Consider the following 72,089-nt stretch of genomic DNA (forward strand, 5'->3'; position numbering starts at 1 on the left):
TGACATCAAACATTCAAGAACTAATGGAACTCACCACACCATAAACTACATTTATTACACTTAAAGTCAGTGTATTTCATTATATGTAAATAATATCTTATTTGAAAAAAATGCTTTGCTTATATTTAAGGAAAACATAGGAAGAATTAGGGTACTAACATACCTCTTTAAGATTTTTTGCATTTACTGTTTCTTAAACCTTGAATGTGTTTCTCCCACTTCCTTCAGGCTTGTACTCAGGTGTTACCTTCGTATTAATAAAGCCTTCATTGTCTACCTAATCCAAAATGGCAATTCTCCCAACAAGCCCTATCCTCTGTGTCTTCTTTATTTCTTTTTTATGTACTGTTTTCATTTAACATACTATACATTTTGTTACTTATCTTGTATATTGTCCGTCATTCCTCATGAATGTAACCTCTGTAAGAGCAAGGAATTTATTTTCCGTCCTGTTTAGTCTACCAGTGTATCTTTAGAGCCTAGAAGTGTGTCCTGTGTGTAATACTGAATGCACAAGGGTTAGATTTATGAATTAATTTGTATATTTATTCTACCACTCTATTTTAATAATTCATTTATTAAACCTCAATTATCTCCCTTTTAAGCCTTGTTCTAGGTTCAGAAGAATGGGGGCTTGATGCAAATATAAGAATAACTTAAACCAGGGGGTGGCAATCTATAGCTCACTGGCCAAATCCAGCCTGTAACCTGATTTTGTAAACAAAGTTTTATTGGCACATAGCTACACTCAGTCATGTATATGTCATCCATGACTGCTTCTACAACACAATAATAGAGTTAGGTAGCTGTGACAGAGACCAATGGCTTTCAAGGCTGAAAATATTTGCTATTTGCTGTTCGGCCTAATGATTCCTGCCCTGGAGAAGATAATTTATCTCAACTTTTAAAGCCTTTCTGTTGGCAGATAAAACTTTGGAAAGCCCTGGTTCCTAAGATAGTACTTTTAATAAATAAATATTTTGGGCTTACTATGAAAGCAAGTTTGAATACATCAGACCAGCAGTCACACACTTTCTTATTGACTGTACTCTAAATAATGACTTCTTATTCATACTTCTTATCTAAAACTGCCTGGAACTTGACTAAAAGTAAATGCTAACAGTATACCTGGTATATTAATGATTCATAAAGTAATTATTTACCAAAGTCATTTATAAGTCATGATTCTATTTCTATTACATATAGCTAAAACATTCTGGGAAATAATTTCTTGGAGTCAAAAGAAGTTTAGGAACAGTGGTAGAATACATTTAAAAATGTACTTTTTTTTCCCAATTACTGACCACATTTGTTGTTTACATTTTTTTCTGTTCAAAGAAATTTTTGATAACACATTTACCAGGAGTAAGTGCATGTTTGGATCGAACTTGATCTTGGCTCTGGCTGGAGCCTGCCACTGTTTAAAACAAAGTTTGAAAAAAAATATTTTTCAAAAGTCCAATAGAAGTATTACCGCTGTTAATTTTAAACTTGTGATGTGAAAATACCCTGACTTTCACATGTAAACATTCAAACTAGACAGACTATTTCTGTACAGAAATTTGAGGAATAAATTGGGTTTGCAGAGCAATAGAGAAATCATTATTTCAAGTGTTTACCTCTATCATGTAGCAGTCCCATTTTGCTATTATGACTCTCTCCCTCTCTCTTTCATTTGTGTTTGTGCCTGTGTGTGTGTGTGTTTCCTTTCGCAAAAGTTAAGAATAAATCAATAATTGAGCAACATGCCTGGATGAATGAACATGGATTTACATTCAGCCAGTTGTCCTGATCAAACAAGAAAAAGTACCCGGCATTTGTGGCTGTGGTGAATCAGCCAGCTAACCGGAGCTCTGACTAAACAGTGACCTGAAACCTGCTCTCAGCATATACACAATCTTTTCACTCTAATAAAAACTTTGTAAAATAAACATTCTTTTCCTTTTCAAAGAAAAGTTACATTTTAAAAAAAGTGGAAGAAGAAACACATTTACATCCAAGGTGGCATATATCATCCAGGCTTTCTTTTTGTAAGCTAGTGTAAAGAATAAGTCAGCAACCAAAGTTACAAAATTTTCATATTTTTCTGCTAATAGCAAGGCTTGTTTCAAACTTTTCAAGGACTTGATTTTTGGAGGGGTTTTCAGTGAGAGCCAAAGAAAGGGTTTAAAAATGTCCATTGTTGTGAGCTATAATTGTTTAGATGGGGTGGGGAATTGTTATTTTGGTTTTTAAAAAAAAACACTGAAATCATAATAGAAATAACAATATTACTAATAAAACTTTTAATGAAGTACAGTAAAAGGTGGAGTAAGTTAGCATTCTAATCCTTCTTATAAATTCTTTGGTGTGTATTCTTGTTTCTCCCTCAAAAATAAATACTTTTGCTACACGCAGTCTCACATTTATAAGATTTTACAATTTTAATTATGAGGCTGTGATTACCAGTGAAAAAAATAATTTGTCAACTCAATGAAAAACTGAGCTTATTACAAAATTTATCTTCCAAAAAGCTAACTAAATTTTCACCATCAGAAATTCATTCTTTGCCATCTGATTTACCTTATAAACTTAATTATGTTTTCCCTTAAAGTTCCTTCTCCAGAATCTTTTGCTTCAGTTCATTGAAATCACCTACCCATTTAAACTCTAAAACACATGCACATCTAAAGTGTCTTAGCTTTCTTCACTCAGCCAACGTCTACTCATCCTTAAAGACCCAGTTCAGTTGTAACCTCTTCTAGGACAATTTCCCTAAGTCACCTGCATTCCCCAATCAGAGGAGCTTTCTGAATCCTCTGGGCTGCCAATCATACATTTCAGTGTTTTCACATGCTCTTTGTCTAGAACTGTGAAGGATGTGAACTTTTATTTGCTCTCCAGCTAAGATAGCACATCACAGTTTCATGCAGAAGACAAGAGAATCCTGGATTGGATACAATGGACTTCATTTACAGCACAGCAAGCAGCATGAGCTTTATATTTTAGTTGGTTCTCCTTAATCTGCAAGTTGAAACAGAGGGGGACAAGGTGGATATAGACCATGCAGTGGAATCCTGAGCTTAGAAAACCTGAATCTGTTAATAGACTGAGAGTAAACCTGCCAATCTTTGCCCCAGAGGGAAGCGTTATCTTTATAATAGTGGACAATAAACAAACTGTTCTTGCTCTGCACTCTATCTTCAAGGATTTCACTCTCCAACTATTTATGAAAAGATAAAATAGCATGAAAGCGCTGTTAATACTGCTTGCAAATTTTACAGAAACAAGAGGTCCAGAGAGGGATTTTCCTCAACACATGGCAGCTTCCTCTTTGTTTCCAAGTTTGGTTGGAGGGGTATGTATTAGACTGTGTCCTATTCCCAGTAGAACCCCAATGCTCACAAAATGGACATCATCTGTCTATTTCAGAAAAGAAAATATCTGAAGAGGAGTAAGATGAAAATCCAAAATGAGGCAAGGTGAGCCCAAGTTCTGGGATAGTTCCATATGTACTTGTTTTTTCTTTAACAAAAGTGATTATAAGTTAGTTAACACATATTTTTAGACTTTTGTAAGGTTTATAATGTAAATGAAATCACGAATCCCTAAAAAGTTTATTTTGGATTAAAAAAAAAAAGTACAGGCTTCAAAGATACCAAAAATTCAGCTAAAAACTATCAGTAGAAGCTATATCTTAATGGGTGTCTACTGTGAGCCTCACTCTTTACATCATCATTAATCCTCATACCAATCATGAGAGGAAATTTCCACAATCCAAATTTTGGAATGAGTGGCTAAGTGGCTTACCCAAAGTGACAGAACTAATAAGTAGATGGCTTTTTTTTTAACCCAGTCGATTAGGTTCCAAATTCTGTAAGCTAAATTTTCTCATGAGAATCCTCTTCTGAGATTAATTTTCTTCAGACTGCAGAACTAAGGGAAGTGGAGCTAATTCTGGTTGGCCCAGACTGAGTTCAGGGAGTGATTACAACATGGATAGTGCTAAGTGGGAGCCACCAAGTAGAGATAGAAAAGACCCAAGTCTCACTTCACCTATCTTTCAGTTTTGACTGACTTCCATCCTAATTGTAAATAACACAGAGCACAGTGTTTCTCCCATCCAAGTACTAACCAGGCCCGACCCTGCTTAGCTTCCGAGATCAGACGAGATCGGGCTCATTCAGGGTGGTATGGCCATAGACCACAGTGTTTCTCTTTTCACTTCATAAGGAGGTTGGAGCAACCTTTCTTTGGCAGAAGAGACAGGGCTGCTCAAATATGAAAACCAATTTTATAAGTATTATAAATATACTAGAGGCCCAATGCATGAAATTTGTGCAAGGGGCTCAGCCCTCACAGCCCCAGCTGAATTGGCCGGCCCTCGCAGCCCCGGCTGGCCCTCACAGCCCTGGCTTCATCCGGAAAGTTGTCCGGACAATTGTTCTGCTGTTTGGTCTAATTAGCATATTAACTCTTTATTATATAGGATTAGCATTTCTATCTCTCAGATTAGATTAGATTGTCCATAAAGCCTCAGATACTTTCTTTCCATCACACATCCATTCATCTCTCCATTTAGTCAACAAATATTTGTGTTGAGCTCATGAAGTACCAAACTTTGAAGAATAAAGGGATGAATTAGTGTAATGGAAGGAATGTAAACTTTGAAATCAGACAGAGCTTACTTGAATTCTTACCTCTGCCATTTATAATATAAATTATCTAAGCCTCTTTGAGCCTCTTTTTCATTGTATGGAAAGAGTTGGATGTGAGGGCGATCTGGCTGCGACATCTGTCACCCCATTGATCGCCAGGGTTGATTCGGCTGATCTGGCTGGCTAGGCGGGTGTCCCCCTCCTCCCTCACCGATCCATGTGCGTCCCTCCCGAAGCTGCGCGCTCGGTCGAAGAGGACTACCTTCCCCCCCGAGGAGAGGACCGGTCTTCGGTCAAGGGTATACGAGTAGCTGCGCTCCCCTGCTAGAACCTCCAAACAAGCTCTCAAGGTCCATTGTATGGAAAGAGAAAGTAATAATCCTTCTCTCTAAGACTGGGTAAGGATAAAACCAAACAAGAAGTCTGTTGCCTAACAGAGTGCCTGGTGTTCCCTTCCTTTCTCATTCAGACATTACAAGGCTATGATGTAATATGTGCTACTTCTGGAAGACTCGTGGATATTACAGATAAAGAAAAATTGGTCTCAGATAACTCAAATCTTTCATTTTAGATGAAGTTGATTCCATGCTGGTTATGGATTTTGGAACAGAAATGAAAGCTAATCTCCTGCGTAGGAATGCCATCAAAAGAATATCAAACAATGATCCTCAGTGCCATTTTTTTCCCCAGAGGGAATTCAAAATTTGACTGGGCATTTTAAAGGTTGGATTATTTGTTTGTTACTGTTGGACAAATGGGTGGAGTACATAGAGATGTTCAGCAGACTATTAAGTTGGCTAGAATCCACAATTAGGAAAACCTGTAGAAATTCTGCAAAAAAAAAAAAAGAAAAACCCACAACCCTATGATCTTTGTTGACACTAAGAGAAAGCATAACTTATTGCAACTTTTCTTCGTCTAAAAAAAATGGCAACTACAAGTATTCATGGTGATCTGGAATAGAGGGGGGGGGGGGAAGGGAGAGACAGAAAGAGAGAGAGTGAGAGAGCTCTAGGGGATTTTCACTGCAGATGGCGTCACCCTCTTATAGCAATTTCAGTAGCTGCTAAACAGCTGGATATTGAAAATGTTCAATATATTATCAATTTTTATATTCCTTCTACTATTGATGCATGTGTTTCTTGAATTTGGTGTACTGGTCATTGTGGGAACATGGGAAAAACAATTTCTTTTCTTGATACTGAATCAGATCACCATTTAGCACAGCCTCTAATGAATCTACTGTCAGACCTCAACAGGATGCTCCTGTATGGTTGGAAGAAATTGCTTCTAGCAATTGGCTTCAGTAATAGTACAAGACGAAATGTGTTTGCATCAGTTGATACTCAAAGGAATTATCAGGGAAGGAGCATTTAGAACGTAACAGAGTTTTCTTCACAAACTCCCAATCTGATAGATGCTGTCATGGGATTAAAGCTAAAACATTTAAATTTGTGACACAATTTTGCTGCAGAAAAGAAAATAGTTTTGATATTTTTGAGTTTTTAACACAAGTGTGAAACCCGACATTCTTGTGTTTCTTGTTCTTCTGTTCCCACTTCTACCCTTGAAAATATAAATCCTTACTGATCTGTTATATGAGATGCTAAAAATTACAGTGTTGCGGTTACTAGTATAAATTGTGTTAACTGGAAAGATTAAAGCATTCTAAATATCTTGAAAAAATCCTTTAAGCAGCTTTTGGTTTACTTGGGGAGAGAATAAAGGATAAAGAATATTCAGAATAGCCTTCGCTGGTGTTTCTCAGTGGTTAGAGCATTGGGCCATGCACTGGAGGACCATGGGTTCAAGGGCATGTACCTGGTTTGCAGGCAACCAGTCAATGTGTCTCCCTCACATCAATGTCTCTCTCTCTCTCTCTCTCTCTCTCTCTCTCCACCTCCCTCTCTCCCTCCTTCCTCTCTTTCTCCCACCCTCTGCAAAAAAAAAAAACTCAATGGAAAAAATTCCTTGAGTGAGGATTAACAAACAAACAAAAAAAACAAACAAAAACTAATAACCAGTATAGATGACAAAATATTCTCAAGAGCATATAATGGAAAGAAAATTGGAGCAATCTACACTAATAAAAAAGAAAGATGAAAACTGACCATACCTTTGTGATGCCCACCAGTCAATCAGGAGTGAATCTGCAAATCAACCCAACAAAGATGGCAGATTAATTTGCATATGCAGGCACCGAGTGGCCGGGGACAGGGTGGGATGCTTGTGTTGTCGCCCTGGCAACGACACAGGCATTCCACACGGCCTCAGCTGCTCTGGGCCTCTGGGCAGCGTGGGAAGGCGGAAAGATGGCTCTGTGCAAGAACGAAGGCAGAAAGGTGGCTCCGGGCCAGAGTGAAGGCGGTGCCAGCAGCCAGGAGAAGGAAGGCCCATCCTTACACAAATCTTCATGTATTCGGCCTCTAGTGAGAGTATAAAGAGCTTAGTTCCAGTCTATGAGACTGAGAATTTCATTGATATTAACTTGCCCCTTCTAAATCACTTGTAATGACCTATGGACATGTCCTTCTACTATCTGGTTTAATTTCCCCCTCTTGTCCTCTTCATTGATGCAGCATGATTAAAGGAAGAGAGAGGAAACAATCAGATGAGAACAAAAAAAGGCACAACTCAAGAGAATCAGCCTATTTTGCCCTTTCTAGAGAGGAAGGTATTTTCTTCAGTCTTTACCCAAATTTCTGCCCTGTGATTTTGTCCAGTCTATCTGTGGTATTTGCCAAATCTATCTTAAAGAGCACCTTTTTTTTTTGAGTAATCAGAATTTTATTTTAGTCTTTTATTTTGAAATAATTATAGCTTCCCTAGTTCTTCCCAATTGGTCTATCTTTCATAATCACAATTATAAAGACCAGAAATTTAGCATTGGCCAAATGTATATATAGTGGCAGATTTTTGCTTTCCTTACTGCTTTTTCTTTGAATGCTTCTTGTAAGACTCTGATTTTTATTTAAAAATTTTAGTTGAGCCCTAACTGGTTTGGCTCAGTGGATGGAGTGTTGGCCTGCGGACTGAAGGGTCCCAGGTTTGATTCTGGTCTAGGGCATGTACCTTGGTTGCGGACACATCCCCAGTAGGGGGTGTGCAGGAGGCAGCTGATCAATGTTTCTCTCTCATCGATGTTTCTAACTCTCTATCCTCTCCCTTCCTTTCTGTAAAAAAATCAAGAAAAAATATATTTTTAAAAATTTTAGTTGAATTTATTGGGGCGACATTGGTTAATACAATGATATAGGTTTAAGGTATGCAAATACTAACAATGTTTTGCGTGTCTGTGTCTACCTTCCCAAGTCAAGTCTCCTTCCATCACTATTTATTCCCACTTTACCTTCTTCTACTGCCTCCCACCCCTCTGCCTTCTGGCAATCACTATACTGTTGTCTGTGTCCATTAGCCTTTCTTCCTTTCTTTCTTTCTTTCTTTCTTTCTTTCTTTCTTTCTTTCTTTCTTTCTTTCTTTCTTCCTTCCTTCCTTCCTTCCTTCCTTCCTTCCTTCCTTCCTTCCTTCCTTTCTTTCTTTCTTTCTTTCTTTTTTGCTTAATTTTTTCACCCTGCTCACCCAGCCTCCAATCCCTTCCCCTCTGACAGCTGTCAGTCTGTTATTTGTATCCATGAGTGCTTCCACTTTGTTAGTTTATTTTGTTCATTAAATTCCACATATAAAAAAGACTCAGAATTCTTGTTGTGATTAATCTCGACATTGGACTAACAGTGTACAGAAGTCCTAGTAAAGCCAAGTGTATTCTGTGCCAGTTTTTCTGTGGGCACAGACTTTCTAAGATAAACATGTCCCCAACATCAGCAATTCTTTCTATGTAAACTTTGGCAAGACAGTTGAAACACACACAGTGTAAGCAAACAGAAAAACATGTGATTTGCTTAGGAAAACCTCAAAATAAGATATTTGGTAAGCTTCAATGTATTTTCATGGTTATTATGGCCAATAACAATGGAATATAATAAAATTACTTTTGTTTATTGTGGTTACTTTAGTTGTTTTTGTAAAATTCTTTGCAATTAACAAATTGCCTTTATATTCATTTTTTCATTTTCACAATTACATTATGTTGAAAAGTATATTGTTTTTCTATTCAACAAATGTAAAACTGTGGCCTAGAGACAGTAAGGAAAGTAGTGGAATGAGGGAGAAGACATTCAGTGCTATAATTAGATCTGTCCTACTCAAAATAGGGGCATTTATTAATTCTATTTTTATCTGAATATGAGCAATCTTGTTAAAAATTGACTTAGAGTTCAAGTAAACTAACTCCTCCCTCCCACTCTCATTGTTTTCTTTGGATTGAATGGCTCATCAGTTGTTTTTCACAGACTCAGGGAATCATTGACTGCCAGCTATTTGGTCACTGTTTTCTTGTAGTGACTTAGTCACTGACTGGTTTCCCTAGAATGAGGGCTTTCCCTGTCACCTGGCCCTCTAGACCAACTCTGTCACCGAATGTCACCAGGATTGACTCAGTTATCACTGTTCTTCCTGGAGTGAGTCAACAGTCTATGGTGTTCCCTGGAGTAACTGTTATTAACGGTTTTGCCTGGACTGGGGGGAACACTTCCTGTTATCTCATCATCAACTTATAAAAAAAGAAAAGAAAGACCATGTAATAGACTGAATGTTTGTATGTCTTCAAAAGATTCATATATTGAAGTCCTAATCTCCAATGTGGTGGTATTTGGAGATGGGACTTTAGGAGTAATAAAGATCAGATGAGGTCATAAAGTTAGGTCCCTCTTGATGAGATTCATGACCTTTGAAGAAGAGACACTAACTAACTATCTCTCCCCTATATCCCACCAGGTAAAGACAGAGCAAGAATAGAGCCCTTACCAAAGAGCTCTTACTATAACCCAACCATGCTGGCAACGTGATCTCGGACTTACAGCCTCCAGAATAGGGAAGAAATAAAGGTCTGCTGTTTAAACCACCAATTCTATGGTATTTTGTTATGGTAGTTCAAAATAACCTCTGAAGCTTTGGAACATTAGTCTCCAAATTTGTATACTCTGGAGCACCATGAAAAGCTCATGGACTTGCCTGCTTATTGATGACTATGGTAGTCACAACTCTAAATATTTTTTTATTTTATTTTGGGATATCAGAATTGCTGGCTGATACCATGACACCACTTGAAATTACTCCAAAATTGCTGTTTTTAGAGGACAGCAGTTCAACTAATGCTCTCTGAAGAAAATAAGAAAAATTAAACTACAGATTTAAGTTTCAGTTCTTAAAGCAGAAGGTAGTCTTTATATGAAAATTGTATTTACATAAATATTTTATTTCTTAATTATATCAAATTAGTAATTTGTTTCTTTATCATTGGGTTTACATTGTACAGCCTAAAGAAAATATAATTACACTTTTTCCTGGTCCTGTAGTATTTCTTATTAAGATTTTAATTATAATATAAGATGGATTCACCTATTTTTCAACATTCAACTATTTTTTTTTTATGTTCCATTACATCCAACAAGAAAATACATTTGGGATTTTAGAAAAATAAAAACTGAAGACAATGTCTCTGTCACTAATTTGTTGGTCTTAAACCTTGGTCTTTTTGCATTACAGTATACATAATAATAGTATTTATCCCATAGAGTCATTATGAGTAATAAATTAATTGTAAAATGAGGCATGTAGAACAATCTCTGGAATATGAAAAAATGCTGGTGATGTAGCAGCTATTTTGAGGTCCTGAGGTAACAAGGGAGTGGTCAATAGCAACAATTAAACCTAAAACTGGAAAGTTAGAAAGAGCCTGGGTCCCTTGTGGCCTTGTGGATCTCCCTACTAGTCTTGACTTCCTATTATTTGATGAAAATAAATATTTGTTTGGTTAAGTCATTTATTTTTGATACTTGCATCTAAAATTAAATCCTGGTACATATAGTTTAATCCATACATAATGTACATTAGGGCAAAATAAAATAGGAAAACATAGATATCTATATAAAATAGACTGAAAAGATAATCAGCAAACTATGAAATGTGGTTACCACCTGGGAAAGAAGTTAGGCGTGAAAAGGAAAATGAAGGTAGAGATAAGAGGGCAAATACTTTCATTTTGTTCAGTATACTTTATATTTGAATATTTTATAGTGAAGATATTTATGTACTTTAAAACAAAAAAAATAGCATTTTTCAATGTCTTTATTTTCATGTGTGTGATGGAACACTTTGTTTTTCAAGTTTTGGTAGGATAAATAGGTGAACAAGTTTGGAAAATTAGGCTATAACCTCCACATGATTTTAAAGGTAACTACTCAAGCCAAAAAATACTATCTTAATCTTCCTTACCCTCAACCCATCACCATTGAACCCCACCACACAAGCACACTCCTTCCCTGAGCCAGCTGCTGTGATCTGCACTGCTTTGATCCCTGTAATGACGTTTAGGGCCATCTGCAGAGGCTTGCAGGGTCTGGGGAAAGTCATACTCTGTACTCCCCTCCAACATTTTTATTGAGACTAAATATTTGTAAATCATTATCAAGAATAGTATTCAAAGGGAAACCCAAGCTAAATAGCACAGTGTAAATAAGAGGTTTGTACAGATATGAATCCTGAGTTGCAGAGCCAAGCAGGCAGCCTCAGATCTGAATTGGAATGCCATGGATCATTTTCAGGGTCATTGACATCTCTTTCCATGAATAGCTATGAAGTTTCTGCAACTATTTTCTACAGTCAGTGTCAGCTTAAAAAGAAAATTGCTCTGTTTCTACATCATTCTTGTGTATTTAACAATTCAACAAACATATGTTGAATACCTATGATTCTCAGGCACTGAACTAGGCTTTGGGTGAAGAGCATGGAACAAGGAGAGGAGGACAGAGTCTAATGACTGTCAAGGCACATTTTTCCACTAATCTCTCTTAAATGGGAAGCTGGCAAATTAACTGTTCAATCGGTACCCATGAGCGGAAAAGAGCAAGCAGATATCAAGAATCAGAGGACTGCTAAGAGTCAAAAGCAGAATGATGAGTCAAAGTAAACCCAAAGCATTTGTTTTTCTAGTCATCTATTTCTGTTAGCACTAATCACTGCTTAGCACAGGTATCCTGCTGACTGTTGTGGGTAAATACACAGGTATGAAAACCTAGGTCCTGCCCTCAAGGAGCTTACAGACTAATGAAGAGCATAAATATCTATACTAATCATAGAGGAATATACAAATTGTTCAGGACTCCGTCACAGTAACAGTAACAACCAGCAGGCTGCCTAAGACAACAAGGCTGGTAGGGAGGTTAGTGAGGTACAACCAAACGACTGAAGAGCAGGCTGTGTGGGGTGACCAGGCCGGCAGGGGGGCAGTTGGGAGCTACCAGGCCAGTGGGGCGGGGGGGGCAGTTGGGAGTGACCAAGCCGGCAGGTGGGGCAGTTGGGGGTGACCAGGCCAGCAGGGAGGGCAGTTGGGGGCAACCACACTGGCGGGGGAGGGGGGATGCTGTTGGGGGCGACCAGGTCAGCAGGGGGGTTAGTTTGGGGCATCCAGGCAGGCAGGGGGTAGTTAGGGGCGACCAGGCCAGAAGAGGGGGCAGTTGGGGGCAAACAGGCCGGCAGGCAGAGGTGGTTAGGGGTGATCAGACTGGTAGGGGGGCAATTAGGGGGCGATCAGGCAGGCAGGCAGGTGAGCAGTTAAGAGCCAGCAGTCCTGGATTGTGAGAGGTATGTCCGACTGCCGGTTTAGGCCCAATTGGGATGGGGCCTAAACCGGCAGTCAGACATCCCCCAAGGGGTCCTGGATTAGAGAGGGTACAGGCTGGGCTGAGGGGACCCTCTCCCGTGCACGGGCCTCTAGTAATCATATAATTCTGATACAAATAATTATGCATTAAACATCATAGTAGAAGTTCAAGTCAAGGACCAAGAACACCTTGGGAGGGAGAGATAACTTAGTTGGGCAATCTGAGAAGTCCTCATGGCAGAAGTTGTTATTTGAAGATTGACTTTAAGAAGACCAAACAATGATGGAAGAAGCAGAGAAAGGGCATTTTGGGCCATGCCACTGGCAGAAACAAGGACATAAATTTAATCAAAAAGAAGGTGGAAGCATTCAGTTCCCTAGGACTAATAAATAGTCCACTGACCCAGAAACACATATTCAGATGACTTCCAACAGGGGGCAAGAGGGCTGAATAGATTATCTATGGACCTAAACCCTCCCATGGTATTGTCTTTATCTGATCTGTCACTTAGGTTTCTACACAAGATTTTATTTGGGTACATAAGGCTCCATTCACTAAAAATGTTTTAAAGTCTGAAAACCACTGAACTAGCACATTGATTGATAAATGGAAGGAATGATAGAAGTGTGCTCAGAGGAACTTTGGGGCCAGATTTTGGAAGTCATTAAATGCTCAAAATGCCTTTTATACAGAGAGCAATAGTGAGGTCTCTAGAAAAAAATCTTTTTAAATATATTTTCATTGATTTTTTACAGAGGGGAAGGGGGAGAGGGATAGAGAGTTAGAAACATCGATGAGAGAGAGAAACATCAATCAGCTGCCTCTTGCACACCTCCCACTGGGGATGTGCCCGCAATCAAGTTACATGCCCTTGACTGGAATTGAACCCGGGACCTTTTAGTCCTCAGGCAAATGCTCTATCCACTGAGCCAAACCAGTCAGGGCTAGAAAAATTTTTAAACAAGAAAATTAGCTACCAGAAAACAACTGAATTATGAAGTGACTGTTGGGTGCAGGATCTGGAGGGAGAAGAAACTGAGGCGCAGAATCTAATCAGAAGGCGATGGAAGAAGTTAAGGGAAAATAGTCAGGGCCCATTGAGGATAGAGAGAGAAAAGAAGGGAGGAAGGAATTGTCATAGGATATTTGTATAAGTAAGAGGCAGGCTAATAATTTGGATCTCATTTAATATTTGTTAATATCTATATTTGCAAGTGATCACAGCAAAGGAAACAACCAATAAAATGAAAAAGCATCATGTGAAATAGGAGAAAATATTTACAAATTATATATATGATAAAAGGTTAATATTCAAAATATATAAGGAATACTTACAACTAATAGCAAAAGGACAAATAACCTGATTAAAGCATAGGCAACATAAACAGACATTTCCCCAAAGACATACAAATGGCCAACAGGTACATGAAAAGGTTCTGAATATCACTAATCAGCAGGTAAATACAAATCAAAGTCACAGTAACATATCACTTCATACCTGTAGGATGGCTATTATCAAAAGACAAATGATAAGTATAGGAAAGTAGAATCACCAATCAGAAGGATATATGCACCCTTATGTTCATAGCAGCACAATTCACCATAGCTAAGATTTGGAAACAGCCTAAGTGCCCATCAGCAGATGAGTGGATTAAAAATGGTGGTACATCTACACAATGGAATACTATGCTGCTATAAGAAAGAAGGAATTCTTACCATTTGCAACAGCATGAATGGAACTGGAGAGCATTATGCGAAGTGAAATAACCCAGGCAATGAAAGAAAAATACCACATGATCTCACTCATTTATGAATAATAAAAAACATTATAATCTGATGACCAAAAAGGTAGATACAGAGGCAGAGAAGCATCGAACAGACTGTCAAACTACAGTGGGAAGGCTTGTGAGGTTTGGGGGGCGGGTGGGTAAGAGATCAACGGAAGGACTTGTATACATGCATATAAGCATAAGCAATGAACACAGGACACTGGGGGCAGGTGGTGAGGGGGTAGAAGAGGCCAGGGGAAGGTCAATGGGAAAAAAAGGAGGCATATTTACTACTACTTTAAATGATAAAATCAATTTTTTAAAAAGAGAGACACATAAACAGATATGGATTTTTTTAAAAATATGTTTTTATTGCCGAAACCGGTTTGGCTCAGTGGATAGAGCGTCGGCCTGCGGACTGAAAGGTCCCAGGTTCGATTCCGGTCAAGGGCATGTACCTGGGTTGCGGGCACATCCCCAGTAGGAGATGTGCGGGAGGCAGCTGATCGATGTTTCTCTCTCATCGATGTTCCTAACTCTCTATCTCTCTCCCTTCCTCTCTGTAAAAAATCAATAAAAAAATATATATATATAAAAAAATTCAAACTCAAAAAAATAAATAAATAAATAAATAAAATATGTTTTTATTGATTTTTTAGAGAGAGAGGAAGGGAGAGGGATAGAGATATAGAAACATCAATGAGAGAGAAACATCACTAATTGCCTGCCTTCTGCAAAACTTTTGGGGATTAAGCCCACAACCCGGGCATGTGCCCTGACTGGGAATTGAACTGTGAACGCCTGATTCATAGGTTGATGCTCAACCACTGAGCCACGCTGGCCGGGCCAGATGTGGATTCTAAAAACATAAGTTTGGCACGTGGGCAGGTTTGTGTCACGCAGTGACTCTGGGAAACCAGTTTTAGAAGATTATTTTAATAGTTTAGATGAGAATGCCAAGGAGCTGAATCAAAGCAATAAGCATGGAAAACAAAGGAGAATTGAGGAGTTTGATTTTATGAGTCACTTTATTGGAGTTCAATCAAACATATTAATTTGTAAAGCTGATAACAATCAAAATTTTAATCTCTGGTTGTTCTCTGCTTGTGTATATACCAAACAAGGTCCCATTTAGCAGTTGCATTCTCCAATGTACAGATAAATAAGAACAATGGTAATACAACCTCTTGAGTTAAATTTTAGTTCATCTTCTAGCAAATTTGATCATTATTCCTGTAAAATATTTTTGTTTCTTCATTTTTTTGGTTTAATTTACTCTTGTGAAGCATGCTTGCTCCTCTAGAACTCTGAAATTTAAGTCACTGTGGGAAGACTGTGTCTAAGAAAAGGGCTGAAACTATTAGAGATTTTTAACATTTGGTTGGCTTCACCACCATTCAGGGGATTTTCAGGGTGATGAAACTTATGTGCATGATATTGTAGAGGTGGGGAGATCACTCTATGCATTTGTCAAAACTCATAGAATGTATACCATAATGAGTAAGCTTTGCTGTGTGCAATTTTAAAAATATCAACCAGAATTTTGGGAGAACCCAGAATATTATGAAATCCCAGACAGTGACAATTTAACCGAATTACTAATATATAACATAAGTTCACTGAAGGGCCCATGCTGGGCAAATCACTCCATATATCTGATGAAGCGTGAGATTGTTGTGCTTGTGGATCTCTGTGGGACCATGGAATATGGTCCCTGTACCCTGTACCTATGCTGCCCTTTCTTGTTTCTTCTCTAGAAAGATATTCTTGAAGCTGAGTAGCTTTCTATGATGATATACACTGAATGTCCAGATTATTATGACCACCTGACGTTTGTAGGCAAATTATCTATAATTTCATGCTGAAGTTGCATGAGGGCCAGACCTTTATAAATAGGGAAGCAGGTTGTTTACCACGATAGTAGAAGTGATTTTTTTCTGAAGAAATGGGTAAACAACGTGATTTAACAGCCTTCAAACGTGGAATATATTTGAATGTGAGTGGCCAGATTATTATGACCACCCCATCAGTACTTCATTGGGCCACCTTTTGCCTTCAATACTTTGGCGATTCTTCTTGGCATTGACTCCATGAGATGTTGAAAGGTGATGTGAGGAATCTGACACCATGCCTGATGAATAGCACTATCCAGTTCTGTGAGATTTGATGGTTGTGGAACCAGCTGCCTGATGGCTCTTTTGACTTTGTCCCACAAATGCTCCATTGGGGCCACCTAAGCAAAGTAAAGTCTCCCTCATGTTCTTGAAACCACTCCTGCACAATCTGAGCACTGTGGCATGGCGCATTGTCTTGTTGGAAGAAGCCATCTCCATTGGGATACACCATCAACATGGTAAGATGAACTTGATCAGTAACGATACTTAAGTATGTTGTGCTAGTAAGACATTGTTCCACACAAATTAAAGGGCCCAAATCATGCCAGGAAAACATGCCCCAAACCATAACACTGCCCCCACCAGCTTGAACTCATGCATGTGGGGTGCATGCTTTCATGTTGTTTCCACCAAATTCTCACTCTGCCATCTGCATGATGCAACTGGAAATGTGATTCATCAGACCACATGACTTTTTTTCAATGCTCAACTGTCCAATCTTGTGGTCCTGTGCGAATTGGAGACATTTTATCTTGGTAACTGCAGACAGCAAAGGTGTTCAAACAGGCCTTTGGCTTCCATATCCCATTCCATGCAGTGTATGGCTGATTTGCCTACAAACGTCAGGTGGTCATAATAATCTGGCCACTCATGTTCAAATATACCCTACGTTCAAAGGCTGTTAAATCACGTTGTTTACCCATATCTTCAGAAAAAAAATCACTTCTACTGTCATGGTAAATAACCTGCTTCCCTACTTATCATGGTCTGGCCTTTTAGCAACTTCAACGCAAAATTATAGGTAATTTGTCTACAAATGTCACGTGGTCATAATAATCTGGACACTCAGTGTATTTGTTGACTGCCATCCTTTGTGTACAACATCTAAAAGAAAAACAACTAAGGAGTTTAAAAAGTGTAGAGTAGTGTAGGGGCACAGAAATTTATTTCCTTCTGCCCTTCTCAGTTCTTCTGGCTCGACTAATAATCAAATTAACATGAGACAGTTGAACAGGAGAAAATAATGAGATTTATTATGTATTTATACATGGGTGTCCCACAAGAATATGGGGCCCTGGGACAGATTTGGCAGTTAAGGCTTACATGTCATTTTGAGCTAAGGAGAAAGGGGTGGGAAGTTGTGGTTTGTGACTTCACATGGCAGAAAGGCAATTCATGTGGAGATGGAACAGCAAATGTTTGGTAAATAAATGTCTGCTGGGCTAAGTTTTTTGTGTTTTTTTAACTACGGGATACAGAGAAGACTGTTATCAAACAAGCCTTGCCAGTTCCTCCCTGTCTATCACACCTAGTTCCTATTTAAATATAGGAATTTGTGCACGGGTGGGGTCTGACCACCCCTCACCAATCAGGCTGATTGGGTCAGGCCAGCGGGTGGTGGTGGGGACAATTTGGTTGAACTCCTGGTTGAGGGGACAATTTGCATATTAGCCTTTTATTATATAGGACTAGTGGCCCGGTACATGAAATTCATGTGTGTGGCGGGGAGGGTCCCTCAGCCTAGCCTGCACCCTCTCTAATCTGGGACTGCTGGCTCCTAACTGCTTGCCTTCCTGCCTGCCTAATCGCCCCCTAACCACTTCCCTGCCAGCCTGATTGACGCCTAACTACTCCCCTGCTGGCATGATCATCCCCAACTGCTTTCCCTTGCGGCCCAATCACCCACAACTGCCCTCCCCTACCGCAACCCGTCTCCTCCTCTGGGACCTGCCTCCTCTGTGCGAGGTGGCAGAGACTGCAGGACCCCCAGGCCTCACCATCTGCCTCTGCTGTGCCCTTGGCCAACTTGTGGCAGTTACCGTTGTGGTGGCCATCTTGTGGCAATATCACACGCGAGGGCCACCTAGGCTTTTATTATTATAAATAGCTTCCTTCCTGGAGCAGATCCCCTATCTTAATTCTTTTAAGCAGTTAGGAGGGAGGTCAAAGAGTCTTTCTGAGTATTTTATTTCTTGGCAATAACCAGCTTAAAAGAATACCTCAAAAGACATATTTTGGGTTAGCTCTCAGTAGCCACTCATAGATGTCCATTATCCCGAACTTCATGTCCTTCTCTTCAGGTCTGTTCCTCTTTGACATTCCATATGCCTTTTGGGAAACAATGTGTATAATGACAGGAAACTATTTTGTTTTAAGATGCATCAGACTTCTCACTGCAATGTATTTTTACAGGTCTCAGTTATTCAGTTTGAAATAACGACTGAGGGGTTTTAAAATTCTTTGCACCAAAAGTTGTCATAAAACTAGTCTGATTATTCTTCCTATTTTCAGCAGGTAGCAGTAGAAACACACACACACAAACACACACACACACACACACACACACACTTTCAGAATATAAATGTCAATCCTTATAAACAGTATAATCTCAACCAATAAGGCAGAGAAAAATTTTCTTTTTTAAAATTTTATTTTTATTGATTTCAGAGAGGAAGGAAGAGGGAGACAGAAAGATAGAAACATCAATGATGAGAGATAATACTTGATTGGCTTGCCTCCTGCACACCCCCTACTAGGATTAAGTCCATAACCTGGGCATTGACCCTGATCAGGAATCAAACTGTGACCTCCTGGTTCATGGGTCAATGCTCAACCATCCAGCCACACCAGCCTGGCTAAAGATAAATATTTTCTTTACCAGCCACAGTTTTTGCAAGGCCAGCAATCCTACAATGAAATGTTTAGTATTCTTATCGTGCAGATCAGAGCTAATTCCTTTCTTTGAGTCTCAATTTACACTTTCAGTCTAACCCCACCAAACTTCTAGAAGTGAATATAAACTCATTTTGCCCCGCTGGTGTGATTCAGCTTTGAGCATCAGTGGATGGAAGCATGAAGGGAGTATCATGCTCCTGATCAGTGGGAACAGAACATAACCAACTGGGGGTATCTCTATGTGGAACACCAGTAAATGTGTTACCCTTGGTGCAGAGGAAAGCCAGTGCCCAGTCCAAAGAGAAGAACCTAATGTTTCAGTCACTTCTCTGAAACTAAAACCTTATTACAAGAGAAACCTTAGGGTTTACCCCAGAAACATTATAACTTTCCAGAAGAATAGATAGAATCAAGTAGTAATTGGTTTTAAAACAGAAAGCTTAATAGTTGGTTTCTGGTTTTTATTTATCTTCTTTCCCATATGCCTTCACCATCCACCATTTTATAAGAATTAACTATAATAATCTGTTTTCTAGAACTTAATAGTCATCTGCTACTTCCTTCCCTCATCCGGCCTTTCTTGGGATTTCCCAAGCACTCTTTCTTATTTACTGAGGATGGTTAACACAAACATAGAGTTTGGTGAGAACATTCCTAAGCCATTTCCCATTCACACCTAAAGAGCAGCAAAACCTAACGGAATCTCCCCATTTTAAAAATACCAACTTGTACTTATGATGTATGTACAATAAACAGGAGATATGACAGCAAAGGTCAACCTTGTAAACATAATCAAAAGGCTGTGTTTCAACATCTTAATTCAATAGTGGTGAGTTCCTTGGAGCTCAGGTTTTACACTAGACAACTCTCCCTGCTTTTCCAAAGAAGACATCTGAACTCCTTTATTTATCTCTTTTATTTATTTATTTTGTCGTTTACTTTCCTCTACCACTTTCCTTTTTAACTTAGATCCCTGGACTTCATTATCTATATCAGCAGTCTGAATACCACTCTGTTCCCAGATATTTGGGGTGGTGGAAAGTAGAGTGAAAAGATGACTTTTTATATGGGAAAGTAATAGGGAAAATGGTAGTACATGGCATTATTCCCCTGTTGTTAAATGGGTATGTGGGGAACCAGACTGCTCTCTGAGTGAGGAGGTATGTATTCTTCTCCTGAGTCTGCTACTGACCAACTGTGTGGCCTCTAGAAAAGGGTACACTATCTCTAGGCATCAGAGAATCATGCACATTTGTAGCTAGAATAGCCACCAAGCTCTCTTTGTAATTGAGGCCCAGAAGTCCACGCACTAGACCAGTGATGGCGAACTTAGGACACGCGTGTCAGAGGTGACACGCGAACTCATTCTTTTGGTTGATTTTTCTTTGTTAAATGGCATTTAAATGCATAAAATAAATATCAAAAATATAAATCTTTGTTTTACTATGGTTGCAAATATCAAAAAATTTCTATATGTGACACAGCACCAGAGTTAAGTTAGGGTTTTGAGCTGACACGTCGAGCTCAAAAGGTTCGCCATCACTGCACTAGACAAAGGAAGAACGAATTTGTTCAGAAATACTTAGAGGTAAGAGAATATGACTTTTTTTTTTTTTTGACTTTTTAAAAACCAAATTAGTGTTCTTCTAGAAACAGTCTATTGCCTGAAATCAGAGTGGGTATGAAAGCCAATCCTTCCAGGTATAGAATGGGGGATACATGCACTGCTCTGAAAGGAGTTTTTTGGGTAAATTAGGAATTTGGGGGGGGGGAGGGGTGAAATAAGCAGATTTAGGACATTTTAAAAATTAAGGGAATGAAAAAAACACAGGGCTAGAGTTGCAAAAGGGTACATTTCCATAAGACAAGGGAGCTGGGAGTAGCAAAAGGCACACATTTACAGAATAAAGGGAAGGAGGAAAAAAGCCCAGAGGGAATAGGGAAACAATAAAGAAGGAAGGGAGGATAGCCTCAAGTGTCCCCTATGAGGTTTGACATTTGAGCTCAAGAGTTGCTATAGTGACCAAATCAGAAGGGAATAGTGACCAATCAGAGGGGACATCAAGGCACAAAGGTCTGCAGCCTTTATAAACCGTGGAAAAAGGAACTATTTCACCCTCCCCATGTGGGAGTCTGTGTTGTGAGATTCTTTCCCATTCCCTACGTGGGAGCCTGTATTTGTTCTTCAATAAATTTTCACCTTTATTATACCATCTTCCATCTGTGGTTTCACTCTTCAACTCAGACGGACAAAGAGACCAAAAAACCATCTTGCCCAGGGGAACACAGCACATTCCAGTCCAAAATTCCTGTTTCAGCTGCACATGGTGATAGACACAAGAAAGGAACTTAATTTTCTGTTATGTTGAACTTTAGCTAAAAAATTAACATTTGAGTAAAATCTTCTGAAGGTGGTGAGAAATTCTAGATTTTTAGTGTTCATGAGAAAACTGAATCGCCAATGCAAATATCATAGATTTAGTAATTAGAATAAATGGGAAATGAATCATTAAAGAAAATAGATCAAGAACAATTCCACTGGTGCAGCCACTGTGGAAGAGAGTATGGAGTTTCCTCAAAAAGTTAAAAATGGAACTCCCATTTGACCCAGTAATCCCACTTCTAGGATATATCCCAAGAAATCAGAAACACCAATCAGAAAGGATATATGCACCCCTATGTTCATAGCAGCACAATTTACAATAGCTAAGATTTGGAAACAACGTAAGTGCCCATCAGCAGATGAGTGGATTAAAAAATGGTGGTACATCTACACAATGGAATACTATGCTGCTATAAAAAAGAAGGAACTTTTACCATTTGCAACAGCATGGATGGACCTGGAGAGCATTATGCTAAGTGAAATAAGCCAGTGGGAGAAAGATAAATATCACATGATCTCACTTATTTGTGGAATATAATTAACAAAATAAACTGAGGTACAAAAATAGATCCAGAGACAGAGAAACACTGGACAGACCTTCAAACCTCAGAGGGAAGACAGAGGAGGGGGTGCAGGGGGAGGGGAATAAGAGATAAACCAAAGAACTTGCATTGCATGCATATTAGCATAACCAATGGAAACAGACACTGGGCAGTGGGAACTTGTCCTGGGGGGTGGGAATGGCCAGAGAAGGATCCATGGGGCAAAGAAAAGGCATATGTAAAAAAGAACAAGTCTAAGGTGATACTAAATTTTGTTAGGCAGAAGCATAAAACTGTCAATCAAACCAGAAATAATGATCACAGAAGTAATTTAGAAACTGGATCAAAGTTTCTAAACAGATCCAAAGAGAAAGGTAAAATCTACATTCACTGAACATTTATCAGGTGTTAAGTACTATGCTCTGCACTTTCTTAAGTTTCCTCATTTAAAATTCAAAGCAACCTAGAGGTACATATTGTTAATCTCATTTTACAAATAAGAAACCTATAGTTCAGAGAGGTAAAGTGATTTGACTGACACTGCGGCTAATTTATGGTAAAGCCATTGCTCAAATTCAGATTAATCTGTCTGACTCAAAAGACTGTGTGTTTCACTGTATCTCTCTCTTCCATTCACCTGTGTCATGGTTTAAAGCCAGAGGAAAGTGTAGAAACAAAATACTGGTGCCTTCCATACCTCCTGCAGCCTATAGAGACTTTTCACAATTTATCACACAATTGATGCTTGACATATTTTTTTTTGCAGTTTCAACTTATGATATTTCCTTTTTTTCTTTTTTTATTAAATCTTTATTGTTCAGATTATTACATTGGTTCCTCTTCTTTCCCACCATAACTCCCCTCCACCCAGTTTCCACCCCTCCCTCCGCCCTCACTCCCCACCCACTGTCCTCATCCATAGGTGCGAGATTATTGTCCAGTCTCTTCCCGCATCCCCCACACCCCTTTCCCCCTCAAGAATAGTCAGTCCATTCCCTTTCTATGTCCCTGATTCTATTATAATCACCAGTTCATACTGTTCATCAGATTATTTATTCACTTGATTTTTAGATTCACTTGTTGATAGATGCATATTTGTTGTTCATAATTTATATCTTTACCTTTTTCTTCTTCTTCCTCTTCTTAAAGGATACCTTTCAGCATTTCATATAATACTGCTTTGGTGGTGATGAACTCCTTTAGCTTTTCCTTATCTGTGAAGCTCTTTATCTGACCTTCACTTCTGAATGAAAGCTTTGCTGGATAAAGTAATCTTGGTTGTAGGTTCTTGGTATTCATCACTTTGAATATTTCTTGCCACTCCCTTCTGGCCTGCAAAGTTTCTGTTGAGAAATCAGCTGACAGTCCTATGGGTACTCCCTTGTAGGTAACTGACTTTCTTTCTCTTGCTGCTTTTAGGATACTCTCTTTGTCTTTTGCTCTTGGCATTTTAATTATGATGTGTCTTAGTGTGGTCCTCTTTGGACTCCTTTTGTTTGGTGTTCTCTGCGCTTCTTGGACTTGGGAGTCTATTTCTTTCATCAGGTAGGGGAAGTTTTCTGTCATTATTTCTTCAAATAGGTTTTCAATATCTTGCTCTCTCTCTTCTTCTGGCACCCCTATAATTCGGATGTTGGTACGCTTGAAGCTGTCCCAGAGGCTCCTTACACTATCTTCGTATTTTTGGATTCTTTTTTCACTTTGCTTTTCCAGTTGGATGTTTTTTGCTTCTTCGTATTTCAAATCTTTGACTTGATTCTTGGGATCCTCTGGTCTGCTGTTGGGAATCTGTATAATATTCTTTTTTTTTTTTTTTTTAAATATATTTTATTGATTTTTTACAGAGAGGAAGGGAGAGAGATAGAGAGTTAGAAACATCGATGAGAGAGAAACATCGATCAGCCGCCTCCTGCACATCTCCTACTGGGGATGTGCCCGCAACCCAGGTACATGCCCTTGACCGGAATCGAACCTGGGATCTTTCAGTCCGCAGGCCGACGCTCTATCCACTGAGCCAAACCGGTTTTGGCTGTATAATATTCTTTATTTCATTCAGTGTATGCTTAATTTCTAGTTGGTTCTTTATCACAGCATCGAGGGTCTCACTAGATTTCTTGAGGATCTCACTATATTTATTGGCGGCTTCTAGACAGTTCTTTAAAGACCTTAAAAGTGTGGTTTTGAACTATATATCCAGCAGTTTGCGTTCCTCCACTTCTGTCGTTTGTGTCCTGTTCCTTTGTCTCGGCATTTTTTATGCTTCCCTGTGTTGAAAAAGTGGTTTTCTGTGCTGAGTGTCCTCTAGGGCCCAATGGTTCAGCCTCCCCAATTACCTGAGGAGGACACTTTTGGTGCACCCCCTTGTGGTCTTTGTGCACAGTCTTGTTGTAGTTAAGCTTTGATTGTTGTAGTTATCACTGGGAGGAATTGACCTCCAGGCCAATTGACTGTGAGAATCAGCTGTGTCTGCAGTGGGAGAACTTCTGTGCTGGAGACACCCCTCTGGGGCTAGACTTGCTTCGGTGGGGCTTTGGTACTCACTGAGTCTGCCCCCTGAGTGTGTCCTTTATGTTTCCAGGGAGCTGCAAACTGGATAGTCCCACTCTGACCTCTGGGCTTCCTGGCTGCTGGATCTCTAGGGAGGTGCTAATCTAGCCTTTTCCTGCGGCTATCCAGCAAAAGCCTCCCTGCATGGCTTGGGCGGGGCGGGTCCCACAGGATCAACAGGGCAGGGCTAGCAGTTATGGCTACTCTCAGTCTTGCCCTCAGAGGCTCTGCTTCTCAGTGTCCCGGTAATTGCTGCAAGCCCCTCAGAGAGAAAGCTGCCCTGGGGTTCTGACCAATGCCAGACAGTCCCGCTTCTCCCATATGAGTCTGGGTCCCTAGAGACTTGCCTGGAACTGGAGCTCAGAGCCTGAGACTCCCTCCCTATTGAAAACAACAACCGCACCCTCAGCCGCCAGCCCGCTGCGCATGCACTCCACACCTTAGTATTTTTCTTCCGCACTGCGCCTCCTCTGAGTCTCGGTATGCTTTTTTCTTTCCTTCTAGTTGTAGAATTTCCACTCAGCCAGCCTTCCTGTGGTTCTGGATGATGTCTGTTCCATCTTTTAGTTGTATTTTTGAAGTGGTTGTTCGAGGCAGCAAACTCCAGTGTTTACCTATGCCGCCATCTTGGTTTCCTCCCGATACTTGACATATTTATCTTTTAAAAAATCTCCCTAATTTGTCTATGTCTTTATGATAATATCTAATCTTCTGGAAAATAATAAGTATGTTAATTCATATTGATGATAATGATTGTATCTAGAGCTTTGATTGACAAGTAATGATAGCTACTTACTCCCTACCCCACCGATGAAAGATAAAAATTATCCATATAATTGGAGTTAATATACAAAAAGTGCCTAGCATCTAATAGATAATAAATGACAACTTTTATTATTAATATCTTATAATTAGTTATCCCCAACAATATTATATCCTACTTGCAAGTGAAGAAGACCATTTTTTCATTGTCAATAGTATCTACTAAATATGAGTGATTATTTGACCAACTGATGGTGAGTCCTTCCTCCTACTCACTAAATATCTGAACCACTCAAGTCCTACTCAATCATATGTAGTCTTGGTAAAACTAGAAAAGTTGGCGTTCATGCTACATGTCACTACCAGAACCAATATGTAGAGATAAGGATTGAATCTTTATGGACACTTTATTTAGATGGTCAGGGATCTGAGAAGATGGTGGGTCATGTACCCTAAAAAAATGTCTTAGATCCCATCTCAAGCCGACCTTTTCTATAAGGAGAAGAAAATAGAGGCAAAGGTTTGGAATTCAGGAAAAAGGTTAATCATATAAAAGCTGCAGTCTGGTCTGGCCAGCATGGCTCAATAGTTGAGCATCAATCTATCACAAGGTAGGGTTCAATTCCTGGTCAGAGCACATGCCCAGGTTCTGGGCTGGATCCTCAAAGGCAGGTGTGCAGGAGGCAGCTGATCAATGATTCTCTCTCATCCTCTCATCATTGATGTCTCTATCTCTCTCTCCCTCTCTCGTCCTCTCTGAAATCAATAAAATATGTATTTTTTTAAAAGCTGAAGTCTGGTGATTTTCTGAGCATCCCTTCATTTGCTAACCGGTGATCCTGTTTTCTGCTCTGGGCATCGGATACTCTCTCACTGGGGGACAATGGCTCAGATACTGTGTTGATCACTTGCAGTCCTCCTGGGGCACAAAGGCTGAATTGCGTGTGGTCTCCTGGAGTCAGAACAGGCCCAGTCACACATTTCAGTTCCTAGCACAATAACTGTCTACATGCATTAATTACCAAGCCTATTGACTATATAACTAAAGCGGAAAAAATTTAACTTTTTGAGTTCTCCATCATTAGTACACCTTTTCTATTCTTAATTTACTTTTATTAAATTATTCTTAATTTATTTGTTTTTACAAATCTATCTCTTATCCTCTCAACTAAATAGCAATCTTGAGGGCAAAGTCTTATGTTTTCTTGCACCTGGTTCAACATTTTGAACCACAAATATTGTAGAATGGGTGTGTCAGGAAGGAAGACTCTCTGCCTTTGAGCTCTTTGCATGTTTGCTACAACACCTCCTCTTCTTTGCTGAGCAGGGGTCACTTCGAGGCACCATAAAAGACAATAATTCAGGCACTAAATTAATACTGTTGTTCTGAATACCTTTGGATGATATTGTAGGCAATTAGATAGGCACGAGCAGTGTCGGAATGATGGGCCAGATGCAGAGGTTTTAGCCGGGTGAAGGGCTCTGGGTGCCTAGCACTACCAGCCCTTGCACCAAAACACCCTTAAGCATTAATCCCAGAGATGATATTTGGGCCTCAGCTGTGTTTCGGCTCCAGGCCCAGAAAAGAAGAAAAGAAGCAAAACTAGGTGGAGCTATGCCTTGGCTGAACTCAGAGCCAGCTGCAATGACTAATGACCTCCTCCCCTGGAGCCAGCCAATCAGTGGAGACCACAGCCCTGAGGAGACACACCAGGAAAGCTGATAATTATTCTATTGAGATCCTCCTGAGACCTCAAATAAAAGCCCTCTGGATGGAGGACCCAACCTGGCTCTCTCTGTGGATCATGCCCACTCCTTCCCCCCTTCTTTCCCTAGCGCGTTCTCTCTCTCTCATTCTCTCTCTCTCTCTCTCTCTCTCTCTCTCTCTTTTCAGGAGCAAACTCATGCCTCTCCTCCCCCTTTTGTCGCTCAAGGCTCATATCTCTTCCTCTTCCCAAAGCCCCAAGGACCCTTCTTTTGCCTCTGTAACTTGTTTTCTGAGCCCATTTCTTCCATGGCTCACCCCTTCTACCTCTGTGTCTTTCTAACTTCCTCTTATAATTCAAATCTTGGCTCTGACTTCTTCTCTTAGCCAGAACTCAAGAACTTGAGGTTGCTGAACCTCAATCTAATGCCTGGTGCCATCCAGTGCTTCCCTCCCCCCAACCCCACCTCCGACCCCAATCAACAGTATAAGGGGGCTTTTTGCCAGGCAGGTCCCTGTAAGAATAGTAGGGCCTTTGAAGCAGTGCTTTGTCCTACCTTAAGCTACCTTTGAAAGAACCATTGTTCATTTCTATTCCTTATCTTAGATCTTTTGGAAGGCAGAAAAAACAAGTGCCAAGATTTTTAGAAAACAAATAAACAAACAAGAATATGCAGCTTCCCAAGGAGTTCTTTATTTCAGACCTTTAGCATGACCTTGCTGAAAACACAGTACAGAGAAGGTTGGTTTAAATGGAGGAAGTAAGGCAGAGAGAAGTCAGAAACTTCTGGTCAGGGCATGTGCAGGAGGCAACCAGTCCATGTGTCTCTCTCAGATTAATTTTTCTCTCCATCCCTCTTTCTTTCCCCTCCTCCCTCCCTTCCACTCTCTCTGAAAAGCAATGGAAAACAAATATCCTCTGGTGAAGATTAACAAAACAAGAAAAGAAAAAGAAATAGTTGAAAACCTAGAGAGACCCAAGCTGCAGTCTTTGAACCTTATCCTTTGTCTAATGACAAAACCCCACACATGTCAGTTCTCCCACTCAATTTCTTCCCTATTGAGATGAGGGAAGCAATTGCACACAGGAGACCAGACAGAGAAGAAAGTTGCATCTGATTAGAATGAACATTGCCCTGTACTTGCTAATATGGGTTTCACTTTATGACCAAACATATTTTTTCACAAATATAATGGGGCGGGGGAGGAAACTGCATATTTTTAAAAATTGAAATTGTTTAGAGATAAAACACAAATGCTAGTGTCTTTAACAGGCAACAGCAACTTTTTTCCTCTAAAGCAGGGGGTCCTCAAACTACGGCCTGTGGGCCACATGCAAATACAAATATTGTATTTGTTCCCGTTTTGTTTTTTTACTTCAAAATAAGATATGTGCAGTGTGCATAGGAATTTGTTCATAGTTTTTTTTAAACTATAGTCCGGCCTTCCAATGGTCTGAGGGACAGTGAACTGGCCCCCTGTTTAAAAAGTTTGAGGACCCCTGCTCTAAAGTCAATCATCATCCCCAGTGAAGCTTTTGTGGAAATGTTACCTCAACTTTATTAAAAAATAAGAACCAGTTTAAATATAGACACTGGACTAGCCCCGTCTGTATTTTCAAATCCACATTCTTTATCTGAAGCACCGCATCAGGGACCTCCATGACCCTGCATGTTTTCCAGTTCACAGTACATGGAACCAGTTTCTCTTTTTAATTTTATTTGCTCAGAGCAGCCATATGCAGTAGCCATCGATGCCCAAACCTTGGGAGGAACCTTTTCCTACAAGGCCTGTCACAGCTGTCCAATGTTTCTCCTCAATGAGAATCATGCTGGCATGCTCTATAGATGGGGAAGAAAATCAAAGCACCTGGTAGAGGTTTCATGAGATCTATTCATATTCACTGTGCTCCAAACCTGCTTTGGATGCCATCAGTCAACTTTGTGCATGTTGGGCAGTTGGTGGTCTAGGAGAGGGTCTCAATTTGAAGAACTGTTGTTGGATGCCCCAGAGGTTGAGGTGATAGCAGCTTCAGCAGGGCTACTAATGGTGACTGACTTTTGGATGTGAGGCTAGCTGCTGGACATCAACGTGGTCCTCCTCTTGGTAGGCCAAACATTCTCAGGTAAATGCTTTTGCTGTAGGTGTTACTACTGGCATTGGCAGAAATTTCACTTCAGTAGCTTTAAGAATGGTATTATAGAATGTCTAGCTGGAGACCTGCCATGACCAAAAGGCTTCCTTCCATAAAGACACCGGCAGAAGGGGCCGGTTTGGCTCAGTGGATGGAGCGTCGGCCTGCGGACTGAGGGGTCCCAGGTTCGATTCCGGTCAAGGGCATGTACCTTGGTTGCGGGCACATCCCCAGTGGGAGATGTGCAGGAGGCAGCTGATCGATGTTTCTCTCTCATCGATGTTTCTGTCTCTCTGTCTCTCTCCCTTCCTCTCTGTAAAAATTCAATAAAATATATAAAAAAAAAAAAAAAGACACCGGCAGAAGATCATACCCACTGACCAGAGGTCAACTTTTAGATCTTTGATGGTTCTTTCTCAACTACAAAACACTCTGGTGGTCAATACCAGTAAGTACCTGCATCTTGTGATGTTACATCCATGCCATCCACTAAACTGTAGCTATCATCATTCTTGATCTTGGAAAGTCCAAAATCTGTGATTTTTATCTCTCTATAAGCTCTACCATTTACTAAAAGAATATTACCTGGTTTGATGTCATAGTGTCTGATGGGAGTTTTTATTTCATCTAAAACACTCACAACCTGCATGATAATGCCTTGGGCCTCTTTCTCTGCCATTAATTTGTACTGTTTCAGGTAGAAGTCCAGATCATTTCCGTCACAGTATTCCCATACTGTACAAAACAAATCAATGTCCAGTGAAAAGTAATTATACAGCTTAACTATTCTGGAATGATCTAGGTCTTTGTGACTCTGGTATTCCCTACATAGCTTGTGATACGTCTCATCTCTCCAGTTTTTATTTAACTAGTGAATTTTCACACATACATATATTTGTTCTGTTAGATTAAATGCCTTGTAAAAATTACTGAAACATCCTCCACCCAAAAGATGTAATAACAAATATCTGTCATTTCACATTGGATGATCTTTAAATTGTGAATTATCTTCAATATGGTTTGGGGTGTTTTTTTAGATCTATGATATATAGATTTCTAACCCTTTCTAGCCCTACGTGGATCTCTGCTTCCCCCTTTATAAGAGGATCATCTAATCTGAGTTGGAAGATTTCTTCTTGTTCATGGTGTTCTGCTAATGCTAACATTTCATTTTCAGCTCCCTTGGTCTTGCTTTCTGCTCTTTGGTTACTGAAGGGGCCTGTCCCAAGGCAGGAGGTTTCTGCTTTGCTAACATTTTCCATTGTCTTTCTATCTCTTCCTCTGTAAATTTATCCTACCTGTTGCTTGATAAGGTTCTGAAAAACAAACATAACCCACTGTCCATTGTTCAGTGAAAGAAGCCCCATGTCAGACAGTGGTAGCTTGCCACAATGCCAAGCAGTCTTGCATGCTCTGATCTCTACATGTCATCTTCTCTTATTTTGACTTTTTCAGGAGTTTCTTGCTCATTGTCACACATCCATTTAATCATTCTTTGTATTTCTCTAGCATTTTTTGCTATTCATCAATCTGTGGTCTCAGATTACAATTGGCTCTTAACAAATCATCTGTTCTTCCCTCCTTCTTCTCTAAGTCAGAATTCTTACTGTTTCCTAGTACAGATATTTTTTTCTTGTGAGGTCAGACTGGGTCTGTGTCTGCTGGGTGGAGATCTGTTTCTGGAGCTGCAGAAATGCTCTGTTACCAGATCCTGTAGAAGAGGGACTGTTTTGCTGAGCTGAAACCAAAGTGAAGCAGAGGCCAACCACCCTCCGTGTCAGCTGCTCTGTGTGGAGCCAAGGTTTTGCTAGCACCACTGACATCAGGGTTGGCAGAGCAGACTGCTCCTCCGATACCTCCTTTGCAGCACTGCCATCTAAACCATAGAGGGGCTCTTCTACTCACCTGGTAAGGGATTGGATAAGGAATGGTGCTGTGAGGATCGTGCAACTGGGGGAACACTTCTGCCAGGGCTGGCTCCTGGCCCACTTCTCCCAGCAAACTTAAAGCAACCACTAATTTTATGTTCCCTAGCAGTGTCTCTCCCTTGGCTAATTTCATACGGTTCTGATTTTCTTTTCTGGTTCACTGGTCATCCTGTTATTTCTTAGAAGCCTCTACTTTATCACTCACAGACCCCACGCTGCACAAGCTCTGGTTCGAAGACTACTGAGTGCCCCCTTACTAACACCATCTCCAGTAAACCTGACCTCTAATAATTCCTGCCATCATGGGTCCAAGCTTTGCAATTCTTCCATAATATCTACTGCCACTCCCTGCTGCTTCCTGGCTGCCCAACTGCTCTGCTCTGCCCTTGGGCTGACCTGGGGTGGAGCTGGGCCTCTCCTGAGTGTCTTAACCCCATTTCTCACCCACTCCTAGGAAGCTGCTGTGGGGGCCAGGCTGCACAAGAGAGCAGGAGTGGGGAGAGGTCTTGGACCAGCCTCCTGGCACCTAAAAGGAGGAAACCTTGCTTTTTAAAAATGTTTATTCCACTGAATATTCTTTTATTCCCTGGGAAATATTTCATTCTTTACATTAGGGGACAGAAGACAGGACAATGAGTTGAGAATGCACATCTCTGTGTTGTGACATTTCTGCTCATGACCTTCTGCCAACCTTGGCCTTCAGAATTTACTGGGCCTTCCAGATGGCTTTACATGTTAACTCAAGTGCATCCCCCTTCCTGTGTTAAGCCTTGTAGATGGTGAGTCATCTGAATATGCACTGGAGGCGTGTGCTATACTTCCAGATGGATCTGCAAGTTCCTGGTGATGACAGGGTGCTCCATCTGACAGATCACGGGGACCCCATCCTTGTGCATCTTCAGTATCAGCTGAATAGTCACAGGGAATAGGTCTGACCACTCTTCCGCCTCCAATTTACTTTTGAGCTCCTTGTTCCCTTTCAACCATCTGATAGTCTGGCTGGTTTGCTGGCCATGGCAGTTCAATTGACTTTAGTCTCCTCACCTTCCACGCACCTAATCTGGATATCAACCATAAGATTACATGGTGGGACCCGTACTGTGGTTGTGGTATAACTTTCTGGGGGGACAGGATAGGTTAGTGTAGAGTTGGCAAAAGTATTGAGACATTTGTCAATGACACTTTGAGTTCACTGCTAGAAAAATTCAGCAACTGAAACCTACTGTCCTTCAAAGGCCTGAAGTTTCTGAAATAAATGGTCTGCCTGCTTGGATTCAGTAGCTGATGGTTGCAACTTCTACCTCAATAACTGCCATGTCTTTTGTAAATAAATTCTGTCCATCACCAGGTTTGCTGTGGCTTCTGTAAAACCCTCATGGTAGGACTTCCATTCAGTTAGATTTCAGGTGGTTCTGAAAGATGGTTGTCAAAGCTTGTGATTTTTTATAAGAAGAATACTCAGATAATTTTAAACCAGTTTTCTTAAACATTCCTTATTAGAAATGAATTATGTTTCAGGTTTGTAATGTGTGTTTTTTTTAATTAACAAAAGCTGCCTCCTGGCTAATTCCAGCAGGCATGCTGGAATACCGTGTGCATCACTCTTATCAGGTACGGCATTTTGCACCTAAGATTAAAACAAACCTTAAAATATCTACCTCATCAGTAAAGAAATCAATTATTAAAGGATATTAGTACAGAAAACAACTTTCTCTTCAGACACCATGGCCTTTGATGGTGTTGCAAATTAGTAAATTAGCTAAGAGCTAATGGATATAATTCTGCAAATTTTCTCCATTAATTTTAGTGTCTGCCTTGATCACTTTCCAAAACCTGACAAAGAGCAATAATTTATGAGGACTTAGAAGAGGCTGGTCGGTATATATTGTATTATAAGTCCCCAGATGTTTGAGTAAACTTCTCTTGCTCCCCATCTCAGTAGTTCCAGAGACAGGCTTTTATCCTATACCGCCACCAACCACTTGAGCTAAGCTAGGTCCATCAGAGTCCTATGACTATTACAAATCAGAACTAAAGAAAGAATACTATCCTTTTTGGTAATAAATTGTTGTGTGGCTGAGGGCCACAATTCCAGATACAAAGGAAAGGCCATCCAAGCGTGATTTCAACTCAGAAAACATAGACAGATGAGAGAAACTTTTGAGCCCCAAGACAACTTCTGTCATTCCCATGGTTCATGTAAATTAGCCAACAAATTGTTCTATTTTTATTTTGGCAGAAGCTAATTTTAGTTTGGTTTAACCACTGCAGCCAAAAGAATGGAAACTGTTCCAAGAAAATGCCTTACATCACACTGACAACTTACTTGATGACATGACTTGAATCTTTTGTATATTTTTATTACTTATTCACACCCAGTGAAGGACTCAGCATATAGCAATTGCTTGATAAAATATTCTGGTTTGTTTTCACTAAAAAGAATGACTCTAATCATTGGAGGCCACAAGGCAGATTCATGCAGACTTGGCGGGCGATGAGATAGTCTTGGTCAAGGGAAGATAGTGTGTTCTTCAATTCATTCTGCACAGTTTAGGGCACAGTCCTGGCCTTAGTTACAGAATGCCAGACCTCAGTAAATACAGTCTTAAATCAATGTCCTGTAAATAAAAAGCTCCTTAAGTGTTGTTAAATTGGTATAAATCTTTTTCTTCTTATTAAACCTGGGTAATGTCACAGTGACCTTACTAAATTGAGTACAGCTACTTAGTACTTATTTAAAGACTTGGGATATGTGATAAATAAATACGGTTGTTGTATGATTTCTGTAAGTAGGAATACACAGTCTGCTGAACTAATGACCAGAGAATCGTCTCACAAGACCAAATCCTGAAGAGGTCAGTGACCGCTGGCCAAAGATGTGTTTACAGAGGCCATTTATGAACAAGATTTAACTCCAGATCAACATCCTCAGGACCTGACCTTTATTCTTTTTCCTCATTTCAAAGGCTTGTATCTAGCACTTGGCTTCTTGCCTCCTTACCAAGGCATGCTGATTTTCCAAAAGATAAATATTAATATAGCCTAGCAAACACAAATGCTCTGCAGAATGCAAAAGCTAAGAGACATTATTAGTTTGTAAATTTGATGAGAGCTTCCAGAAGAACTACTTTAAAAGCCATAGTCCCAAACTCATAACACTTAAGAATAGATAGAGGAGCTAATAGTACATTAGCTAATAGGAAAAAAAAGTATAGAAGTGTATTAATGGAAAAGAAGAGGTGGGAGAGTGTGTTGATAGGCAAGAGAATATGCTGTACAGGCATGCATTGCATAATGACGTTTCCATCAACATGGACCGCATATATGATGGTGGTCCCATAAAATTATAATGGTGCTGAAAAATCTCTATCCTAGTCACATCATAGCCATTATAACTTCTTGCACAAAAATTACTTATTTGTTTGTGGTGATGCTGGTGCAAACAAGCCTACTTCCTACTAGCTATATAAAAGTATAGCACATATAACTATGTACAGTAACATAGAAATTGATACTGATACTAAACGACTATGTTACTGGTTTACGTATTTACTACACTATATTTCTTATCATTATTTTAAAGGGTACTCTCTACTTATAAAAAAAAGTTTGCTTCCAAATTTACAGGGAACTCATACAACTTAACAAAAGGAAGATAAACAATCCAATCAAAAAGTGGGCAAAGGACCTAAATAGACATTTTTTGAAAGAGGACCTACAGACGGCCAAGAGACATATGAAAACATACTCAAAGTCACTAATCATCCAAGAGATGCAAATCAAAACAACAATGAGGTACCATCTCACACCTGTCAGAATGGCTAACATCAACAAACAACAAGTGCTGGCAATGATCCGGAGAAAAAGGAACCCTCGTGCACTGCTGGTGGGAATGCAGACTGCTGAAGCCACTGTAGAAACAGTATGGCATTTCCTCAAAAAATTAAAAATGGCACTCTCATTTGACCCTGTAATCCCACTTCTAGGAATATATCCCAAGAAAGCAGAATCACCAATCAGAAAGGATATATACACCCCTATGTTCATAGCAGCACAATTTACAATAGCTAAGATTTGGAAACAGCCTATGTGCCCATCAGCAGATGAGTGGATTAAAAATGGTGGTACATCTATACAATGGAATACTACGCTGCTATAAAAAAAGGGAACTCTTACCATTTGCAACAGCATGGATAGACCTGGAGAGCATTATGCTAAGTGAAATAAGCCAGTCAGAGAAAGATAAATATCACATGATCTCACTCTTTTGTGGAATATAATAAACAACATAAATTGATGAACAAAAATAGAACTGGAGACAACGAAGCATCGAACAGATCGTCCAACCTAACTAAGAGGGAAGGCGGAGAGTGGGGTAGGGGGACTTGTGTGCATGCATATGAGTGCAATCAATGGATACAGATAGTAGGGGGAGTGAGAGCATGTGCTGGGGGGTTGGGAGCAGCCGGGGGCAGGTCAATGGGGTGGGGGGGGAGACATATGTAATACTTTAAAAAATAAAGAATTTAAATTTAAATAAAAGTTTGCTATAAACAATATGCCATGTTACACCGGCAGCAGCCTCATATATCTCATGCTTACCATGTCTCTTTGATTGTATCTTTTTATCTTATGCTTGATTTAATCTCGTTATTTTATACATTTAGTGTAGACTAAGTGTATAGTATTTATTAAGTCTACAGTAGTATGGAGTAATGTCTTGGGCCTGTAATGTCACTCACTACTCACTCACTAACTCACCCAGAGCCACTCCCAGTCTTGTAGGCTCCATTTATGGTAACTGCCCTGCACAGGTGAACCATTTTTTATTTTTTATAACATAATTTTACTCTACCTTTTCTACCTTTAGGTAATTACAAATGTATTTCATTGTGTAAAAGTGTCCACAGTGTTCAGTACATTAACATGCTGTACAGGTTAATAGCCTAGGAGCAACAGGTGTAACATATACCCTAGGTGTATAGTAGGCTACACCATCTAGGTTTGAGTAAATGCACTCTGTGATTTTCACACAATGATGGAATTATCTATTGCTGTTGTTATGTTAGTACAATAATAGCAGCTATAATTATTTAAGCAATTAGTGCATGAAAAATGCTCTACATATCTCAACAACTCTACAATATACTTATGTGGAATTGCCCCCACAAACAGGGAAGAATGCTGAGGGTGATAAGGTTAAATGAATTGCCAGAGGCTATGTAATTAGTAAGTGGCAGAGCTGGGGTTCAGTTAGTCAGCATTTTAATTGCTCTTATTCCTTGTCCTTAGAGAAAACTGCTGCACTCCCTTTCCCTGCCCCTCTAGGTGCCTATGTTCCACTTCAGATCTACCTAATTCAGAGGTTAGGTACTTTCTATTCATCAAATTCTAAGTTTTCCAAATAAACATAGGTCCCTTCTACTCTGTCTACAGATACACCTCATCAATAGAAAGGAAATGGGTTTTTTAAAAAAGAATTCGAGGTGTTGGTTTATTCTTTGTTCTTCATACTCTCATCCCACTATACACATTCATAAGTATATACAAATACATGGTCATATCCTTCACACTTAAAGTGGCAGGACAGCTATTTGCCTAGGGAAACATTTACAGATGGAAGAGCTCATTCAGCAGCAGTTACAGGTCTCACGGTCAGAGCACAGTCAATGACTTGGGACTTCAGACCAGTGGTCCTTCAAGCTCAAAAGTTTTATCTCCAACAGAATATGAAGGACTACACTATAGTTAGCCTGCTGCCCTCCTTGACAAATGCCACTCCTAACTGGTGTCCATCCCCCCATTATCTAAGACAGGGGTCCTCAAACTTTTTAAACAGGGGGCCAGTTCACTGTCCCTCAGACCGTTGGAGGGCCGGACTATAGTTTAAAAAAAAACTATGAACAAATTCCTATGCACACTGCACATATCTTATTTTGAAGTTAAAAAACAAAACGGGAACAAATACAATATTTGTATTTGCATGTGGCCCGTGGGCCATAGTTTGAGGATCCCTGGTCTAAGAGAACTAACTGGTATCCATCACCCCACTGCCTAAGACATTTCAAATAGAAGGTGCCTAATCAATAGGTGCAGAATAAATTGATTCAAGATTTACCTAAACTTTTATTGAGCCCATGCTATAAAGTGCCAACAGGAAACAAATGACCTGCTCCAAGAGTTTAAATGAAGAGAGCTTATTACCAGACACATCGACACCCAGGAAGTTTCACCAGTGGGAATCTGCTATATCTTGTAGGCCTGAGGGCAAGCAGAGGATATTACTAGAGCTAGTAAGAGTTGGAGCCAGGAAAGGCTCCACAGTACAAGATGCATCTTACCTATATCTCCATCCACAGTACAAGATGCATCTTACCTATATCTCCATCCACAGTACAAGATGCATCTTACCTATATCTCCATCCACAGTACAAGATGCATCTTACCTATATCTCCATCCACAGTACAAGATGCATCTTACCTATATCTCTATCCACAGCATAAGATGTATCTTACCTATATCTCCCATCATTCAAACCTGAGCAGAAGCCAGAGAGTAAAGAAGTCTAGTGATGCCATCCATAGGGGTCAGGCTTTCAGGGCTCAGAGCAGAGAAGGAAACAGACTGGATCTTTAGAAATCAATGCTGGGGGACCCATGTTTTCAGTGGGAGGTGGGTCTTATTTTATTACCTAGTGCATAGGAAGTAGAACAAAAGATATTTTCATGAAATAATAAAATTTCATACTTTTATTCTCAGGTTGAGGACACCTAACTTTTCTTCTACTTTTCCTAGATAAATTGTCTACAAAGCTGTGTACTTAAAGATAATAAATATAGGCCAGAGATAACACAGGGCCACTTTTGCTCACTTTTATTACTTTCCCCTTTATAAAAGACATTTTCCATCTAAAGGAAAATAGTGTATAGTGTAAAGAGGAATTTGCAGTGAGAAATAAGTTTCCAATCAAAAGGAATGTTTTAAAAAATGTAAGCAGTTGGTAACATGATATGATTCTAATGACATAAAAATCTCCCCAATCAGCCTGTTACTTAGCTGATATTCCTCCCACCTATTCCCTCTTTAAGGTCCTTTTAACCGTAACTCAATAATGCTAATGTAGGGACCCAACAGAAAAGAATATTTCAACAGAGAGGGATTTTGAATGAGTCTATTTTGATAAGATAGGAGGCCAGGTAAGTATTCCCAAGAGAAAATGTCTAGGTATATCATGGCAGAGAGAACTGTCTGAATTGGACTGCACCCCAGGGCTTGTCCTCTCTTCCCTTGGTCTCCCTCAACTGACCTGCCAAGGTAATGCATCATAGTCACCATGCTCAAGTGTGAAGGGCAATGGTGTTGCCTCAAGATGATTCCTGTTCAAGACATCTGAAAATTCATGTTTTTTAAATATGAAAAATTTTTGTCTCTAGAAGGCACATACACTCTTCCCTACATAAAGATGATATACTGACAGTAGGTTCCAATGGCTAGACCAGTGATGGGGAACCTTTTGAACTCGGGGTGTCAGCATTTTGAAAAACCCTAACTTAACTCTGATGCCATGTCACATATAGAAATTTTTTTATATTTGCAACCATATTTTTGATATTTATTTTATATACTTAAATGCCATTTAACAAAGAAAAATCAACCAAAATAATGAGTTCGCGTGTCGCCTCTGACACACGTGTCATAGGTTCGCCATCACTGGGCTAGACCAAGACAAAGCCCAAACTCCTGTAGTAAACAAGGAGTGGGACAGCACACTCAGGTAACAGGCCTGGGACAAGTAGCTCAGAGTGACCCCAGCAACTGTCCTGATTCTCTATATCCTTGGGATGGTTTCCTTGAGAAGCATGTGTGAAGAAAGTGGGGAGGTTGCCAGACCTCCTCCAATTCACTTTTTACTATGGTTTACACCAGTGATGGTGATGAGAGGGGCCAAAATATAGTTGAGCTGTCTCCTATCCACACTCTGTCTGCCTGGCACAAGAAGCATCATAGCAAACTGCACACACTTCAGATGTGTCTAGCCAGCAGCTAGAAAGATACAGTTACGTCTTTATTTCAAGTCACTTTGCCTCTGTTTATGAAACTTCAGATTTCATTACCTTTTGTCAAACTATAAATTCATATTAACTTTCCTTCAACCCAACCAAATCCTCAAAGTTCAACAACAATTGTTCTTAATCCTGAAGATAAGTGTATTTGTTGAATAGGGCATTAAGGCTTTACATATCTCTGTTATATATTTAGAAAAGAAGAAAAGGAAGATAATTATGAATAAGAAATGGGAAAAGATGCCCTAGCTGGTTTGGCTCAATGAATAGATCTTCGGCCTGTGGACTGAAGGGTCCCGGATTCAATTCCAGTCAAGGGCATGCACCTTGGTTGCAGGCAGATCCCCAGTAGGGGGTGTGCAGGAGGCAGCTGATCGATGTTTCTCTCTCATCGATATTTCTAATTCTCTATCCCTCTTCCTTCCTCTTTGTAAAAATATTAATAAAATATATTTTTTTAAAAGAAATAGGAAAAGAAAGACACAAGAGGAAAATAAATGTGCAACATAATACAATATCCTTTCATTCAGGTTCAAAAACAAGTTTTATTCACCCTGAACTCATAAATACCTTCAAAATAAGGGAAATGAGTAAAGCCTTATTAAATATGATTTCAAGAGCCAATGTTTACTTTGACTACTGTCCAATCAGTCAATATAGAAATCTGAAAGTAAAACTGGAAAATTCTCCAGAGAGAAAAAACTAAAAGGTCAAAATACAAAGTCTATTCAATAAAACCTAGACATACTCTCCTGGCCTATCACAAATACAGAAGAAAGGGTCCCCTAAAGGCATTGGAGAAGGGAAACTTTAGAAGCTGTATAATTATGTTCAAATATTCAAATGTTGTTATGTTGACAGAAAACATAGACTTAGTCTACATGGCTGCAGAGGCAGAATGATGAACAAGTAAATTTTTCCTGGAACAAAAGACAGAATTTCTTAACATTTCAAACTATTCAATGCTGAATTCTCCATCACTAGAAGTGTAGAGCAGAATTTGGATATGAAGACTCAGGGAGCAAAGATTCCTATACTATAAGGAAGCTTATGAACAATGATATTTAAACCTCCCATCCCCCAAAAAAACTGAGTCTCAAGAATAATCTACTCATATTTGCAGGTTTTAGGGGTTGTGTGTTTATTTAAGACTTTTAAAGATAATTTTTAGATTTACAGCAAAATTTTGAGGAAAGCATCTTACCCCTACACATGCATAGCCTCCCTAATTATCAACATCCCCCACCAGAATGATAATATGTTAAACTAATGAACATATATTGACATATCATAATCACCCAGAAAACAGTCTACATTAGGGTTCACTTTTGGTGTTGTACACTTTATGGGTTTGAACAAATGTATAATGACATGCATCCATCATTTTATGATATCAAAAGATTAAATAAAAATCGCTGTGCTCTGTTTATTGATTCCTTTCGCCCCACCCCAACTCCCTGTAACCATTGATCTTTTCACTGTGCCCATAGCTTTGCCTTTCCTACAATGTTAGATAGTTGGAATGATACAGTATGTAACCTTTTCAGATTGACTTCGTTCACTTCATAATGTTTAATGTTCCCTCATGTCTTATCATGACTTGACATCTCACTCTCTTTCAGTGTTGAATAATATTCCATTGCCTGGATGTACCACAGTTTATCCATTCACCTACTGAAGAACATCTTGGTTGCTCCCAAGTTTTGGCAGTTATAAAGTTGCTATAAACATCAGGGAATAGGTTTTCATGTGAACATAAGTTTTAAACTCCTTTGGGTAAATATCAAATCACGTGACTGCTGGATTACACAGTAAGAGTGTTCAGATTTGTAAGAAACCACCAAACTTGTCTTCCAAAGTGGCTGTACCATTTTGCATTCCCACCAGCAACAAATGGAACTTCCTGTTATAAGTCATCCTCACCAACATTTGGTATTGTCAGTGTTCTGGATTTTGGCCATTCTAATAGGTGTATATTGGTATCTCATCATTGTTTTAATTTGCATTTTCCTAGTGACATATGATGTGGAGCATGGTTTCCTATGCATACTTGCCATCTGTACATCTTCTTTGTTACAGTATATGTTGAGATCTTTGGTTCATTTTTTAATTAGGTTGTTTGTTTTTGCTTGTTGGGGTTTATAAAAGTATATTTTAGTAGAAAATATTTTTACACCTTTAACCATATCATGAAAAACTTGGCTGTCAGGCAATCAGAGCATCCTATTTACCTAGTATTTGTCCATTCGAATTGTTAAAATATGGAGAAAAGTTACTCAGGCCAAAATCTTGGTGTCACTGCCAAACTTGCTTTTTAATCTCATACCTCAGATCCAATCAAATAGCAAATTCTATTGACTCCATCATCAAAATAAATCCAGTATCTGTTCACTTCCCATCTGTCAATTATTTTAACCTTCATCCAAGTCACTACCGTCTCTTACTTGGCTTGTGTAAAGAAAGAGACTTTGGGATTGGTCTCCCTTCATCCCACCTTGCTCCCATATTGAATATTCTCAACATGGCAGCCAGAGAAAGCATTCCAAATAAATACCTTGTTATTCCTTTCTTGGCCCAAAGCTTTTCCAGTTTTCTTTTTCACACAGCCACATCTGGCACACATTTAAGCACTCAAAATTTGCTGATTAAATCTTTTTATAGGCTTCCCAGGAGGTTCTAGGAAAAGGTTTTTTAAAAACACTGATCTATGAAAAGAAAGGGTTGCTTAATGTAAAGAAATATGGGATTAAATAGACTGTTTACTCTGTTAAGATATTAAAGGTTTATAAATATTTGAGTATCATCATACAAAAAATGTATAAAATATAACTCTTATCAAGTCTTCTATAAAACATTTTCTCTGGTTTTAGCTCATACTATTGTTTGTCTTATAAAGTAATATAAATTTTCTTTTTTTAATATTTCTTCTCTCTCTAAAAACATTTTTTTAATACTGGAAAGGAATATATATCCATTTACAAAACTGAAGACCCAGGGGACTGAGGAAAAATCTGAATCATTAGAAATCCTGGGGAAGGGAAATCCAAAGGTGAATAATTTGGTTATAAATTAAAATTTAGAGTAAATCCACACCACCAGAATCTAGAAGGCACATTTAATTAAGTTATTGTGTCAATGATAAATATACTAAAGTTGGTAATTGCACTATGGTTATGAAGGGTAATATTTTTATTTATTTATTTTTAAAATATCTTTTCACTGACTTTTTAGAGAGTGGGAAAGGAGAGGGACAGAGAAACATCGATCAGAGAGACATTAATCAGCTGCCTCCTAAATGCCCCCTATTGGGGATGGAGAGAGCTCATAACCCAGGTATGTGCCTTGATTGAGAATTGAACTGGCAACCTCTTGGTGCATGGAACAATGTTCAATTAACTGAGCCACACAGACCAGGGCTGTAGGATAATGTTTTTAATCAGAGGAAATACTCATTGAAGTATTTAAGAATAAATGGCCATGATGCCTGCAACTTACTTTCAAGTATTGTGTATGTGTGTGTAATATTACACAACTATAGCTAATTCAAACAGGCACAGGACCAGACAGGTCTGATGCCCATGAGCTGCAGCAGGAGTTGGAACAATAAGCAGAATGTTGGGCACATGAGCATAAGAAGACACAGAATATTTTTGTATTATCTGACATAGATAATCCTGCTTGACTCACTTCCCCTTTATTTCTTAGAAATTGAAGTATGAATCTTGATTGAACACTTGATAGAATATATTTCCAATCCTTCCATGGAAACTAACTAGATTTATTTAAGAGCACAAAAAAGTATTCTTTCTGGAGACCACTGGGAATACAAAAGCATTGTAGAAGATTCTGGACTGATACCTAAGAGTTATTATTTTTAATGTGACCCCTTTTTTAAATTTCTTGAGTGAAGATCGAAGAAATTTAGTTTGTATTATAAGAATTAAAAATAAAATGATCAAACTCTTGGATGTGACAGATTTCTTTCATATCATTTGAGATAGATATTTCTAACAGACTCTGAACATTTCTTCTGCCTTTATTTCTTAGGAATTGAAGAGCGGATCTCAGTTAAACAGTTGATAAAATAGATCTATACATATTTATATATAAAATATATCTATATATATTTCCAATCTTCCCTTGCAGCTAGATTTAGCCATGTAACTAACATTTGGCCAATAAAATGAAAGTGGAAATGTGTGTGAAACTTCTAGGGTCTCCTTAACCAAATATTAATATGATGCCTAGTGCTTCAGCTGCCATCTGGGGCCATATGCAGCATGTCAAGAAAGGCCAGGGTAGCAAGATTGAAAGAACCAAGGTTTCTGATTAACATGGTACTACTCTACTAGTCCTGTACTCCTTGCATCCAGACTTCCAGGGAAATAAACTCCTGGTTATTTAGAATTTTCTTTATTTGCAACTAAATCTAACCTTAATTAATACAGATTCTTCACCATCACTAAATATGGTACACTTATTTTCCACAATCACAAGGTTTTCATCATTCAGCCTGCTTGGTCCATTATGAGAAGCCACTGGGAATCTGGCAAAGATTCTGCACTAGGCTCAAGTTTTGCAGGCAAAGCTGGATTATACTAGGCAGCATTTGCCCCAACTCATTCTTGGGTCAACAAATTCACTGGAGTCTGACCTAAGGTTAGTTCATACTAATCATTATTATATATTTCAACCCACTGATTTTTTTTTCAATTTCTAAAGTAGAATAGTTTGATTTCTTCCTCAGAGAGGTATAACAATAGCCTGGCCTCCACTCACAAATATTTGCAAGGGTCTGGTTGGGTATTAGTAATGATTAGAGTCCATGGATATTTTTCTCCAGGTGCCCATGTTGGCATGAATGGTAAATACTAAGAAAAGAATGATCAGATTTGATGTACACTGTGGTACTATCCACCAGAATAAATAGTGTCACATTTCCGGTTTCCTCCATGTGGAATTGGGAAAATCAGATGCCTTGGAATTGTAGTGTCAGCCGAAAGCAATAGCAGCCACCACCTGGAAAAATAGGATTGGGGGGACCTGACTGAAAATGAGGATTTCAACTAAAGGTCTGCAGCAAGACCCCAGTTTCCCCAGAAAGGTTATATCTGGGTGAACACCTAAATTTGTTTTGTATTTTAATGGTCATAAAATAAATAAGGAAAGTCAGAGAGTCTACACCCTCCCTTCTGAATCACCTCTATCTAAATGTCATTGGTGAAGATATTATAATTCAATATTTGAGTTAAGGTAAAACACTGTAAATCTTACTTATCAGGTTATGACTCGGTGTAGGGAAATTTGAATAAACCTGTGGTAACATAACAGAAAATAAATTTCTAATACTGCCAAGGCAAACTGCTGGGAATTAAAATGCATTGTTCTTAGAAAAAATGTCATTTATCAATTAAGGGTGACTAAGCGATCTTCCTGAATAGAAACTGAAGCCATAGTTGATACAATTTCCTTTCCTTTTGTTTCTTGTATTCCCTAGTTAATGTCTCACATAGGAATATTGATGGCCAAGTCAGAAAATGAATGGAGGGTTTTGAGAAGGCTCAGCACCTAATCATGTCCCTGGCCTGGCTCTGTTTCTCTAATCCCCTTCCCAAATCCCTCACTTTCGCTGGGATCTGAAACTGCTCCTGAGTTTTGTCGTGGGGAGGCTGCATTGCTCCAGACCTTCCCATTTGGCATAGCTACTCACCAGTACTCTGCACCATGTGAGTTCTACCCATGCAAGAGGACCTTCTTCAACAAAGAAATAAAAAATAATTCCAATAATATATTTAGGCGGAGGTGAATCCATCTTAAGAAACTCATTTGGGCCCTAATCAGTTTGGCTCAGTGGATAGAGTGTCGGTTTGCGGACTGAAGGGCCCTGGGTTTGATTTTGGTCAAGGGCACATACCTCAGTTGAAGGTTCCTGGCCCTGGTCAGGCACATGGGGGAGGCAACCAATTGATGTATCTCTCTCACATAGGTGTTTCTCTCTGTCTCTCCCTCTCCATTCCACTCTCTCTAAAAATCAATGAAAAAAAAATATCCTTGGGTGAGAATTAAAAGAAGAAAGAGAGAGAGAGAAAGGAAGGAAGGAATAGAGGGAGGAAGGAGGGAAGGAAGGAAGGAAGGAAGGAAGGAAGGAAGGAAGGAAGGAAGAAAGGAAGGAAGGAAGGAAAACTCATTTGGTCCTCTGTGTCCATTTATATGTTAGTACAACCCTGTAATTCAACTATTTTTCCCTCATATCCTTCAATGATCAAATCAGTCCTCATCAAATCCAAGTTTCCTAGAATTACAATTAGTCCTGCAATTCATGAAATTATTGATTAGTTTTTTCTTAAATACTAACACTCAGATTTAGGATCTATGATATCTCCCCCAAATCACAATTTTGATTAATCCCAAAGTGGTGATTTTTGAACATATCTAAAGGGAAAGGATAGTGGAGTTATTGGGCCAAAGTTCTTTACATTCAGAGAGATAAGTATACATTTTAAAACTTTGTAATAAACTTTTAAAAATAAGATTTAAACATTAAACAATATTTTTAAATTCAATTTAAAATATATCCTTTTAATGTTTTAGTACAGAAAGAATTTCACCCTTAAGATTTTTGACCTACTTATCTTGATGTTCTCTTTGGTTCTTTAGAACTTTGGACTGTTCACATAAACAGTCTACCATGACTTTGGTTCTGGTGGCAGCACTTCAGTAGTTGCTATGGTTCCTGAGAGTATCATTATTCCAGTGCTGCCTCAATGTCCTTTGTAATCTTATTTAATTCAAAACTAAGCTTATTAAGGATTCAAAGTGCTGGTATTACAAAACCAATTTGCCATATCCAGACTCTTTATCTCCACTCAGACTAGGTGACTGACATGGAAACAAAGAAACTGATAACTCAAACTCTTTCTCATTATCATCCTCTAGAGCAGCCCTGTCTCCGTCAAAATGGAGAGGATGATTGAAATCTTTGGTAAAAGTACAGAAACCAATTTCTTCGCATTTTAGTAAGAACCAAATCATATGGGTGGTTGAGAAAACCTGTTCTGCTGATCTGGAGAGCAGTGTAGACATCCTCTTTACTGACTTCCCTGACTCCTTTTGCAGTTTTCTATAAATTTGAGCCATTATAATCTACCTTTACTTACTTTCCATATATATAAAGTACTAATTTCTTCCAATGCAAACACCTCTTACAGAGCCATATTATGTAGTTTTCCTCAAAAGATTCCCTCATGCCCTAGCAACAGATTCTCCAGAAGTCTGGCTGTCCATTAAAAGTAGTTCTTGATAATTATGTTTCAGACAATCTCTGGTTTAAGAGAGGCAGACAAATTTACATGGGTGCTTTGCTCATCTCATTTATACCTAAGTTGATTGACAGTAACTGTATCTGATGACAACTATTCCTTCCTCATTAAAGCATCAAGAGGCAGACTTCCATTATTCTCTAATAGAGATTTATTAAGATAACAGGCATTTAAAAATGATCACAATAAAGCATGGAATGTTAAGATAAAAGAACATTGCTTGTATTTATCCTAAACTCTAGTTATATCTTACATTTTATCTTGAGGAAATAAAATGTCCTAGCCCATGTTTTCTCAACTATTTCTTAATAGTTTATTAAGTTCATGTGTTCAGAGTTAAAGGAAGAATTGTAAATGCCAGTGGCAAAAAAAAAAAAAAATTCCCTTGGTTTTCTGAGACAGGCTTGTAAGTTCCCCTAGGTTGCTGGGGGACTACCTTCTCACCATTTCTTCACTATAAAGTGTGAACCAAGCGATAACTAGAACAGAGGCCAAGTGAGCGTTTGAATTTATTCCCTCCTTCATTACTCGCAGAGTTGAATTGGAAGGTGTAGCGTGGATCTGTAGTCAACATGGAGACCTCCTACCACTTTCTCTCAATTCTAGGTCTTGGGAACCACATGTAGGAAGAAGTGAAACTACAGAGCATCTTGAGCATATTCAGATGTGAGGACTCAAAGGAGACATAGATTCTGTCCTGGCTCAATCCAGGAATAAAGAAAGAAATCCATCAGGCTGGACCATGATTTTCAACATGGTAACTCCTTCCAAAGGGAATCAGGTTCCTGTGCTCTTCTTGATAGAGGGCGGTGACGAGAGTAGAGAGAGGGAACTGAAGCATTTCACCAATACTGTCTCCTCTTGGGCTTTGAGGTGGTAATTTTCTCACATCTATGGACATGTGAGATATGGAGCACTGAACCATTTTCCCTAATAAAAGAAGAACAAAGTAGAGTGTCACAAGCCAAGGAGTTAAGGAAGTGGAGTATCAAGTAGTTTTTTATTCAAACTGTGAGCAGTCTACTGGCTTCAAAAAAGGTCGTAAATGGGTGGCCATTGCTAAATCTGGGCAAAAGTCTTGGTGGTGGTGTTTTGAGGGGTTGTTTTCTCCCCCAAATACAGTATAATTTATTTTGCCTTGGTTGTTGTTGTTTGAATTTGAATTGTTTGGGCATATTTCTCCACTGCCTCAGTCACCATCACTTTCTATTTTCTATACCAGACCCATTCCACCAATACACAGGGTATCCCAAAAAAGTGTATGCATACTTTAACATCTGATAGCTCAATTTTGATAATGAAATATATTTTAATAAATAATGCCCTTATAATTATTCCAAGTGTGTGTATACATTTGGGGGACATCCTATGTGTACTTTAAGTTTTCTATAGGTATTTGAGTTGGCAACCTTTTGCCTTTAAAAATGCACACAGCTATGACAGAAAGTTTTAGTCATTCATGCAATAAAATTTGTTCACTTACTAACCAAAAGTTCTATTCTCAATGTATTAGATTTAATCTTAATAATATCATAACTCAATGTGTGGATTCCATTTTATGTGGGTGGACACCTTATTTCATTTAAGGAAGGCCTAAGCTAGCTTTTCCTCTGAGAAAAATGATACTCAGTAACCCACGGTCCATTATCAATGCTATGAAATAATGCTGACAAATTGTTTACAAAGAATGATTACTGCTCCCTTTTCGTTATCGCAAAGGAAAAGCCAGTTATTTGAGACTTAAATATCACCTTCGTATGAAATGTCATTACTCACACAGGATATGCTATTCAAACCCTACTTTCATGGTTACTATGAAAGTTACTATGGTTACTATGTTTGGGGTACTGTGTTCAGTGATGGGTAATTTTTATAAATTTTATTCTTTTAACTGCAGGTATTTCTCAGTGTCAACCCAATTTAAAATAAAAGTGTTGTTCACTCTACTAATTAATATGCAAAAATTGTGAAGTGATGATTACACAATATCAAGAGCATAATTATTCATAGCATCGTACTAGCTCACTTTTCTAATTTTGATCCTGATTACTCTCTTATTAGTAATAAAAAGAAAGAAATTACACTAAAAATGCCCTGTAAGTAGGGGAGAGAAACATCTTAGCCACAAAATGTAAGTATAAAATCCCATACAAAATTATTTGAATAATGTATAGCATTACAACTGTAGTTAATAGTACTATATTATATACTTAAGGCTGCTAAGAGAGTAGATCTCAAAAGATTTCACAGGAAAAAAATTTTGTAAATATGCAATGTGATGGGTGTTAACTAGATTTATTGTGGTGGTCATTTTACTATACAAACATTAAATCATTATTGTTGCAGACCTGAAGCCACTACTGCGTAGTGTCATGTCAATTATATTTCCATTTTAAGAGTTAATTAAATAGCCCTGGCCAGTGTGGCTCAGTTTGTTCAGCATCATCCCATGCACCAAAAGGTCTCCAGTTCAGTTCCCAGTCAGAGCACACGCCTCAGTTGTGGGTTTAATAATAGAGCAATAGTTCTTCATTTTGTGTGTTTGTTTCCTTATTTTAATATATTTCCATGGCAAAGGTAGTTAGACTCTCAATTGTTCACTCCCACCCTGATTAACTAAATTTAAACCTTACTATTCTATGAAATCCAAATGTGTTGTTTTACTCAAAAAGCAATACAGAAAGTGAGTAAAATTGTCTCTAAATATTTTGTGACAAATAGTAAAATAGAATGTATTCCACTAAAATGGGTAATACAAGGCATCAATAAGTTTTTCCACATAGTAAAATATCTATTGTAAATCAGTGTTGAAAGATACTTTAAAAGCTAATTAATTCTCCAAAATCAAGATAGACACAGAATTCTATATATAAGATTACTCGAGTGAAGATTATCTGTCCACCCTCATACTTTTAAAAATTCCATTAGACTCTCAATCAGAAAACCATAATTCAAGTTCTGACTCATTTCAATCATTTTTCTGTCACAATTGTAACGAAATCCACTCTTCCATGGTTTATAAGACCTCTCTTCATCTAGATCCCACCCTCTCCCCTCATTTGCTATCCTGTGGGTACTCATTTCTTTTTCTTTTTTATTTTATTTCATTTTTTAAATATATTTTTATTTACTTCAGAGAGGAAGGAAGAAGGAGAGAGAGATAGAAACATCAATGATGAGAGAGAATCATTGACTGGCTGCCTCCTACATGGCCCCCACTGGGGATCAAGTCTGCAACCCGGGTATGTGCCCTTGACCAGAATCAAACCTGGGACCCTTCAGTCCTCAAGCCGATGCTCTTTCCACTTAGCCAAACCGGCTAGGGCTCTTTTTCTTATTTAAAAATATATTGTTATTGATTTCAGAGAGGAAGGGAGATGAGGAAATACTGATTTGATGACCAAATGAATGGAAGAATTAACCATAATCAATTATAATTAAAGATTGAACAAAAAAATCTATAAATTATCATTATAAAATAACATATGAAATTCAATTTTTAATACCATAGAATAAGTAAAATTTTCAAATTTTAAATTTCAGAATTGAAATTTTAAAATTAAAGTTAAAATTGTCCTTTCTCCATACTTTACACCAGTCCTTTCCTTACAGTAGACCATTATCTTATGTTTTCTCTTTTTGGTTTTTATTTTGATTACCTTCTTAAATCTAAATAATATTCTTATAACTGTACTTATTTATATTTTTAGCTTCTGGCAATATCTATTGACTCTTTGCTAGAAAGGATTTGAAATATCTTATAATGCTTCCTTATTCCTGTCATTTGTTTTTACATATATTTGTAACTATTTTTCCTACTGATCACCTTCATAACTACATAATAAATAAAAGCCTTAATTTTGTATTGTTTTACTTTCAGAGAATAACTCCTAACTATATTATCTAACATGATGAAAGTAGTATATTTATACCTCTTTTTATGTATAGCTTCTTCCCCTTAACTCTTCCAAAATTCTGTTAACTATAATGTTTTTAATAGTGTTAGGTTTTCTAATATTTGCATTTTGTAATATAGTCATAACCATTTCTACTTTTTTATGATAGGTTGATTTGGGAAATCAAAAGCAAATAAACCATATAAAGAATATTACAACAGTATCTATGCGTTATTCACTGCAACACTAGACAATATAATTGAATCTAAGAGAAGGATGCATGTGTCCTATTTCATGAAACCTGTTCCACTTGAAAGGGAATATTTCACATAAAAAGCTCAAATGGATTATCTCTAATTATACCTCATTAATCATGCCTTTCTTTGATTTTTCTCATTTTGAACCTTTGTTTTTTTAAGGACTTTTTTGCCTTTTATTTTTCTTGACTGAAAAAAAAAAATGACTTCTCTTAAATCACATCACTAAGACATTCCAAAATGTTACACACATACTATTTGTGGAAAGCTTCAATATATAAAAACTTGACTACAAGAACTGTCAATATGAGATTTTTTTTTCATTCCTACTGATTTTTGTATTCCACATTTATTTGTTTCTGATTCCTTCTTTGTCTTGGAGAGTATTTCCACGTGGATTTTTTTGAGATAAAAAGCATGAGATAAAATTTTTAATGCATGCATACTTGAAAGAACTATTTTGCTTTTACATTTGATTGAAAAGGTACTAATTACCGTGGTTTTTATTCAAAATAAGTTTTTCTCATAACTTTGAGAGGATCCATTGTCTTTAAAGATCCAAGGGATGTGTCCACAGCCTGCAGAGATGCTTGATTCCTCTTCCTTTGTGTGGGGTCCTATTTTCGTTGTTGCTGCTTGTTTCTTATGGAAGATTTTAGAATTTTCTCTTTATCCTTGTTTTCTAAAAGTGCATGAAAATGTGGTCAGAGGTGTGTTTTGTGATAGTTGGTCATTTTGCCTTCCCTCCTCTTCTACACTCTGTGGTCTCTTTTATTAACTTTTATAGCACTTACCTTTCTTTAGCACTGGGAACTTTTCTGCTACTTCTTCGATAATATTATTTCCTGCTCTCATTTTGAAATAAAATCTTTCATTCTAAATATATTGTTTTGACCTTGTGTCTTCTAGATTAATATTCGAGAGCTCTCAACATTTTCTCTGATTTTATCTTATTTCTATATGTTGCTAATCTTAAACAAATAGACATTTGTTTATTTCTCCATTCTGATAATTTTCCAGAATATTGATATTTTGGAGGAACAGGAAAGAATTGCAATTCAGGACATGCAGCCTGGTAGCAAACCACATACATGTCCAGGGAGACAATGGAAAGGAACACTGTTTTATAGACTTGGGAGGAATTGTTATAAGTGAAGAATTACATTGGCTGAGCTATGGCAGCCTCCCATTGGCTAAGCTGTTACTAAGCAACAAGGAATCTTTTCTTCCTCCTGCTGAGGTAGTAAAATAGCATCACTTCCTGTCATAAATGCAAGGTACTGTCTTTTGGGGGCGGGGGAGTCAATAGTGTGCATTGAGTGACACATTAGTGAGAGTTTTCTCCTCCAGCCTCCTGACTCTATTTTAAATGAGGTTTCTATTTATTAATTTTCACATTTTCCACTTTTTGGTCAAGATCTTTCTCCAAAAGCATTGCTGATCAAAGGTCAGGATTTCTAGATTCCGTGGCCTTTTGTTCCTCCATGTAGGGAAGGACTTTTCTTGGTGTCCTGTCCCAGGTCAGAGGAAAAGTACACAGGTTTGAAACCTATTGTAGTCACAAGAAGGGGTGGGAGGGAAATCTCTCAGGCATTTTCCATCTAAAGTCTGTATCTTAGTTTAAAAATGGGCAAAGGATTTAAATAGACACTTCTCCAAAGTAGACATACAGATAGCCAAGAGACATATGAAAAAATGCACAATCATCAGAGAGAGATGCAAATCATTACAGAAATGCAAATTAAAATGACAATGAAATCTCACCTCACACCTTTCAGAATTGCTACCATCAACAAATCAATAAATGATAGTGCTGGCAAGGATGTGGAGAAAAGGGAACCCTAGTACCTGGCTGGTGGGAATGCAGACTGGTGCAGCCACTATGGAAAACAGCATGGAGTTTCCTCAAAAATATTAAAAATGAATCTGCCATTTGACCCAGTGACCGCACTTTTAGGAATATATCCTAATGAAAGGGTTAACTAGCTAGTTTAATTGGGCAGATTTAGGGAGCTTTAGGTATAAAAATGGTCCATGGGAAGGAATGAGACCTGAAGGAGCCAGGGTGTTTATCTTGTACAGAGGATAGAGAAATGCCACAGGCAAATAAAACTACATCTGACCTAAGCAATTAAAACAGCCATAAACCGAGGACAGACAGAATTGCTCTGGCCTGAGCAATTCAAGTGGCCATAAGTTAGGCCAAAAGTAGACCTGACCTGAGTAGCTGGGAGGGTTATTGGATAAGGCTTTCTCTAACAGCACAGCTGGGAGAGCTATATGATAAATCAAAAGTGACCCAACCAACAAGATAAGGGGGAGAGAAAATAGGGGACGTCACGTAGGGTTTGAGCTCTGAAGCTGCTACAGTGACCAATCAGAGGGGTTATCAGAATGCAAAGAACTGCAGCCTTTATAAACCTTAGGAAAGGGGGGCTTAGAGGGTCTCTCCCTCTCCCCACGTGGGAGTCTGTGCTTATTTCCTAATAAATGTCCACCTTTTCCTATACCACCTTTTGTCCGTGGCTTCATTCTTTGAATCCACCTGGACAAGAACCCAGGGAAAGCAATCACTCTGCTCAATAAAACAACCCAAATCACTAAGAAGCTTGAAACACCAATCTGAAAGAATATATGCACCCCTATGTTCATAGCAGCATTATTTACATTAGCTAAGATCTGGAAACAACCCAACTGCCCATCAGTAGATGAGTGGATAAAAAAGCTGTGGTACATTTACATCATGGGATACTATGTAACTGTAAAAATAAGGATCTCTTACCCTTTGAGACAGCATGAAGGGGCCTGAAAGTATTATGTTAAGTGAAATAAGCCAGTCAGAGAAATACGAGTATCACATGATCTCACTCATATGTGGAATTTAATGAGCAAAATAAACTGATGAACAAAATAGATCCAGAGACATAGAAGCATGGAACAGACTAAGGAATCTCAGAGGGAAGATGAGGGGTGAGGGGTGGATGGGGAAAGATTAACTGGGGGATTTATATGCCTATATGCATAGTCCATGGACAATAGTGTGTTGAAGGCCTGGGGGGGCCGGGTATGGGCTGGAGGTGGTCAATGGGAAAAATAGAGAACATCTGTAATACTTTCAACAATAAAGATTTTTAAAAATAATAAAGTCTGTATCTAAGAAGGTACACTCAGAACAGAAAGAATTACCTGCTTTGGGAAGATGCAATGCAAGATAAAACATGAAGCAATTAAACATTTTGTTATCTCAAAAGAAACTATTTGAAGTAAAATGTCTTATGAATAATACAGCCTATAGGTTGCATTCAGAGACTATGAATTGTGTAATAATCCAGAGTCAGTTAATAATCCAGATGAACGAGACTTCTATGAATTTTAAACCTCCTAATTGCCTGGTCTGAATACATTTTCTTTTATTTTTTAAATATATTTTTTATTGATTTAAGAGAGGAAGGGAAAGGGAGAGAGAGATAAACACCAATGATGAGAGAGAATTATTGATCAACTGCCTACTGCACACCCCACACTGGGGATCGAGTCAGCAACTTGGACATGTGCCCTGACCAGGAATCGAACTATGACCTCCTGGTTCATAGGTTGCTGCTCAACCACTGAGCAACCTGGCGGGGCAGTACATCTTGGGAAAGCTGTCTCATCAGATGTCATCTGCTTCAACTTCAGATTTTCTGAAATGCATTGATGGTGTGCAGGTCCAGTCAGGGTTGGATGTTTTCTTTAGATGCGTCATATGAGTCCTATAGTCTACTCCTTGGGGGCCTTTGAAGTGAGGCTTAAGAGAGTCATGCCAAAGGTGTCTTTGTCAATAGACAAAAGTCTTCAGGTGACAAAGTGTGTTGCTTTAGGTTGTCTCCAGGGAGCACACTCTGTAAAGATTGCTCTACCTGAACATGGTTAATTTTAATAGGAGCAATTAGGCCTTTAAAACATTGAAGTACATCTCCTTTTATCAGCTGCAGATCAAAAGAGGCCAGGTGCATTGGCCACCCTATGGCTTTCTCAAAGGGTAAGACTTTACGAGTTTCAAAGGGAGCAGTTCAAAGATTTAGGAGGACCAATGGCAATGCTTTTGGCCAATGTATTTGGAGGGTCTCTACAATTTTTGTCAATTGTGTTTAAATAATGCTGCTAATGTGTTTAACTAAACCTGAGGATTGAGGGTGCTAAGTGCACTGAATGTGTTGTAAAACTGACCAAAAATCACAGACATGTAACACCTGACTGGTAGAAAGAGTTCCTAATCATTATGGAGCTTAAGAGAGGTTCCCCAGTTAAGGGCAATATTTTGCAAAAGAACTTTAGCCACAGAAGAGGCAGTAGCCTGTCTACATGGGAAACCAAACATATTTATATTCATGAGACAAGCTTTTGAAATCCACTTGCCAAACCTCAAATGGTCCATTAAGCAATTTAAAATGTCTGGGGGTAATGCAAACAGTCTTCCCTGAGTTGTACTTTGAACAAGTGGTACAAGTGAGGTAGGATATTTTTGTGGCCTAATTATTATTTCTTCATCAATTAATTTACTAATGCTATTATTTTGTCAGTGGACCAATGGTTTAATGCATTAGGAGTGAAAATTTTAGAATCTCTGATAGGACTGGGTTGTTATTTGACCCAAACCAGAGCTTTATTTTTTTTTTATCAAACCAACTATTGTTAGTTTTCTAATCTTGTTTTTCCTTTTCTGAGGCCAATTGTTGGGCTTCCGTTAGCCAATTTTTCTGTTATCACATGGGAAAATATCCCTCAGAGGAATGACAGGTTTTATTGCCTTTGGTTTCTTTAAGGGCAGCATTCTTTATGGAAGTGTTAAAAAGGTGATGATTTCTTTTAGACAGCCAACTTTAGAATGCCCTGGGATTTTTAATAATAGCTTAACATCAGGTAAAAAGTATAGCATCCAATAATTTCTGAACATACTGGCCTTTTAAAATTTTATTTCCGCTGGAAGTAAATGAGCCACGTTGCTTCCACACATTCCAAAAATCATGAGTTACTCCAAAAGCCTATCTATTATCAATATAAATGTTGACAGTTTTGCCCTTAGCTAGGGTGCAGACCTGTGCGAGCATGTATAATTCAGCTTGTTGGGCTGCAGTCGCCAAAGGCAAAGGTGCCACTTTAATTACATGAAAGGGTGTTGATATTGGATAATATCAATGTTTGCACTATATTTGTCATTGTCACCTTTTAAATAAGAACCATCAATGAACCATGAGAGGTTGGTGTTACTCAAAGGATCACGGGCTAAGCAGTTAGAAGGGGATTCATCAGTAATGGAGGGGAGAAGAGCAGCAGGGTTAAGGTTGTTATGATGTCAAAGAGTTATGTGAGGAAGAATCAACAAAACAATTTCATAGGAAAAGCAGCTGACTGAAAAAAATGTTGCATGTGATAAGAATTCAGAAGGGCTTTTACTGCCTGAAATACAAACATAGTTAAAGAGGATTCCACAATGATTTCCTCAGTGGCCTTAACCAAAATGACAGTGAAAGTAGTAGCTCTAAGACAAGGGAAATATTCCTGGGCCACAGAGTCCAGTTGCTAGCTACAATACCTTATGGGTTGATGGTGTCCTCATGGTTTTTGGTTGAGTTCCCCATCATTTACAAAAATAAAGAAAAAGGAAATCTGATCTTTAAGATGCTCAAGGGCAGGCGGGTTCATTAAAGTCTCTTTTAAGGCTTTAAAGTTATGTCCTTGAAAGGGCTTAGGGGGGCTCAAAGTATTTAGATAACAGGATTCCATTTCTCAGAGGCTTTTTCTCTAGAGTGAAAGTTTAAACATCCTGCAGAACAAATACCAGCATAATTTCACTAGAATAGTCCAATTATATGAAATCAAACCGAAGGCTGAACAGCACCATTCCAGTGGACCACCCTGGTTCCAAAAGGAATCAGACTGAAGGCAGCTCGGTTTTTGTATAAAAGGGCTGGTTCCAAATGGAGTCAAACTAAAGGCCAGTATGGTTTCAGTGGAACAGCCTGATTTCAGGAGTTAGGCTGAAGTGCCAACTGAGTTCTCACAGACAAAACAAGAAAAGGATAAAGCCTTAAATTAGATCCCAAATAGAACCTGGAGAGCTATAACACACAAAGAAAGCAGAAGCTCAGATCCAGAAGCGGGTGTGCAGAAGGCAGCTGATTGATGATGTTTCTCTCTAGTTGATGTTTCTATCTCTCTATCCTTCTTCCTTCCTCTCTGTCTAAATATCAACAAAAACATATTTTAAAAAAGAAAGAAAATTTGAGCTGGGCATGGAATAGAGGTAGTAGATGAGGGTAGTATTATGGGTTGGCTCAACGAGATAGAACACCAACTCAGAATTTAAATTTGAAAGCCTTTTATTAAGCTGGCCAGCTGACCACAGCACCTATCTCCCCCTCTGGGAGATTTGGAGCATGTGGCAGAGATCAAGGGTGCAGTATGATCCTTTATAGCAAAACAGTGTTACCTTAGAAGTTCACAGAAAGTTCATAAGCACAAAGGGGGGTAAACAGAGTCACACCTGGCTGGAGCGTATCATAACACATTATTTTTCTAAGACAATCTAGCAATTTTTCTTTCATGGTTCCTAACCCTAATACAATCCTTCTCCATATCCTGACACAATCCCTCTCCATATGTCAGTCATGGTTCCTAACCCTAATACAATCCTTCTCCATATCCTGACACAATCCCTCTCCATACGTCAGTCCCCGCTCCCAGCACATTCAGTTTCTCATGTCTCATTTCCTCCCCTTAGCACATTCTGTAACATTCTGTAACCCTTCCATGGCGCAGTCCCTCACCCTAGCACAGGTAGGTCACGGGGTTTTCCTGGCAGAAAAATAAATAGAAAATATATTTTAAATTACTAGTAAATTAGAAAACAGAGTAGGAGAGAACAGCAATAGAGCTTTTGCCACAGACCGAAGGTAAGATGAGGGATGAGCTATGCCTGGCATTTGCTGTTCTGCTACAACCTACTGAACATTGCCAAGGAGATGCTACCACCAGGACATTGACTACAACAGTAATGGGTTCATAAAGGCAAGACAGAGGCTCTGATCCTGGAGAGCATGTCTCTGAGCTATGAACCCAACATGTTTGTGGCTCATGTTCCCCTCAGACTACTTAACCTAGCATATTGCTAATCTAGGTCACTGTCAACCTAGTTCATTGACAAACACTCACTTTTTTCAATGAAATAAATGGTAAATTTTTAGCTTGATACATAATCTGAAATTTAAAAACTTTTAATGCATATGAAGTTAATTTAATTAGAATTTAATTACTTACCTGTGGGAATAAAGTTTTATTTTTTTATATTTTTCAATTACAGGTTACATTCAATATTATTTTGTACTAGTTTCAGGTGTACAGCATAGTGCTGAGGCAATCATATACTTAACAAAGTATCCCCCTTGATATTTTCAGCACCCACAAAGTTTCTTGTTGATGACAATCTACCAGAATTGAAAAAGAACATCACCAAGCCTTCATCAGGAAATTGTGAGCAACCATTTCAAGCATAAATCCTAATCTATATTTACCAAAAGAAAAGTAATGTCCATGACAGCAAGATGAACTTTCTCAATAAAAATTTGGAAAATATTCCTTTGTAACTCCGAAGTTTCATTCAAATTCAATGATTAAAATCTTCCCCAACTCATTATATTTTAGTTTTCTTGTAATATAAAAATATAACACTTTTTCTTCATATTCCGTATAGACAGCCAAGTAGCTAGGAGGAGGAGAAGGGTGTATAGAGAGGTTTGAAAATTATAACTATCTGTCTGTACTTTGAGAAACCATCGGGAATCTAGAATCAATCTGAGAGAAAAGAATGCTCTAAAATGAGAAATATGCCATCCCACTATATAATTATAATATCATTATATCATGTTTATTTGCCAGACAAATAAATAATTCATTATAATTTTATATATGAACTAGAGGCACAGTACACAAAATTTTGTGCACTCGGAAAGGTCCCTCAGCCCAGCCTGTGCCTTCTCGCAGTCTGGGACCCCTCAGGGGATGTCCACTTGCTGGCTCCCCAGGGGATCGGGCCTAAGCTGGCAGTAAGCCCAGGAGCCCTCGGGGGATGTCCGCTTGCCAGAGGGGAGCAGGCCTAAGCTGCAGTCAGACATCCTTAGCTCTGCTGAGGAGGCAGGGGAGGCTCCTGCCACCACCACTGTGCTGGCAGCTGGCAGCCTGACTTGTGGCTGAGCAGAGCTCCCCCTGTGGGAGTGCACTGACCACCAGGGGACAGCTCCTGCATTGAGAATCTGCCCCCTGGTGGTCAGTGTGTGTCATAGTGACCAGTCATTCCCAGTCATTCTGCTGTTAGGGTCAATTTGCATATTACCCCTTTATTATATAGGATAGAGGCCTGGTGCATGGGTGGGGGCCAGCTGGTTTGCCCTGAAGGCTATCCCAGATCAGGGTAGGAGTGCTGCTGGGGTGCCTACCAGCCTGGGTGAGGGGCTAAGGGCCATTTTCAGGCTGGCCACACCCCCTTCAGAGTGGGGGTCTACACTGGGGTGCCTGGACAGCCTGGGTGAGGGGCTGATGGCCATTTGCAGGCTGTCTAAGCCCCCCAGTGGGGACCCTCACCCCATGGAGGTGTGGACAGCCTGGGTGAGGGGCTGAGGGCTGTTTTTAGGCTGGCCACACCCCCTTCAGGGTGAGGGTCCCCGCTGGGGTGCCTGGCCAGCCTGAGTGAGGAGCTGATGGCTGTTTGCAGGCTGGCCACAGCCCCATCAGGGTGGGGGGGGTCGGGTCATGCTGGGGTGCCTGGCCAGCCTGGGTGAGGGGCTGAGAGCCATTTTCAGGCTTCCCACAGCCCCTTCAGGGTGGGGGAGTCCGCTGGGATGCCTGGCCAGCCTGGGTGAGTGGCTGATGGCTGTTTTCAGGCTTGCCATGCTCCCCAGCGACCCAAGCTCCCAGCCTCTCCTTTTCTTCTTCTTTTTTTCTGGGATTTATTTATCTTCTATAATTGAAACTTTGTAGCCCTGAGCAGAGCCCAAGGCTGGCCAGGGCAGGCGGGAAGCTTGGCTTCCTTCATTGCCGGGGCCAACCCAAGCCTCCTGCTCACTCCAGCTCTGTGGCCACTGCCACCTTAGTTGGGTTAATTTGCATACTCACTCCTGATTGGTTTGTGGGTGTGGCTTGTGCATAGTGGAGGGATGGTCAATTTGCATGTTTCTTTTGTATTATATGGGATTACTAATATTTTCTGCCTTAAACTGGCAAAGATTAAAAAGGATGATTATTACAATTTGGAGTCTTTGTGACAAAACAACCATGACACACTTCTGTGTCATTCCTAAGAATTCAATTTAAAATAATAATTGGACAAGCGCACTGACATGTATATTCAAGGTTATTCAACTACGTTATAACAACTAAAACCTGGAAGAAAAAAAAACATACCTCCATGTCCAACAATAGGAAACTGATTAAATATGTCATACACTTAATATTAAGAGAGATTTGGTAGGTGTGTTCCTGTTGATATGTAACAAAACATCCCTAAACTTTATTGACTTAAGACAGCAATAACATTTACCTACAATTTGTGCAGGGTTCAGCAAGAACTGCTTGTCTCTGTTCTAGTAGGTAGCTTTGGTTGCTCAAAGGCCTAGGGATTTATGCTGGAGTGAGCCTCCCCGCCTTCCTCTCCTCCCCCCCCCCCCCCGCCCCCTTGTTACCCATCATGTTCTCTCCAGCATGACTGCTTCAGGATAGCCAGCCTTTCTCCTTGTCATGTGACTCCCAGATGTTGCCTTTTATAACCTAGCTTCAGAATAAACATAGCATCACTGCCATGTTCTATTAGTTAGAATCAAGTCACTATGGAGGAGAATTAAATCCCAACTTTGGATGGGATGGGACTAACAAATTTACAAATACATTTTAAAACATCTACATGATGCATACTTACTGACTTTTAAAAATCTTTATACATTATGAGTAAAAATGTTACTAAACATATATACATGCTAATCACTTGCTATGTATATTTGAATGTGAAAATATCTAGTAAACTAAACATAACCTCAAGGTTATGCACCAAAGTATTAGCAATCTTTATATGTGGATAGAGGGTTCAAATAGAAAGTCCATTTATTTAGGTTGTTCTGTATTTTTTCTGTAAAGTTTTTTAAACACTAAGTTGCTTAGCAAGCCTCTGAAGGTGGGTTCAGAGTTCTGCTTCTTCATTTTTACTATGTAGCTTCTACTTAATCTTTAACCCCTTAAAAATATGCCAGCTCTTATTCAATCAATGATTTGAACAACAAATATGTATTTAATCACTGCCCCTGAGGTATCCTAAACCTTCAAGGTTCATAGAAAACTTTAAGTAATGACATATTCTTAATATATTTTAAGGGAAATAGTGAAGAGAATTAATAAGGACAAAAGGGACAAGGATTAAAATATATAAAAAAAATTTTTAAAGAGAAATAGCAGGTATTTTTATATAATTAACTAGATTCTCTGTTCTAATTTATTCCAAATTTACCTTCTGCTCATCACCAATATTTCTGGTGGATAAAAGGAACAAGGCATTAAGCATAAATGTTTATGCAAACTTCCAGCAAATATTACACATTGTGAATTTTCCACCGTCAATGGGTTTGTTCCAGAAGATGACCCTATTTGGAACCAATGTGCAAGCTTCAGGCTTATCCCACACAGACCTGAGCAGTTGGGAAAACCTGTTTCAGGTGCCTTTCCATGGTCTTTCTTCTATGACCCCTCAGCCCAATGATCACATATTGTATACCAGAACCTTCCCCTGCACTGCATTTTCTTAATGCCTGCCCTGATTTGGGATCTTCCCAGCCCAATTGTTCCTTCCCATGGCCACCAACAAGTATTAGTTGTCATATGAGTCAGTATCCTCAGGGTCTTTTTCTTTACTCAGGGACATCCAAAGGTAAAAATTAGCTCAATATCTGCAATGAGTAAGAGGGATTCTTCAACTCTTCACTTACATCTTCAAATATTCAATTAGTGTTCAACTCCCAACTATTTTCAATGTTTAGAAGTGAAGACACCGAGCTGAGTGAACCTGGCAGACAAACATAAGGCAATTAAACTAGTATTAAGAGATAAATATTAATAAATATTTATTTTAAAACAGGGAATGGCTATGCCTTTTGGCAGGGATTTTTTATAAAGATTGCATTCAGAAAATAATTGAAGTGTGACTGGAAGGATAATTTCTTTTAATTTATTATTCCTATTATAGTTCAGTATTTTTGAAACTATGAAGAAAGAATAAAATACACAAGGATATTTGAGGAAGAGAAAATTAGTATATAAGCATGAAATAGCATGGCAAAATCAAATCATTGCAAGCATTCCTGTGTGGCCCAAGGGTATAAATGGAAATCCTAAGAGAGGAGTATGATAATGTAAGCCAGAGCCAATGGTATCCAGTGGGACACTACAGGGCTTTATTAACAGAAGAGTGATATTAAAGGATATATTTTTAATGTATTTAGTAAGTGAAGAAACAGATATTGAATGTATTATAGGAGATGAATTGGAGGTAGCAGTTTCCAAGTAAGAGAGAAAAGTTAAGAGGCTGATGGGATAATCTGAGTAAAAGATGGAAGCCTGAAGCAAGGCAGTGCAGTGGGCAAGTGACGTAGACTCAAAATGTTTAAAACTAGAATACAAGAACACTAATGTTGGATTATATATACAGTAGGTAAGGATGAGATAAGAATTGAATAACCTATCTTGAGCAATTAAGGAAAATGGTAATTTATTATGTGAATAATCCACAGGAAAGAACATATTCAGAAAGAATAAGAAGAGTTTGGTTTGGATCATGCTGGATTTGAGATGCTTAATAGACATTCACATTGATATAGCTGGCATGCAATTAGAAATGTAGGTGTGTAACTCAGGAGAACAGTTAAAAAGGAAATACTTTTTTGGGCATTAATCATTAGGCAGTAGATGGAACTATTGAACAGGATGAAATCACCACACACACACACACATACACACACACAAATTGAAAAGTCCAAGAAGAATTATGGGGAACACCAATATGTATGAGGGAGGAGAATGGTGAATCAATGAAACATATCAAGATAAACCAGAAACACAGGAGATCTAGAAGAGTGTGTCACTGGAGTATCAAGGAGAAGAGAATGTCAGAAAAGAATGACCAGCAGGCTATAATGTTCAATGACAGATGAAGAATGATAAGAAACAAAGTCTTCTGACTGCAATCTGAAATCAAAAAGCTTCAGTGAGAGCCATTTTTTAAAGAGGTATTAATAGAAGCCAGAGAACAATGGTTGAGAATCTATATATATAAAAATCTAAGCAACCATTATGACTGAACGACCAGATGACCAGCGGGTAGCTATTATGCGCACTGACCCAGACCTTGTTGCTGGGGCTCTGACAACCCCAAATCTGGTTCACTCGCACCCTAGACCCAGACAGGAGGGGAGAAGGAGCCCGATTCCTCACAGAATTGGCTGTTGGTTAGCTTGCTACTGGGCCAACCTTCTGAGGTTCTTCTCCCCAGCTGACCAGCCCCCGCCCCCCACCCCCTCTGATCAGCCCCAATTGCTGGCCAGGCTGAGGGACCCACCCATGCACAAATTCGTGCACCAGGCCTCTAGTTGAATATAAGCTGAAGAAAATGAAAAGAAAAATGTGGGTTACTAGTAAAGGTAGGATCACAAGAAAAAGTTTTACAGCATTAAGACTGAAGTTTTCTGATCTATACAAAAAATGGCTATAGAAAGAAGACTGAAATCAGAAGAAGAAAAATAATTGACTGATTAAGATCTTGGAAGAACTAGGTGATAGGTTCAAGAGTTTGGAGAAGCTTGGCCACTGTGGTTCAGTGGTTGATTGTTGACCCAGGAACCAAGAGGCCACCGGTTAGATTCCCAGTCAGGGCACACGCCTGGGTTGTGGACTCTATCCCTAGTAAGGGGTGTGCAGAAGGCAGCTGATAGATGAAGTTTTTCTCTCTCATCAAGATTTGGGGCGGGGGGGAGGTGGGAGGGAGAGGCAGAGGCAAAAAATGGGAAGCTAGGAATTGAAAAGCAAGGAAGGTAACATTACTCATTTCCTGTAGTCACTGCTTTCTCAGTTAAGTAAAGGAAAAATTAACTTTGAAGAATGAGGTGTACAAAATAATGGGACTTCTGAAGTATTTGGAACATCTATTTAGGGGAAAAACAGGAAAGTGACTGGGAGCAGTTATAGGATTTCCAAAAATTTCCATAATTCCAATTTCATAAATATGGCATGTCACTCAGCCACACACTGTGGGGTTTTTCTTTTTCTTGCAAAATCCTAAGGCTTTGGAACAAGAAACAGAAAGGCAGATAGTTACTGGGAGCCAGCATTGGGTGTGGCATACCACTGGAGAGAGAAATTGAAAGTGCTTTTTTAAAAATATATTTTTTATTGATTAAGATATTACATATGTGTCCTTATCCCCACGTTATCCCCTATCCCCGCCCCCCCCCCCTCATGCCCTCCCCCCCCTCCCCCCCCCCCCCCCCCCCCCCCCGTTGTCCCTGTCCATTGGTTAGGCCTATATGCTTGCATATAAGTCTTTTGGTTGATCTCTCCCCCTTACCCCCACCCTCCCCTACCTTCCCTCCAAGGCCCGAAAGTCCAATCAAGTTTTCCTGAAGTTATTCATGAGGGCAGACAGGTATTTAGCTTGGGGTGTAAATGATGTCAACTCAAAAAGGGAGAATAGGTTAGGACAGGGGTGGGCAACCCCGGCACACATGCCAAACATGGCACATCAGTAACTTTTGCTGGCACGCGAAACCCTCTCTTATATAATCTTCTATTTACAATTGTGAATCTTTGTTCTCAGTGATGAATTTTGTTAAGTCTCATAATAGGAGTAGCCTGACGGATGAAAGTAGTAGCTTGTGCATATCTCTGAAGGTCACGAAATATAAACCTGATGTAAAATCTCTGTCATCAGTGATGTAGCAGCAAAAGTCCCACCGATAATATCAAACGGAGTCATAAAGTTTTCTGTCGGACTATCAGTGTACATGTATACATTAAAAAATAAATGTATTTTTCATCTTCATATACTGTGTTTTTGTCGCTCAAATGAATTTTATTATTTCTTCAAGGTTCTTCACATACGTACACCTTAAGAGATATGAAGTAGGCGTAACATGTTCTCAAAAAATTAGGGTTGGCACGCAGAAGAATTTTGAGTCAGAGATTTTGCTGGTTTTGGCACGCACTCACAACAAGGTTGCCCACCCCTGGGTTAGGAGATTCTAAGAACTCAAGAGTTCAATCAATTTCATTCAAAATGTACCTACTGTTCATGTACTACATCCTGAGCCCTGTGCTAGGTACTGAGGAAGGAGCAGAATCCCTCCAGCAATGTGTAGTCCAATAAGAGAAATAAACATAACAATTTAGTGCCAAGATAAAAATACATTTGGAATATAAGTTAGAAACAAAGTAGAGAGTTCCTTACTTAGGGAAGAATAAAAAGGAAAGTAGTTTAATGGAGACAAAAAAAAAAGAAAAAATGTGGACAGCAGTTTGTAGTTGTATAGTTCATGTCTCCATGAGGACCCTTAAGGAGTAAATCTATAGATGTAATTCCAGGTAGCCTGTTAGGAGGATTATTTGAGGTTAGGATTTGTTATATTGGACTGTGAATATCTAGCACAGTGGTTCTCAACCTTCCTAATGCCGTGACCCTTTAATACAGTTCCTCATGTTGTAGTGACCCCCAACCATAAAATTATTTTTGTTGCTACTTCATAACTGTAATTTTGCTACTGTTATGAATCGTAATGTAAATATGATATGCTCTATGTGTTTTCTGATGGTCGCGAGATTATTTTACTACCTGCTTCTGATGCAGCCATGCCGATATTTTACTAAAGTTTCAAAGGAAAAGAATAAAAGTTAATAAGTATTATTAACTATTATTAGTTAATAACTAATATTAACTATGTGGTAGGCAGGTTTCAGAGACCTATACATATATTAGCTCTTTTAATGTTCACAATGCCTTTACAGTACTATTATTATTACACTGATATTACTAATCAGGATATGGAGGAATGAAGAGGTTAAGTAATTTTCCCCTGAACACACAGTGGCAGAACCATGATTCTATCCCAGATAGTTTGCTCTCAAGAACATGATATAGTTGCCTCACAACTCATCATGTAGAAAACTGAGACCAATAAAGATATTTTCAAAATGAATTTCCAACTTTGATGGAACTGAGGTGTTTTTAATTGTTCACTGGCCTCCCACTGTGAGAGGGGAAGAAAATCCTTTATCATAATCCTAAGTGGTCTCATTAAGGAACAATAGCTAATTGCTAGTTTGCATACCAAAAAGGATGATTTCTGTTAACTTCGTTGACTGTTTTGGTGAGTGAGGTTTGCAAGTATAAGCTAGATTGCAAGACAGCTGAATTCTGGGAGAAGTTAAGAGCTGCTACCCATAATCTTCCTTTTTACTCCTCTCTCTCGTCAGCCCTCAGCCTTCCCTCTAAGCAAATATTGAAGTGTTAAGGTAGGAAACATTCAAACTTATGAAGAATTTTTGTGAGTTTATTTGAGCCAAACTATCTACAAATGCCAGGAAGCAGAATCTCAATGAATTGAGATAATGCTCTTGAGAATGGCAGCTTTGCACTTTGTTTTATACATTACAATAAAAAAAGGAAACATAAGTGGATTCCATGAAATCTTTTGGTGATAGATAAGGGAGGTGGGGGAAAGCAAAGCGGGGAAACTTCTGGGATTTGGGTAAAAAGTAAAATGATATACACGTGCTTCTTTTATTTAAGTAGGTGCAGGATAGTTAACAGTCAACAACTAGCTCAATAACAACGAGGGGATTTGTGGTCTCCACAGAGTGGTGCCTGTGCTTTGAGGGGTCCAGAAAAAAAAAAAATTACTTTGACATTCCAATGATATGCTATCGTAGATGCAAATTCATGATAAACATTCTCAGATATGGTAAAGATTACTTTTGTCAGGGAAGATACTGGCCTAAGACATGACTACCCACCATAAACTGCTTTTAGTTGAAAAAATTTAATTTCAGACCACCCTTTGTGGTTACTGTAAGTTTCTGAATTTGCAAGGGCACCATGCAGGTCTTCCCTGAGTTTGTCAGGTTATTATGTGGCCTCTTTTCATCCACAGGAGGAATGGCTTAACATCAACTTGATGAAGTGTCAAATAATTAGCCTTTCTAGGAAGCCTATATCAGGGGTCCTCAAACTACTGCCCGTGGGCCACATGCGGCCCGTAGAAAACATTTATTCAGCCCCCAGGTGTTTTTGCCACTGCTGCCTGTTGCTTAGCAGCTGACTCGTCCTGGGCCCGCAGTGCGCATGTGTGGAATGTGCGCCGCACTCTCGACTCCCCTCCTTCTCTCTGTCTCTCGACTCCTCCTCTCAGTCTCGGGTGTGCTCGGAGGAGTCACGAGCTTGCCTGTGCAGAGCCTGCTGCTGCCTGAGGACCGAGGTAAGAACAAGTTAGGATATTTTTTTTGAAGTTAGGAGGTCTATTTTTTTTTTTATTTTGCAGTTAGTAGGGCCTTTTTTTTTTGAAGTTAGGAGAGCCTTTTTCCAGAATGAAACAGCTGAAATCTCCAACCAGATCTAGACTAACTGATGCACACTTGCATCACTTGTTATGACTAGCAGTGACAAATATGGAACTGGACATTGACCATCACATTAGCCAAAAGCAAGCCCATAGTTCCCATTGAAATACTGGTAAGTTTGTTGATTTAACTTTACTTGTTCTTCATTTTAAATATTGTATTTGTTCCTGTTTTGTTTTTTACTTCAAAATAAGATATGTGCAGTGTGCATAGGAATTTGTTTATAGTTTTTTTTTTAAACTATAGTCCGGCCCTCCAACGGTCTGAGGGACAGTGAACTGGCCCCCTCTTTAAAAAGTTTGAGGACCCCTGGCCTATATATTTCAGCTAAGTCCAGCTTCCATCAGTAACCGCAACTCATCACTGGGTACTTGTTCAGCATGGAACTTGTTTGGTTGGCAGAGTGACTTTCTTAAAATGCATTCACACTGATCCTCTGTTCTTGCATCAGAGCTCTGCAGTTAGGCTCTGGTCCAAGGGATAGGCACCATCTGCCTCAAGCCAAACAGGTCAAGATACCTGCTGTGAGTAGGCCTGCACCAACCTTCTCACCCTTCCACTCTCACCCACTCCTTGGAAGAGTAGCTGGCCCACTACCTTCAGCTCTCTATGAACCTGATGAAAACACCTTCTGCCAGAAAGCATCAAAACCCCATAACTGGTGCCCTAGCTGCTTTGGCTCAGTGGATAAACGGAAGGATTGGGGTTTGATTCTGGTCAAGGGCATGTACTTTGTTTCGGGCTCCTCTTCGGCCCAGGCCCTGGTTGCAGGAGGCAACCAATCAATGTGGTTCTCTCACATTAATATTTCTCTCTGTCTTTCGAAACCTCTCTCTTCCACTCTCTCTAAAAATCAATGGAAAAATATTCTCGGGTAAGGATTAAAAAAAAAATCCGTAACTGGCAACAGCACATTCAGCCCCACTCACCTAAATCCTCAACCAGGTGCACTTGAAGAAGAGGCAGCAGTGGCAATTGGCTGTTGTTTGGGTATTCTGGGTGTGGGGAGCAAAACAGACATCCTCAGAGCCTTAAAGTCGCTGGGTGTCAGCCCTGTCTGCTCTCTTCTCTTGTGAATCCTGCAGAGGGCATCCGGGAGGCACACACCTGTTCACCCCACCACTCCTCCAGCCTGGGGGAGGAAGGATTTTCCTCTCCTCTCCCATATTCTCTTTGCCAATCATATTTCATTTGGAAGCAGTACTTAAATAATAGTTTACTTTTCTATGGAACTGTTAGCATTCATAGGTATTGTAAATCATGCATGTTTTCTAGTAAATGATAAAGTGGGATAGAAAAATGAAGTTGGAATACAACTCTAAAGTACATAGAATTTATCCAAGTGCCATATATAGAAACAAATTTATGTTCAAAGGTAAACCTATTGACAGAGCCCTTATTATCTGTTTTCAGATAATTTAATTTTTTAAATTATTATTTCATATAAGGTGACACTTTCTTTTTATATTTTGTCTCTAATTTTTTATCTACTCTTCATTTTAGGCCAAGGTTTCTGGGCCACACTACAAGACAGAACTAAAACAGGAATGGTAAACCTTTAATTTTTTTTTACCTTTGGATTTTTTGGAAGACTTAAGGAAATTATTAGTTTGCAAATTTTCTTGACTTTTCCCCCTACGAGACTTACTAAGTATGAGGCAATTATGATGACAAATACCTTTTTTTAATACTGTGGCCTCATTACAACAAGGAAGACCCATTTCTTTTTTCTGAATTGAGAAGAATTTTCCAATTGGCAAAGGGTAACTGTTGAGCATGCTGGCAAGGGTTAGGCCATGTCTCCTAGCAATGGAACCTGAATAACAATATAATGACTGGCTACAAAAACACTTGGCTGAGGCATACCAGGGACACTCCCAAAGAACTAAAAGGCATAATTTTGATAAGTTACATAGTTCAATATTTACTAACCCCTGTGAGAAAAAAAACCCACATTTTATTTTCTTCATGCTAAATATACACTATAGTCTTGCACTCAGATGATCGGAAAACTATTACCTTTTCAAGTACACATGGATCTATGACAATTATAAAAACTTTGGGAAGAAAGCAGAGAAAAAGGCATTCCATTAAATTCAAAATGAGTTATTTTAAAATGAGTAATGTCTTTCAGAAATTTCCAAATTGGAGCACATATAATTTGAAGAAAAAAAAGATGAAGATAATGATATTAGGAATTTCCCCAGAACCAGAAGACTTAAGACAATTATAGACAATTCATGAACACCTCAATAGAAAATAAAAAAGAAACAGGTATCTGTTGTGGGACAACATATTTTCATCATAGATTTAAAAAAATGTATATAGGTATATATTTATACAGCCATACAAATAGAGGAGTTCCTAAAATAGTCTCCATTACTCCTTCTCATCAAAGTTCACATAAGAGTCTAATAGAATTGGCCTCTTTTCTCCAAACACCTGTGGTACACTTTTACTCTCTTTTGTAACTTGCATCCTATACTAAGCTGTTATTTTCTCAATATTTTTATGTGTAAGCGTAACTTCCACAACAAATTACAAGCTATTTAAGGTCAGAGAATATAACTTTGATAATTCTCACAGTATCTAATATAGCTACATAATAAGCATTATATTAAAAATATTCTTTATCCATTCTTCCCTCCAGAAAAATTCCTTTTTAAATAACTCCATATCCAAAGTGCTATAATGTGATGTTAAGATAAATATGTGGCAAGAACCTACTACATTCCCAGTCTGAAACACCCTGGATTTAAAATGGTTTCTGATCATCACTGCTGAATTTAATGCGTACAAAGAAGCATACACTCTCTCATTCACTGAAACCTTCAGCATCTGACTTAATGTCCCCCTCTAATCCCAGACTTGTCAGTAACCTGGCAGACATGTATCTACAAGAGTGACCCACCCAAGGCTTAGCATCTGTTTTCTAACCTCTCCCTTTCATTGTATTTATTCCATACAATGTAGTTGGTAAACTACTTCCATGGCCAGGCACTAAAACTTCCTATCTCGCATAATTATTCGCTCTTGAAACATTCAATTAAGTTTTCCAATTCTCTGACCAGGATATCTGACCATTTCAGCTCCATCACATATAATTTCCCAATAATCCTTATATTGATCCTCTGCTTTCTCTCAGGTCTCCCTCCTCTCTTCACTTCCTTTCATATGCACCTTTAATTATATCATCCATCAATCTCTTCATCTTCTATGTTGCCAATATTACCAACTGTCTTGCCCCATTTTCTTTTTCTGTCACATCTCTCTGAAAGAAACAAATTTGGACCAATGTAAAAGCCTAGCTGCATCAGAGTTGCTGAAAGTTGCTGTTGAAAATCATATAGAAATATATGTATATATTCTATCATTTTGCCCAGAAAGTATCTTCCCTTGTGAGAAATACTTCTTTGAATCGGAGATAACACCTTCTTATAGATCTCACTCCACTGTCCATTGCCAATGGTCCAGGGCGAGCATCTGGGCCAAGCCTGAGCAATGCTAGTTCCCTACTCACCAGCCATCCTTGGTTGATATAGAAGTAGTAATGTTACAAAAGCCAGAGTAAATACAATCTTTCTGGAGATATTTATAAACTGGAATTGGGAAGGAGAAAAAGAAGGGAGAAAAGGGAAAGGAAAGGAGAAGATGAAAAGGGAAGGGGAGAACCACAATTACAATACAAAAGTGTATTTTAATCCACTTTTCTTAAATATAGAAACTGGAACACCCATCCCTGGTCCTGGGAGTCAGGACCTCAACCAGAATGTGTCTGCTACTCAGCCAGAGTTCTTAACCACTATCATACAGACAGCGATTTTAAGCATTCACAGCTCTCTCCATACTTCCTACCCACTAGCACCCTGAGTATATATCTGTATAAATGTCACTGTGGTTCATTTGTTTTGAGTGTTATATGGTACTAGTAACCTGGTGCACAAAATTCATGCACATTAAAAGGGAATTAATTGCCCTAACCGGTTTGGCTCAGTGGATAGAGCATCAGCCTGCGGACTCAGGGGTCCCGGGTTCAATTCCAGTCAAGGGCATGTACCTTGGTTGCAGGCACATCCCCAGTAGGGGGTGTGCAGGAGGCAGCTGATCAATGTTTCTCTCTCATCGATGTTTCTAACTCTCTATCCCTCTCCCTTCCTCTCTGTAAAAAAATCAATAAAATATATTTTTTTAAAAAAGGGAATTAATTAGCTGAGATATTTTAATTTTGCTATTTGCCCTTTCTCTATAATAGAAACGTGAGAGATGACAGGAAATTAGTAAAATTTTATGAAAATAATATATAAATATATTAATAAATAAACAGTAACAAAAGGATATAACAACAGAGGCATGATATAAAAATGACAAAAACATGATATGAAAACAACAAAAACATGATACAAAAACAGCAAAAACATGATATAAAAACAACTGTGGTGCAAACAATGACTGATAAAGTGATTAAACTTATTCTAATATCTCCCTGTACACCACATTAAGAGTGAAAACACTTTCAAAGTGCTTGACTAATTTCCCTTGTGATGAAGTACTTAGAACTTTAACTGTAACATCACATGCTCTTCAAACTCGAGAGAAAGCAACATATAACTGACCATGTGTGAAAACGGGTTCAGGTAGGAACATGCCTACTCTGTCTAGAGTTTGTCCTTGTGATTTAGTAATAGTCATCACAAATGCTGACATCACCGGAAACCATTGTTGAATCAATTTAAATGGGAGGCCAGTGTCAGATGGGACAAATTAATTCTTGGAATCAAAACAGCCTCTCCCTCTGCAGATCCTGTTAATACTTCAGCTTCGATAATGTTAGGTTGTAATCTTTTGATAATAAATTTGGTACCATTACAAAGACCCCATTTACTATTGAGATTTCTCAATAGCATGATGATTGCACCCACTTTCAATTTTAATTTATGACACGGCATTCCCGAAGG

General features: G+C 38.9%; 2 pseudogenes; both read right to left on the bottom strand.

Annotated features, from left to right (window-relative positions):
- Positions 1-28,835: 28,835 nt before the first annotated feature.
- LOC139008131 (serine/threonine-protein kinase tousled-like 2) lies at positions 28,836-31,251 on the bottom strand (annotated as a pseudogene).
- A 340-nt stretch (positions 31,252-31,591) lies between these two features.
- Positions 31,592-32,538, bottom strand: LOC139008383 (cell adhesion molecule 1 pseudogene; annotated as a pseudogene).
- Between the last annotated feature and the right edge of the window lie 39,551 nt (positions 32,539-72,089).

This window comes from Myotis yumanensis, unplaced genomic scaffold (assembly GCF_028538775.1).
Source record: "Myotis yumanensis isolate MYYU_CA2020_CCGP unplaced genomic scaffold, mMyoYum1.0.hap1 SCAF_4, whole genome shotgun sequence".
NCBI lineage: Eukaryota > Metazoa > Chordata > Mammalia > Chiroptera > Vespertilionidae > Myotis > Myotis yumanensis.